This window comes from Saccostrea cucullata, unplaced genomic scaffold (assembly GCF_032062105.1).
Source record: "Saccostrea cucullata isolate Sc308-1 unplaced genomic scaffold, CSIRO_AGI_Scuc_v1 ctg4481, whole genome shotgun sequence".
NCBI classification, from domain to species: Eukaryota; Metazoa; Mollusca; class Bivalvia; order Ostreida; family Ostreidae; genus Saccostrea; species Saccostrea cuccullata.
This window is the reverse complement of record NW_026935729.1, coordinates 1-65,970: the sequence shown is the minus strand read 5'-3', so window position 1 is coordinate 65,970 and position 65,970 is coordinate 1. Positions and strand designations below refer to the sequence as shown.

The following is a 65,970-nucleotide window of genomic DNA, read 5'->3' as shown; positions in this document are numbered from 1 at the left end:
GGTCAGCCCTAGCGGACCCCGAGCTAACCCGGAGCGGACCCGAGAGAGCGAACCCGGGGTCCGTTCCGGGTTCGCTCTCTGTCAGGTTGTGTCCGGTCGGTACTGTAACCTGGCAAGTAGCCCCGTCTTTCTATGTACCTGTAGACACAAACTATGTCGTTTGTCCATGATCCTACCCAGAGAAGATGAGTTTTATCGTCATAACTCAGGCTCCATGGTGAGTTTATTCCTAACTGCTGAGTCTGTATCAACGACAAAAAGTGGCCATTTTGATCAATTATATGTACTGCGTCGGTAAGAGCATCACACACAAGAATGTTTGACATTGCGCCTGTACAAATTCCTTGTGGTGATATTCCTGACGATGAAGGGTGTCCTCTGTAGGAGAAGCGATATCTCCCTTCACGATTTGTCACCACTAAAGCATAGGGCCAGACAGACACAACAACATCTCCATTGCGGTTCTCTGTGATGTAGTTAGGATCTCCAGACATTGCCTGACCTTTTTTGTCGTGTTGTATGGTCTGTATGAGTTTTCCGTCGTAACTATAACGACATACCTTACCGGTTTGTTGAAAACCCCGCATACCAACCAGAAGGTCTCCATTGGAATGGGAGCAGAAGACACACAGTGGTATCCAATTTTCTATTTTTTGAATTAGTATAGCCGTTGTTTCTTTTGATAGTTTGATTATGTTAAAATCAATGTTTACATAAATAAGACGACGTGTAATGTCCACTGTGTGCCCTCCATAAAAACTACCTTTATCCAATAGGCGATACAGTTCATCACCTTCTGTGTTTGTAAGGACGATATTTTTCTTATCACTGATCCAGAATCGGTCTGGCGATTCACGGGAAATGTGTCTTATATCATCAACACTTGTCACTATCATAAATGTATGCAATACTGGTGTAAACATCAGCTTCAACACAGAATCAATCCCTTTTTTTCTTTTTGCTGTTTTTATATGGATTTCACACAATGATTTAATCACATCTTTCCTGTTTATTTCCTCAATCAGAGGGACTATAATATATTGTGTAAGAAAAGGACTCTCTTTCATCTTTGGGACCGTGATTTTCTTAAGAAATGAGAGAAATTTTATAGGTTTGTTTACTGACTGTTCAAATCTGTATACATAGTTTTCTGTTCTAGATACGTGTCTGTTCAATTTACAAATTTGTTGTTCATAAATTTGTGATGTTTGAATCATTAAACTTTTCAGCCTGCTTTTCACATAACTATCAATGAGATTCTTTAGTCTACGGGCTTTCACGGACATATCTGATTGAAAGCTACAGGTGTGACAAAATTTCAAATCAGTTTTTATTTTTGACAGAAGAAAACAGCTATTGTAGATAGTGTCACTTCTCGTTTTGCGGATGATTCCTCTGTATTTTCGACGGTTTGTTTCATAAGCTGGTCTGAGGTCCAGCATTTCGTGTGTTCTGTGTTTATTCAACAGGAATAAAAAAGGTAACATTCTGATATCTCTGTATTCTGTGCATTGAACACAGACAGGGACTTCACAAGAAAGACAGTATCTATCATATAATTTGTCTGGATGTCTCTCACACCTTTCTTGCTTTGTTAGGCTTTTGTATTTTTCACGGTACAACACAAGATCATGATGTTCGATGTTCGGATTAATGACATGTCTCTCTTTACACTGTAGACACAGGTCTTGTTTACAAGTGTTACAGAAGTATTCCGTGTTCCCCTTACATTCAGAGCACTGTCGTACTTTACACTGTATTGTATAACCTCTTTTGCTATGCTTTGTTCTATAAAACACCACTTTATGGGAGTTGGTAACATGCCTCTCTTTACACTGTAGACACAGGTCATGTTTACACGTGTTACAGTAGAATTCTGTGTCCCCCTGACATTGAGAACATTGCCGTTTCTTATACTGAGTGCTAAATCTTTTCAATTCCATGAAGTCGAGGGTCTAGATCTCTGAGAAAAGAATTTCCTGAAAAGAAATTGAGGTGAAAACATCTTCAAAAGTAAACTTTACACATGTAACTTTATACAGAATCACGTTATGAATGTACCTTCTATTTTTTATTGATTAAACATATATAGAAAAATAATATGTTGAAACTTGATTTTGTCATTGAAGTATTGCTACTTTAACATGTTTACTCGCGGAAAAAATTAGTTTATAAATCATATGGAGACTAAAATTTAGAATTGTTTCCATACAATATGAAGATGTGCAAAATAGAAATTTGAGGAATGTTTCGTATGACCTTAATTAAAGATAAAATTTTGAATTTCAAGTATTTTAAAGCCTCATAGTCCAATTCTAAATGCGAAAAAATATATTCGTTTCACTTTTTAAAAAATAATTTTCCATAAATTGTTTCAACTTTTGTCAAATTATATCCCCTTAGTCTTTTTCTTTTAAAAGATATCAAATTTCAAAAGTTAAAAAATAATTTTTGTTAGGTCACACAAAAAATAATCCTATGCTGATATCGCTTGAAATCGTCTTCAAAAAATAAAATTTATCGTTTTATCTAACGAATAACAAACCCGTGTTTTTTTCCACAATAAAGTACTTATACCTGTACAGGGACAGGATTTTAGCCTTCGTTACTTAACTTCATTTAAAAAAATCTTTAAAGATATCTAATTTTCCGTAATTCTTTTAAATATGCATATTAATAAAAATTAACTGATGTCATCTAGAAAAAGTTTTGAGTCGGAACATTTGTAGTCAGTTGTCCAGGCGAGGGTAATCAATCATTTCTTTTAATTTGGCTTATACATATTGTTAGCTAGCAAAGTAGATCACATATCCCAAGTAATCCAGTCTGAATCAGCTTTGAACATAACTAAATACAAGTTCTATTATAACTCTTGTCACCGATATTCCCTTACAAAAGCGATGGCAGGATCTTAGAGAAGTGGGTGTATTAAAAATACTTTTATGCCCTCCATTTATCTTAAGCTAGACAAATGCCTGTATTGTAAAGAATGCGTGAAAACCAGTTCCCATTAGGTCCTGCAGCTTTGTTAATTTTTACTTCCTTAAAACACTACAAGACATTGTTTGATGAATATTGTCATTTATTAATGACGAAAATAACAAATAATTACAAATAAACTACCTTAACTACTAGGGAGATCCCAGACAAACATACATAGACTTATTGAGCACCTAATATCACAATGGCAGCGGAATCTCCCTAAAATCTAAGCAAGACATGATTATCATTGCTGAATGTACATTTAGAAGATGGGAGATCACCAGGTAACATATATACAACAATGGCAGGGGGATCTCCCTGTGATATGAAAAATCAAAACAATGTAAAAATTAAGGTGGCTAAAAATACTTTAATTTCTCAATGTGAGTGTATTTAGGTTCAAAATATAATTTAGAACGTAAAAACAAGTATCTGATTACGTACAGTTTGAGACTCTTAGGATATTCCTACAACATGGTAGCTTTACGAGCAAGATGGAGGCGTTGTTTGAAGGTCGAAATTTAATGATTCTGAGGAGATACTTCATGATCAGAAGCGACAGGTACAGCCCAAACCCTTATACTATTATACAAAATATTTCATTATATTATTGATATTATCATTAAAATCATCTAAGTTCGGGGCATTTAAGGACAATTTGGATTTTCTTATGTAAAAGAAAACTTAAGAATAGTTGACATGAAACGCAAAAATGTCGCTCTAACTCTAAGGATATCGTTTAATAATTTAAATTCATGTGTAAGAATATTACATAGCGAATTAAATTACAAAAGAAACAAAAAATATAAGAGGAGCATCTAATTTGTCTGGTATGTTATGTAATTTTACTGAATTCTTTATTAAATAAAGAAAATCTGTTTGAAACATCTGTTGGATGCTGCAGCAAGAAATACAATTAAGTCTGTTGTGCTATCTCTACAATACAAATATGCACTCTATGATATAAAATGTTCTTTAATTTTTAGCTCACCTGAGCTGAAGTCTCATTCAGCTTTACAAATAGAAGGGTGTCTGGCGTCGGTCTGTTGTCTATTGTGTTTCGTCCACAAACTTTTTGTAATTTTTTTTTTTTACATTTCCTCAAGCATTTTAAAGTGTTCCTTCGCTGTCAGCGAAATCCGTTGGTTTTAAATTCTAGCACAGATTTTAACTTAGTCATAATACAGTTACCAACACTTGTACAATATTTCATATCCGAAAGATTTTAATACAAAATAATTAATATAAAAAGAAATGTTCCCCTTCTTCATTTGAATCTGGTTAAATTAATCGTTAAAGCTTATTACATGTTTGATTTAATCTGAGCAATACACATCTTCAAAAAAGGACCTTAACAATGCGCTCACATAAAACATTATCTGATGTTTTCTTCAACATAACAACTTTCAGAGAGAGACAGGGATAATTAAAAAGTTTAAATATAGTTCCATCCCCATTCATTTGATTACAAGATCTCAGAGTGGGTAAAGACATTCTCCTTGTTCTTTTGTAAGTCTCATTGTAAAAAAGAAATCCCTTTTGTGCACTTACTGAACCAGTCTATATTAATCGGCAGTTACCTTGGTCGTTTCTCATACTCGAGTTACTATAAAAGTTGTCAATTACAATGATACAACGTCAGAAATTGCTAATCAACATTGTAACGTCCAAACGTCGTCAATTAAAATTATTTTCTTTTAATGTGAAATGTTTAAATAAGTAGACACCCCTTTTTAAGAGTAATTTTGCTTAATTATCGACAGAACCTTGTGTAATTATCTTATCAGTAAAGCAGTTCAATCAGACAAAACACACTGTAATTTAATATTTATCATTGTGTTTTCTATTTAATTTGAAAAGAAAAATCTGCTATCTGTAAACCATGGATTTACGAGTAAAGTTATAAGTACAGTTTATGCGATAATCGTTTCATGGTGATTAATTGTAAACATTTAGCAGAGATTTATTTAAATGACCTTGACCTGTGATCTTCAAATAAATTTCTAGGTTAAATGTCAACAAATTTATTGCAGTTGGTTCAGTGTCTTTACGACTTCTTGTTTAGAAAGACCAATTCGTTATTTGTAACATCCGAAAACACCCAGGAGCGATAACTTATAAAAAGGCTGGAGAAATCATTTCGCAATGAAAAGATTGAAAAGTCCCCTCAAGTAGTCGAAAACATTGGTGAAGTTTCTCTATCTCTATGGTTTACGTTTTCGGAAGAGTAGCGATAACAAGCTTTTAATGCCGAAGGGTCCTTATAATAAGTTTATAAGAGGTGATAGGTCACACACGGCGGGGAGGGGGGGGGGTCATTTCTCGGAATAACTTTTGATATCCAAAATCATGAACTATAAAGTTTATCGATAAGTCTTGTGGTTTCAAAAGTCCGATTGAGAAAATTTGCTAAACTTACCAACTATAGATCTGCCGTCTAAATTTTTCTCCTAAAACTATTCCTCTATGGTAGAAAAATGATTAAACATGTAAAGATAAGAAACAGCATTCAAGGTCTAAAGTATCTTAAACTACATGTAGTTACATAACATGAGGTTTCGAGTTCTATATAAAAATGTTTTATTTTGTCTCATAATAAATAAGACGTTTAAGGTTACCCTAGAAAATGCTGGATTTTAACAAACTTCATGCACCGATTACTCTGGCTTTTAATGTCTGTGACCTGAGTGTAAACAAGAGTGCGTGTAGACTTAGTCCAATTGTTTGTTATATAAGCTTAAAAATATTCAGGATATAAGATAATATAACGAACAATTATATACCTAATCGTGAACAGAGAAACATGGAACACTGGAGATACTTAAAGTGAGATCAGGTACCTACGAGGAATAAACATCACCTGTGATCAGTCACACCCCTTGTGATTTCATTTTTTTGTAAATGTTCTACTCCTTATTTAAATTACAGAAATTCCTAAAGAGATAAGGAATCGATTGTATTCAGAACATAGTACTGATCCCACATCTGATGTTTTGGGGGTCCGTGTTTGCTCTGGGACCTTATTCACAAAGCCTCCGTAATTTCCGCAGTCGCGGAGCGTTTACGGAAGGATTGCGGAAAGTTTACGGAAAGATTGCGGATGGTTTACGGCGTATTCACGAAGCTTCCGTAAACTTTGCGAAATTTACGGAAAGTTTCCGCAAGTGAAACACGCTGAACGGGCACCTGCATTGTACAAAAAAAGAGTCATGAACATATTAAAACTTTAATAGTTTTGAGCGTGTTTTGTTTATTTTTTTAATCAAATGTGTTGCATACTCCAAATTAAAGAATCAAAACTTAAATGAGTAATATCCTTCTAAGAAAAAAAAGAATAAGAAAGTATTTTATCACGTGTTTATATTTTAATAGTGAACAAAAATAAAGCTTTCTAAAGGTTATTTATAACAATTAAAATCAAAATATTCATACTGTTGTGATTATTAGTTAACTAAATGCGTAGTCGGGGGGGGGGGGTGTTTTTTTTTTTAAATATACACTATTGAAACTGGTAATCATTTAAATAATAAATGAATAACCAGCAATTTACAAATAATGAATAAATAATAAACGTTTTCGGCGTAACATATATATTTGTACATACAGTAGTTGGCCATAAGTATGTTCCCAAAATGGCCGACGTTCTTCAATCGCATTGAGAATTCTGAGATTAAAAAACTTTTTAGCAATATTACATTCGTTTTTTCTCGAAACTAAACATCCGGAAATAAAGTTTTTGTAGTGGTAGAGGTTTTAAAATAAGCGTCCTTAATTGATTTCCGGTTTATTGTTTACATAATATATGGGTAAGCGAGGGAAGGAATTGACACAAGATGTTAAAAACATCATCATTAATTTATATAACATGATCATTCCAGTTACAAAATATCAGAAATAACAGGCTTGAATAGGAGAACAGTTAGTAATTTTTTAAAGCGTTTTCGTGAGCGGGGGAACAGAGAAAACTTACCGCGAAGCGGCAGGCAATTAAAAATGACAGGGCGAAACGACGACTGTTCGCATGGTTCGGGGCAATCGTCGGCAAACATTAGAGGATCTCACAAGTAAATTTAACAATTCTGCAGTTGTTAAAATATCCTCTAGGACTGTGAGAAGAAGATTATTTGAAAGTGAATACAAACGACATGTTGTTTCCAAAACGATTAGGATCAGAAAAGTGAATCGCTTCGACGTGTGGGATTTTGTAGACAAAAGTTACATTGGAACGTGCAGAATAATTGGAGTAGAGTGATTTTTAGTGACGAGACAAAAATTATAATAGGTGAGGATAAGAAAATCTATGTTTGGAGGAAATCTGATGAACGTTTGATGGGGGAATGCACGGGAATTCGTTTGGACAGGGAGAGACAGGGAGTGATATCCGCGATGTTCTGGGGGTGTATAACATACAATGGTGTGGGTACCTTACATCTGTTGAAGGAAATATGAACTCTAATGTTTATATTGAAACTCTGAACAATAATCTGTGGCCTGTCATTGCTAAAAACTTTGAAAATGGTGCCTGGATTTTACAGGAGGATAATGCGCCTTGTCATGTTTCTAGGGTTTGTAACGATTGGAAAACGCAAAACAATATTCCAGTATTACCATGGCCTGCACAGAGCCCAGATATTAATATATATAGAAAATGTTTGGAGAGTATTGAAAATTCTTTATTAGAGAGCACATGACATTAAAAACAAAGCAGACCTGTAATCGCATCGTTCATGAAATCTTCCTCTTTACCGCTTCACTATATAAGAAGTTTATATCAAAGTCTACCCAAACGAATTAGAGTTTTGAAAGCCAAGGGACACATCACAAAGTACTAGTCATAAAGGTTAGTTTTATGCTGTTACATATAATTAAATTTAGGTTTTACTTTTTGATATGTACTTAGGTTTACGGAAAACGTCGGCCATTTTGGGAACATACTTATGGCCAACTACTGTAGGTTTAGATAGATTCTCTTGATACCTCTTTTGTCCCGTGAACCTATTGTGACGTCATGACTAAGAAAATGACATCATTGAAATTCTGACAATTAACGCTGAAATTATGGAAGATAGAAAAAAGAAGCCGCGTTTATATAAAGAAATTGAAATATTAGTTCAAGGAGTTAAAGAACGTTCAGATGTCATCAACTCAAAATTCAGTGACATGATCAGCAATACAAAGAAAAAGCAAGCGTGGGTGGAAATTTTGGAATCTTTAATTTATGCTGTCTCATTCTCAAAGAGAACTGTCGACGAAATTAAAAAGAAGTGGGATGATGTAAAGAGGGGTACAAAGAAGAGAGCTTCTGCCGTCCAGAAAAAACGTTGTAAAACGGGGAGTGGAAAATTGGAGATTATACCTTTAAGCCCAATGGAAGAAGATATTGTGTCTGTAATGGGAGAGGAGAGAATTTTTGGATTCAGCTCGTATGTAGACACCATGATTCCACCTGTAAGTAAACCTAATTTCATTCCGTCATTTTTGGTATTTACTTTAATCTAAAACAATATATTTGTTTCGAGACTTTCAACAATTTTGAACGATGTTCACATACTAAATTTCAATATCTGCATATACACACATAAAATCATTTTTACAGTTTTTAAAAATAATGACTGTTTTATAAACTTGTACAAAGTCTTAAAAGTTATTAAAGTCATTTTGATTTTTTTGAGAGACAAGATATAAGGTGTGTATGTGTTGGGGGGGGGTTACATGTCAATAAAGGAAAATATGTAATACTGGGAAGCTTACAGGTTACATAACCTATATAGGTTACACGAATTGTCGCCTATAATCTCTTTATTAGTAGCAATTATAATAAGTCAGAATTTGAGTGTATATCGGTGTTTTAATTTTTTCTCTGCGTTTTCTAATATACAATTCTAGTAACTTCCCCAGTCATACAGAGGGCGTGATTTCTACATTGATCCTTGTTTCCGCTTTTTTTTTTTAAAATATGCATCTACTAACGGTTAATTTATGTACCTTCATTCTGAGATGATACTGTAAATACAATTATAGGGATAGTATGCCCTTAAAACTTCTGTAGAAACATGAGTTATAAATCTTCATAAAAAATGCAGATTATAAATATTGATTTTATTATGAATTTCCCACCTATAAAATATCTATATATATAATTTTTTATGACATTATATAAGCAGAAAATATCAAGTTTATCATGTACCAAATTCCACTTAGACACCAAGCAAAGCTGTTTCTGGAGAGAGTCCACCACAAGAAGTGCAAGAGGTACAGACGACTGCAGAGGGAGGCATCAGTGAAAAAGCACCAGAATCTGCTTTCTGTGCGAAGAAAATGAAAAGGCGGCCTTCTCAATATGAGGCTGATGAGAGGTGATTTTATTTACTAGTATTTGAATAAAACCTTGATTGCATTTTTCTGAGTAGCATCCCGTCCATTTTCGATAGCAATGAAGCAACGGCACTTGTTTCTTCAATATTTTTAGCCCATAGTATATTATAATTTTTTTATACAATGGGTTAATTTAAAAAATATTACAGAAACAAGCGCCTGTGCGATGGAAGTCAATAACAGTGTAATTGATGCAAATCACCTATGGGATCTTACGTTTTAAGTTTTCGTAGTTAAAAAAATAAATGTCTTCTCCAGAAAGTAATCTCATGTGCCCTGAAAAAAAATATTATAGTTCTTTTCAAAACCTTCATTTATTTACAAAGTAAGTAAAATGCACTAGGCACAAGTTCCAAAGTTGCAATTTTTTTTTTTTTTTTTCACGATTAAAACTTCAGACTCCTGTGTACAAATATAGATGCTCTGAAATTGACACTGGCAATACCAGTCTAGAACAGGATATATACATATATATATATATATATATATATACATGTACATGTACAATCGGAAGTTTAGAGTTTTATTGTTTAACCTGCACTTAAATGTACAAAAAGTAAGAGTAAGTCGGGTTTTATAAAACCAAGACTATGACAGTTGAATTTCTAAAATTGTGATAAATACATAGCTTTTCTAATCTTCCTTCGTGGATCTGTCAGAAAACTCGGAAAATCGCGGCAATCTCGGATATATTTTTCGAGCTCTCCAGACTGAAGGGCCCGAATTGATGCTTTTGGTAAAAAAAAAAAATAGTAACACAATGGAAATCTTTTAAATAGGTACTCATTGGCTCTTCTGACCTTTGATTTTTCACCTCGAAATTGAAAGCAAGGCAAAATACAGAATGTTGTTTTGAGTTAAAGAGTTATCGATTGTCGATGTGAAGCACACTCTTATAGATTTACTATTCTAAATTGTAAACCCCCCCCCCCCTCCATGCAACAATTTGTCTTTTTTTTAATTCTAATGCAGCAAATTAAAATTTGGTTCAGATATCTTCTTCTGTGTTTTATTATGCTATAGCGCTACCTCACCCATCTTTTTAAAAGATAAGCTTGTCTTGAGATAATTATACGTTAGTACGAGTTTTTGAGTATACTGAATGATTGTTCTTCGGTAGCTTGATACTACAGAGAGAACTAATCAAGATTCAGAGGGAATGGCTCGATGTGGAGAAAGAGAGACTCGGCATCGAGAGGGAGAGGCTTCAGATAGAGCGTCGACGCTTGGAGATGGATGAGCGGGCCAGGGGATTTTCCGCCACATGTAATAATTCAGAACGCAATGCATCGGAATTTCAACTCTTCAACGGTGCATTTATGCAAATATGAGGAATATTAATGTGCATTTGATAAATCTTTTAATTCATATATCCACTGTTTTCTTTGATTTGCATGTACGTACAAAACATAAAGTTCCATTCATTATGAACAGCATATATGTAAGATGTAACTGGTAAATACAATGTATTTTTCCAGAAAAAAGAAATTAAACAAATGACCAATAAGTTCTAGACATCGTAGTTATATCTCTGTTTTCTTTTTGATCTACAAAGAAATGCAATAAAATTAAATAATACATACACTTGCTCCTATTTTAATCACTTTCTGCAACTTCTTTACATCTATTATCTCCTTCATGTTTATTTCACAATAAAAATAAAACTTTGGTGACTAAAATTCACCATTTTTTCACAGAATAAGAAGAGATCTCTGTAAACTTTCACCTAATTTCTAAAAAAAAAAAAGGTTCCGGTGTTTAATTAAGTTTGAAAAAGGGGGGGGTGCTCCTGAAATTTACATTCCGATATCTGTATATATGCCGAGCTTCTAAATATTGAAAACATTACCTATTATGCAAAGCTACCAATTCAAATACCCGGCCAGATCAAATGTCATCGTACAAATGAAATCAGTTTAATTTGTATTTTTTAAGTACCTAAAACCTGTCTCTTATCAACATTTGTCTAATCTCTTGTCCTGAGTGATCTTGTACATCGCCTGGCATGTCATTATCATCATCATTCTGCTCATCATCGTCCTGCTGGAACTCCACGGGGAGACCTCGATCTTCACAGATGTTGTGCAGCACTGCAGTAGCTGTGATTACTTGTACAGCTGTAGCTAGGCATATGGTTAACGGTCCACCTGTGTTACAGTATATTACACATGTTATACCGATTTGTCTTTACATGAAGTCTAAAACTCTATTACTGTCCTCATATGATGTCACAGATTATTCTATTTATTAAACACTGCTTGTGGTAGATAAATTTATCAATATGTAGATATACGGACCGAAAACTGTCCATATTTTTAAAAATTCTTTTCTATTTTTTAAAATTTATATTCATAAATTCATCCAATTTTTTTTCCTTTTTGGTGATAATTTACATGATTTTTTTTCGACCATGTTAATCATATGAGATAATATTTTTATCTTTCATGGCATCAGGCAGATAATTCCAAATGCAGTAAAACATTCTGTATATTTTTCTTAAGTAAGGCCACACCAATAAAATTTTTTGTTCGTCGGACCCGCGCGCTCGTATTTAAACGAAACAAGACAAATAATATTATATAATTTAAAATTTCCCGCACCATTGGAATTTTGTGCTATTTTCTGTTCTATTTCCGCTCTATTTATCGTATTTTTCATCTGCTTACTCTGTAAATCAGAAAAAAATATAATTGTCCGCTCAAATTTCTTCACGCTCCGCCTAAAAAATTTGTCTACAAAAAGTAATAATATTATTATTTAACCGCTAGCCCGCTCGTACTTTCTTTCATCAAATGTCCGACGAACAAGAAATTAAATTGGTGTGGCCTACATTAAACTCAGCTTGAAAATTGTTAAGTGCGTTTGTCATAACATTGTGTTGAGGGGACAGACAGCCAACAAGTCGTCAATTTAGAATACATGTAGGTACGTGTATGCTGGGAAGTTCAAAGATGTGACATGTGTCATGTTGTGAATTTTGAATTTACCGGGTGGCAGTAAATACAAAATTTACAACATGACAACTTGTAAATTTTGTATTTACTGACACCCGGCCGGTAAATTCAAAATTTACAACATGACACATGCATTAATATTTTATTTAGAAAATACCTCGAGAACAAAGATTATGTTATTCACGTAATACTATTGATGATGAATTTTATTTCTTTCTACAGTGTAGCTTGAATATACAAGCAAGGGAAAAACTTTTTTAAAAATATGTTAGATAATTGTTCCTCATTCTACATCAAATCACCTACACAGAAACTTGAATATATACTAAGTCCAAAACTTGAAGTTATAACGGCTGTTTGCACTTTTATAAAACTATCACTAGAATTGAGAAATAAAAGGTCCACATCGGTGCAACATTTAGGAATGAATTTCTATATGTATATATACCAGTATGCGTAAATACAGCAAAATCAAGGGGGGGGGGGGGCAAATGTGCCCCCTCTCTTCAAATGGGGATTCGGTAGGGTGTGAGGGTGAGATATAGAGGGAGATAAAAGGTTAGCTATGAGTCTCACGTTTTGCTTTACGTTGGATATCCAATTTAACAATATCTTGATTCAAAGAGAAAGAGAAAAGCAATGATTAGACATATTGATATAGAAACATCCTCCATGTCACGTAGACTCAAATTTGTTCAAATCACAATGGAAATTAGAAATGGATTGCTTTTTCATATTCATAATTATGTTGATTACAATATACATGTATATAAAATTTTCTTTACACTTAGAATATAATTTTATTCACGCCAGACAAGTGACTTTCCATATACTGTGTATAAAACGTGTTGTTATGACTATTATATAACCAAATTTTATGAGGAAAAACAAGCCTTTTAGAAAATCTCATGCATGCTTGTTATAAACTATAGTATACGAACCAAATTTGTGAATGCAAAGCCACCGACTCTTCCATCGTCCGAACGTATCTTCAATTCTCTGTCTTGCTCTTTTGTGTGCAACATTGAATGCCCTGTCAGCTGGTGTACTTGGAACCCGAAGAGGAGTGATTAAATATTGTCTCAACGGGTAGGCTTGGTCGCCCAAAAGATGGCCAACATAGGGCTGATTTTCAAACCACTCTTTCAGCGAACAATTATTCCAAACATATGCGTCATGTGTGCTACCAGGCCATTGAACAACAATGTTTGTCAGTTTTTTCTTATGATCACAAACTCCCTGAACGTTAATTGCGTGGTACCCTTTTCTACACACATACGCGTCTTCCCTTTCCGATGGTGGTTTAATTTGGATAAGCGTTCCATCAACGCATCCCAATACATTTGGAATGTTAAATTCGCACGAAAAACCCTGTTTGATTACAAGCTGTTCTGCTATTCTCTCAGGAAACTTGATGAATTCCCTTGCCCTATTTGATAAAGCTTTAGATGTTTTGTAGACTATTCTTGAAACAGTTGGCTGGCTTACCCCTGCAATGTCGGCGACTACCTGTTGTAGGGATCCAGTGGCAAAGTACCTCAGGGCCGTCAAAACTTGTAGAGAAGCCGGTATGCTCTTGGACCTCATAGTGGGTGGCTCCAAGTCCTATTTTAACATTTAAATGGAAACACATAAATAATAATTAAGATCTATAATATCTAAAATACAATATCTTGGCATGCGGAATCTTACGATTAAGTCTTGATCGTCATACATATCCAAAGGATGTGTCCGGTCCCTGAAGACCCTTTCTCTTCTTAAATTTCTCTTGTTTAATCTTTGGAATATGACTTGGAACGCCATTTCGTAGTTTCTTGAATAACGGGTATGACGTAAAATATTACGTAACAATCGTTTTATACGTAACTTAAAAAACTGAGTACTCTTTATGTGCAAAAAAAAAAAGATTATAATAAATAAAAGTAGATCGGGAAGAAAGTTTAATCAATTGTATAATTTAATTATTATTTATGTGTTTCCATTTAAATGTTAAATTATTTATTCTTAAGTATAATTAATTTATTTTTATTTCATAAATATGGGCTTTGCCCTTTCCGCAACGTTTACGGATGGTCATGACGTCCCGTAATGTACCGCCGATTTTACGGAACGTTTACGCAAAGTTTGCGGGTGCGGTATTTACGGAGACGTCGTGAATAAGAATTTTTCCCCTGCGGGTCAATTCCGCAAAGTCTACGGGTCTGGTAAGTTTACGGAGGCTTTGTGAATAAGGTCCCTGGTCTTTTTTTGTATTTAAGGTAGATCGCGGGTTTGCTGACGTCACAATAGGATTTGACGTAAAAAGCTTACCACGTTCAGATAAGCAAGCAAAAGATATCTTCAGCAGTATGTAGTAAAATTTAAAGCTTGCTAAGTGTATTTATTTTTTGTATGTAATTGAGAATAAATGATGTTTTGATCAAGGCGGTCTTTTAGATTATAAGTAGTTTGTAGCGCTGCTATCTTCTGTGTGTACGTACATGTACCTTTCTGATCAATATTTGTTATGTGTACGTAACTTTCTAAAATTGTATTGCCTGATTGTTGATACAATACAAAGACAGATCCACCGCCGGTGTGTCTAACGCCTGACCTGCAGTTTAGTATTTTTGTTCACTTTTATGAATTTTGTTTTGTTTGTTTAATTTAGCCTACATACTAATTTACTTTATTTTTGTTTCTTTTAAACAATAATCATCTCTAACTCAATATACAAGGTATCCATTTTCTTCGTGATGATGTACGCCTTTTACGATATTACGATTGGTAATATTTTTATGTGCAGCAATATTGTTTGACCTAAGTACAGGTATAAGATTTTTAAAACGAGAAAGAAATGGACAGTATATGATACGTAACTATGCTTAATATGAACTTTCATTTTTACTTGAAATTTCTCTTACTGGTGTTTTTTTGGAGGGGGGGGGGGTAAAGTAGATAATAATCAACAGTCCTGAGAGACGTTATTGATTTAGGTAACATCGCCAAATAAAATATCACAAATAAAATATCTATGTCCTATAAATTGTCATCCATAACTCATACCCTTTTATTATTGACAATGAATAGCGATTCGGCTTACAACTGCAATTGAAGTTTTGTGGGGGGGGGGGGGAGGGGTGCAAAAGGCAAAAGTTGCTGGCCCGTAGGAAGCAAAATCAGTTAGAGGGCACAACCATATTTTTTTCAGTTAGTGTCCTATCAACAACCAAAAATTCCTTGACAAGCAAAAAAAAAAAAAATAAATAAATAAAAAAGGAGGGGGTACCAGGCGTTTTCATTTAGGGGACACGAGCATATAGTTGTAAATGTTTTATTAATATAGTATTGCTACCTGTTTTCTATAGTAAACTGTATGCTTTCTATAGTATTCTATATACCGGCAAAATAATGATAAGAAATGGCCTTTACGACAATTTGGAGGGAAAACTGAAGTCTATTAATTAATTCAGTGATAGACAAAATCAATTCATTCTATGAAGTATAAATGTATACAATGTAGGCCGTAAAGCTATTTTAATTCAGTTGCACTATTTCCGCTGGTACATTTTATCTATAAATGAAAATGACGCACAAACATATATGCTTCTTATATCTGGTAAGATTTTTTGTCTCCTTTCATCTGTTTACATTTGTTATAATTTTTCTGTACTCCTGCCCTTGGGTTTAATGAGAGAAAAAGAAAACACATGACATTGAAATTGTGCCACGCTGTTGGTAAACAATGGCAATGAATATACCGAACAAATTGAATTCACGGATTGCATGCTTTATTTTGAGTGAATTGTTGATTAATTCAATTTTTTTAGTCATGCAGGCATACGAAAAATAATGACGTCGCACCAACGTTATATAACGTCGTGAAGAAAATATCATACTTCTGATTGAAAATTGTAAAACTTTAAAGTTTTTTTGCAAGAAATTGAGCGAGAACACATATTAATTTCTTTAAATAGATCGATTCTAAATTTACTTCACATTCATTGTATCCAGTAATATAAAATTCGTCTGCTTCGTTTTTATGTTATGACCATGTTTTTGAAATGCGTATACCGGCAGAAAAGGGGCATTTTACTATATATTTCATTGAAAAAGCGTCACCTGGACTGAGTTGCTCAAAACACTGGTTAAATTTGACCACTGGATAAGTAAGCCGTTGGTTAAATTCTATATCCACTGGGTAACTAACCACTGGTCAAATATTTGTTGCTCAAAATAAAATTAGCCTCTGGTTAACTAACCACAGGTTAAGTGATTTAACCACTGGTTAGTATCCCACAATGCATTACACTTGTCCAGTTGTCAACCCAAAAAAATGGCTACCATGGTAAATATCAAATAAGTAAATAGTGAGACGTTTTAACGTTACTACTGTATGTGGAGAAGTGGAGAAATATCGACATGTAACAGTATCAAAACTAAACAAACGCTTTAGTCGCAAAACGTGAGGTACACACAAGTCAGCTGGGATATTCTTCGCTGAAAATTCAAGTGGAAGATGCAGTAACTGTAAACACATAGAATGGGAAAGGATTAGCACTACAGGTAAGATGGATAGAATGATTGCAGAAACCTAGATGCTCGTTAAGCTGTTAGATCTTAGTTTTACAGAACATATTTTAAAGACAATACCTACCCAAGACAGCTATAATTACGAGGCAAATACATCAATTTGTATCGTTTCATACCTAAATAATAACTGATTGGAGTCAGGACACCTTTACTGTTTACACCATGTAAACGTCGTCTGCTATTATTCGAGGAAATTCGCACTTGTTGTATTATCGCTTTTATACATACCTTGACAGAAAGATCTCAGTCCAGTAATTTGTCAAATATTTCCAAACAAGAAATAACTTTCATCACATTTATGTAATCCTGCATTACAATGCACTAACATTGTCTGAAAGTGGGTAGGCCCTAGCATTTTTTTAAAATTATTACAGAAAGGTCATGGTCGAATATGCAAGTAGATATAGCGAGTTCGTCACTAATGCATTTCGCTCCGTTCAATTAAATTTTGCGGTGTAACTAAAATGCATTATCCCAAGTGTATTTTATAAATACAACACCTTTTAACATTAGCTTCAATACATGTAGAAATTAGATAAAAATCTTTATGTAGATATTGATAGCATATGCATGGGAAGCATTGTGAAGGTAGAGTAGCTAACTGAATGTGGAGGAGGGGGCTAAACCAACAAATTAAAAAAAGGTAACCCCAATTTTCAATGCCTTTAATGCTAGATTTAATTTGAATAAATATTTTTATTCACTTTATCTCACCGAGACCTTGCCAAAATGATAATAAAATCAAAGGAAATGGTACGCATTTAAAAATTTAATGCAGCAGTCAACAAGAAAGGTAGTTTGATAAAAATAGGCGGATAAAAATATCGGCAAGGAAATGATAACTAATATTATTTTGAAAAACAAATACATAATGCAAGATCTTTAAACAAGAGGCCCATGGGCCACATCGCTCACCTGAGAAGCTTTGACCATTTTGTTCTTTACAAGATTTCCCCCTTGTAATACACCCCGGCTCAGGTGAGCTAAAAAGGGAGAGGAGTGTGTGTGTCGGTGGGGGTGTGTCAATTCTCAATTGATTTTAAATACTGATGTATGGTAACCAAAGAACAATTTATATATATCCATTATTAGACCTATATGCAAATGACCAACAATTTTATTCATTTATAATTCTTATTTAAAATATACCAATAATAATTATTTATTTTTCAGCAAGGGAAGGCCGCTTGATAAGATCCTTTGTAATGCTAACAGATTAATCCTTAAAAGAACCAATTTAAAACATTTCTGCTGACGATGAAGATATAAAAACCTATCATATCCCTGACTGTGATGTTATTCCTGCATAATATTGCTACAAAACCACGTCAACTTGACTTTATATTACTGCATATGTCTTTTTAAGTATTCATCAACATTAAATTCTTGGTTACAATATCTATAAGCCTTTGTTTCTTTTGTTATCTCCCAAAATTTTCAACAAATAATAATTTTTTAGTCATATTTATCCACTGGTTAAGAGACTTAACCCACCTCTGTGGAATGGCTAACTTTAGCCAATATTTAACCACTGGATAGCAAAGTTAACCAGTGGACAAATTTTAAGCAACAGAATTTAACCAACGGTTAAAAGTTAACCACTGGATAAGAGATTTAACCAGCGGTTAACCTTAACCAGAGTTTTGAGCAACCCAATCCTGTTCTCATCAACATTAGCGCATTTAAATCACGATTACAATTTAACCACGCAGACGAATCTCATAAAAATTTCAGAAAGAAAAATTCAAAACGAGAGGAGCTAGTTGACAATTTTTTAGCCTATGTTTTCAGGCAGACAGTAAACCCGCGATCTACCTTAAGCATTGAATTCATATTTTGGGATGTCTTCGATCCTAAAACACACCTGGCCGTGCTTACAAATTGAATACCGTGCTTTAGCGCGGTATGATAATTTGTCGGCATGGCCAGGTGTGTTATAGGACCGAAGACATCCCAAAATATGAATTCAATGCTTATATTTACATTCTTTAATTTTTCCTCTTCATAATTGTTTATTTCGGTAATCTTTAATGTGAATTTAGCGCCCTTCAAAACTGGTGTGCTTTATAGACGTAAGAGCCATTTGTGACGTTTATGACGTCGTAAATTTAAATAACACAAACGAACATTACGAGGAAAAAAAGTGACAAATTAATATTAAATGCACATTTGTTGTAATTTTGCTTTAATTTAACATGTTTTTTTTTTTAATAAAATTGTGTCAAACAATGTACATTTTGTTGTTCATAAAGTATTGAAAATGCATATAGTTCCTACTGTGTATTCTAACGCGCGGTGACAAGGTTTCGAGTGTGTTATAGAGATTTGAACGTCATGGATTTCTAATGGATTTCATAAAGAAAATTACACTGAATGTAAATATAGTTTTATGGACTTTGATATTGAATAATGTTTGTTATCTCCATATCCTTCTCTAATAAGAAGGATCACTATTTGTTATCCAGACGTTTGTAAAAGATTCAGAATAAAAAATTGACGTTAAAATTAAAATGCTCTACTTTCATTTTTACTTATTTTTGACATTTTTGATAATAGGTTATATGTGTTAGAAGTATCTTTCTTTTTGTGTTATATTCTTCAATCAAATTTCTGTGCGACTTGTTAAAGAAGTATTTTGATATCAAACACTGGTATCTGAGTTATGATCTTTATACAATTTTATACAAATTAAATTTAAGATCATTGACATTCGTAAGCTGTCGTGTTTTGCGTAGATGGTTCCTTTAATCTATCCCAAATAGTACACAATTCTGACCAATGATTGGTCACTAACAACGGCTTCATTTTCAAGAAATATATCGACTTTTTAGGACTTGCTTATAAGTCAGAAAGTAAACGGACTAATCTGAATTAGTTGTGAGAATATAAAATAAAATGGTTTTAATCTATTTCACTCATGAGATAAAACACCTCAAAATATAGTTTCAGTTTCTGAGTAATTTTATCCATTAAAAAAGAACACTTTTTATTAATCTGTACACTTTCGTCACGCCTTAATTGTTATCAGAACGATGATTTCTTTGTTTTGTTTGAATTTAATGTAACAAAATACCCCAAAGTGTTTAAATGTTAATTTTTACGGAAAATATCCCGCATGGTTAGATAGGTTTTTATTGTATCAATAAAATAATTACATTGACGCGCAGTTTGACGAATTGAGGTATCCATTGACAAAGCAGGAAATCTGGGAAGATGTTTTCCTGTGGTTGGGATCGCTATTTACTATTGCTCCTGTTCATTCTAATGAGTTCAGTCTATGGATTAAGGTTGTTTTCCTGTGCTAGACATCAACGTTCAGCCTTTATTATTACTCCTGTTGATTCTAATGAGTGCAATCCATTGATTGAGATGTTCTGCCTAAATTCCAGACGAGGAAGTAATGGGGATGTCTACGAAAGACTTCCACTGTTACCAAAATACGGTACGTGTATTCTCTTTAGTATCAAAAATCTATGGAGGAGGTCATTTTCAGAAAAAAAAGTTTCAGACTATAATATATATATCGTTAATTGTGCCACTACAACCTATCAATCTGTATGGAAAGCGAACTAGTTAAGAATACACTCCAAATCATAATCTTGCCTTCAAAATTTTGAAATCAGTCAGGGCCCAAGAGGAGATGACGTGGCAAGGTGTCTTTTACGATACTTTTAGTCCATACGGATGTAAACAAATTTAATTGAAAGAAAGTTGAATTTGGGCAGCGATTTCAATTAACAAACTTAAATCTATACTTACTTTTATTTGGTTTTAGTTATCTTGGATATGGTTCTTTTAAATTTATATAAGTAAAAATACTTTTAAATGTTTTTAATAACTTTTTTAAAAACGTATTTGTGGAAATATTCACTATATCAAATCACAATAATATCGTGTGTTACCGCTATAGCTGTGGATGTCATTATTTAGAACAACAGCACATTTAAATCACAAAGAAGGTAGTCTAATTGTTTGATGAGTGAAGCTGGTCTGTGTATTGTTCTGAAGTAAAACACAATGCGCCACTATTTCATGTTGCTCCAAAATTAATTTTTATTTTCATAATAAAAACATTTTACATAAATATCTTAAATATCTTGCATAATTATGATTTTTACATCAATTAATTAGGCTCATGTTCTTCTGAACAAGGTTAAATACTTAATCCCTGGGGATTCACTACATACAGTAGAAAAAAGTTTTCTTATATGAAAATGGCATTTTACATATACCTATGTCTCAACCGAATAATAAAGCGTATTCAATTTGACAATAGATATGCCTTAATAACTTCCAAAAAACACCATCTCGAATCTGATGGGATAATCATTAAAATATCTATTCAGAATACTGAAAATATGTGAATTGACAGAATTACAGGTAGACAAGCCGATAGACATAGTGATTACTATAGATCACCAGGAAATTCTTATAGGTCCGATTTATCTTTATGAATGCCTTTAAAAAGAATAGAAATTGATTTCAATTATTTTTCCAGAATGCATTGCAAATTTATTCTTCCCGAACCAGTAGTAAATTTAAAAAATTTCGTACTAAAATCACCATGCTTTGCTGTTTATTTACGTTTGAACCACACGTTGTTGTGTTTCATAACAACAATGACTTTATTAAAAATACCCTACTATTTAATTTACAAAAGATCATCGATTTAAAGAAGAAAGATCCCTAATGGAGTTTTATGAAGAGACTTACGATAGAAACGAAAACCTATTATCTTTAGTTTATAAAAGTTGATTATAAATCCTACTTCAATATTCATATAATATTCAATATTCATATAATTAATTTCAGATGAAAATCAGATGTCTACGTTCTTTTGTGGACTTCTTTGCCGGTGATTCGTTCATATACACCATAGGGAGACTCACTATCATAATTTGTCGGTTTTTGTTTATGTTCAGCCAAAGTTGTGATAAAACTAAAAGGTTTTATTAATAAGTAATTGATTGATTTTAATATGTTGTTTTACGTCCCATTTGATAATTTTTCACTCGTGTAGAGAGGTCAGCTTATACTGCTGAAGGACTTCAAATTTTGAACCTAAACCAGCACTCAGGACAATTATACCAGGAGAGATCTATATCTTACCAACGCCTGTCGTAACGGTTTGTTCCCATCTCGCCTTAACTGTAAAATTTAGCATTCCCATTTCGCCTTAGTAAGCTTTCAGGTGAATTAAGGTGATGAAGAGGGTTAGGGTTATATATTTAGCATAAAGTATTTTGGGGTATTACATGTATTATTTCATTCACTATATTCACTATATTCATAAATTCCTATTAACTGGTAAATTCAATCTTAAAAATTATCATTTCAATTTTTATATCAACCCAGTAATAATATTTGCAAATCCTAAAATTCCCATCTCGCCTTAGTACTTTTTAACTTTTTCTTACCTGTATTTCGCAGTTAAGGCGAAATGGGAACACACCGTCGTAACACAGGGCCTCGGTTTTTAAAGTATCACACAAATATTAAAGGACCAGCAATTTTCACTTCAAAGCGCCGAGCGCAAGTCGAAGGAACATTTGCTAACTGTTTTTTTTTACATGTAGGTCAGTCGTAGCCGAAATTCGAACTTACGACCTCCCAATTCCGGAACCAGCGCTATACCAACTGACCAACCGTGAACGAAGACGTTACGCGCGATGTTGGTGCTATTTTACAATTTTAGAATCAGACCTATTAAACTCGTCAGTGATATTGAAAATATACTCGCAATATGGTTGAATTTGATATGATTGGATAGATTTTCAACAGAACTACCTGATTCTAGTTAGAAAATAACATTTAAATAATTTTTATGCAAAAAGTATAATTTTAAAACGCAAATGAAGGGTATTTTAAGCGTGTAACGCGTTACATTTTTTAGCAGGGATCGTGCATTTTTCGTGTGTAGAGCGTTCATAAGTAAATCTAAAAATTTCATTTTCCTCACAAAATTAGAGCAAAACCATGTCTTTTGTGACTTTTAAAATTAACAATTTTGCATTAGAATCTGTAACGCTTTTAATTAAAAACGTGCATATGAATATACACAATAAATTTACTCCATTACACGATATTTTATATAGAAACAAATTATATCAAAATGATATCCTTTTCCTGTAGATTTGAAATATTTCATTTATGTTGATATCAAACTGCATGCTTTGGAGCTAATAATTGGATTACAAATTCAACAGAAATGTCCAGCGTCTAAAATGACGTGTAAAAATAACGCAATGCTTTTTGTAAGTCGTTAAGTTACACATGTATATTGTTTTCCCCATCGACTACAAGAATAATTGAATGTTCATAATGTGCTACTCTAAAATTTTAGATTGAATATCAGTTTAATAAATTTACTCCATTAGTTAATATTTTATGCAACATTTAGGAGGTTCAACATATTTGTCCAGTGGACGTTCTTGACGCGTAAAATTCGTTCTGCTTCAACGTCAATGCATGGAAATACGTTTAAGACTGCTTCGAGAAATTAACAAAATTTATCATACATATACAAATCCAAAGCGCTCTTTATGTTCATTAGTTGAAATATAAATAGCCTATGACTTTTTGAATTTGTATTTCAAGTTCAAAGAGATAGCGATGGGGTACCAGTCAAGCAAGTAACACTATAAGAAGCTTTACGTCAATTTTTCCATAACGCTATGAAAGCGTAACGTCAAACGTCACCAACATCGCGCGCAACGTCGGTATATTAACTGGCAAGATGATGAAAATGCTTCTATATGGAGCGTTTGTGCATGTTTTCAGTTGTCAGAGTACGACAGTATGGCAATCACGTGGCCTTAACTATTGATGATATAAACAGAAGGTTTGATAAGGTCACGTGGGAAAGAAACGGAGAGAAAATAGGAACTAACAGCCCGAAATTTCACATATCTCTGAATCTTCCAAAAGTAGTCTCATTAATTATCCATGATGTCACAGTCAATGACAACGCTACCTTTCAGTGTATATTGAAGTCCGGAAGTACGAAGGAGAAAAGTGAACTTACTGTACTTGGTTGGTACAAAGCATGAATACTATTCGTTATATCCATATCCTTCTTGTAATGGTTTTAATGTTATGACGTCATATATAACAATACAATTTGTTCAAATAATGTTAATATCTAATTGCTGTGTTTACTTAGTGCTCATTTTCTCCTCCTTTCAGAATTTTGTCCAATCAAATTAGTTGGACCCGCATTCCAGATAAGGACAGAATTAACAAGAGCAGAAGTTCGATCACGGCTGACACATCAACCCTTCCTTTCAACAAATTGGCGCAGTCGGAACTACGTCAAGTATGACGTCATTATAAGTTAAAACAACAGGACATATCAATAAAGGTATGTCGGTCTTCCATATTTATTTATCACAGCATTTCACATATTTAGTAAACACAACTTAGACATTGAAATGTAAGATAAGACTAGATTATTTACTTCCTTACACATATGTTACATGCATAATCAGATGCATCTTAATAACCTCTTTGTTATATAAAAACTGTTTACATGTTAAGAACAAGGGATACTGTTAAACTCTTTTGAAATAAATTAATTCAAATTTCAATTCATTTCTTCTTTGTTTTTTTTTCGTATGAATTCGTATTTAAGATCAATTTTCTGAATATTGGCAACATAATTTGGGGTTTCAGTTGCAATTCATGAATATTGTTTTGTCGCTCTTATACTTTATATTTAAATAATAGTTTGATATTTTTAAGATAATAAAAGACTTATTATTTTTTTTTAATTAATACCAAGCTCTCTGATTGTCTAAATCTTGATCACATGATCAAGTATATTACGCACAAAGGCTTGTGTTACTATTTATAAATTTTAAAATGCAGATAGACTTGATATTCCTAATATGGAAATATTTTTTTTCTGTAAGCAATAGTTAATGCAGTGTATGACTTGATATTTCTGAAAAATAAAGATAAACGTAAACTCCTATTTATTATTATGAAATACAGTTATTGATAAGGCATATTAGTGAATTGAATACACTTCATATTAAAACATATTACAGATGTTTTTTTTTCAAAAATCAAAACAAAATAAAACAAATGTAGCTTTTTAAATGATCAAATTCTCTAAATTACTGTATCAATATAAAGGTAAAATAATTTCACTTCACAGCCAAAATTAATATATCTATGGATCGACCTCATCAAAGGGCTATATTTATGTGATATATCAAGTTCTTCATTCTATTATATCTTTAGATCCTTTCTGTCACACCACAGAAACAGCCATCACAAGAAGTCTACACTACGGCGTCCTCTTAAGTAAAAACTCCAGGCTTCGCTGGAAGGCACTAAAAGGCATGTCCGTAATCAACGATATTTATCAGCGATTCCATAACACGACAATACATACAAGGACGCCCCAGGAATTCAGGAAAAAGTGCAAGGAATTATCAACTCTCAAGTGTTCCGAACGTCACGTGACCTTTGCCTCTGATGACGTAGAGTTTGCGACTCTTTGGACATTCTTACAACATGGTAGTATTACAAGCAAGATGGAGGCGTTGTTTGAGAGTCGAAATTTGATGATACTGGGGAGATACTTCAGGAGCGACAGGTACAGCCCAGAGGAGAACGAGAAGTGTGTCTGTTTACCGGGAATTTATCGTGAAACACTGAAATCTAAAGCTGTAGAATTCAAAACATGTCACAATAAACCACGACTTGGCTGAAAATTACTCACTGTTTTAAGAGAAAAAGACCAAATGGCTTTAAGAAAATGAAAGCACGCACTTATTAAAGACCTTTCAGTGCATTTTTTCTTTAACTGGTTTTTAAAGATGACATAGTTGTATCCTGTTGAGCCTTATATTTATCTCTTAGATTATTGCAGGGTATTTTTTGTTTCATAACTTTATCTAAACAGACTTTTTAAAATTTATTTCTCATGTTTGATATTTATCCACTAAACATAAGTTCAAAAACAGTGCATTATAGATTTATCAATTGGTCTTCAAACAAATGCCCTATCTGCAATGTTTTTATTGTACTGTTTAATACAGTACAGAAAAAAAAATTAAATTGAAGTTTCATATAATCATGATATAAACCCCCTATTATCTTAACTATATATCAATAGTACAGATGTAAATTTAAAACTTTCTTTTTGAAGTAAACCGCATGAAAGCGCTCTTTTAAAGGTAAACGTCGAAGACATGGTGTATGGCGATTTCTTGAATATCAACAGATACGCAGGGTCACGCGTTTTTCATCGTTTGAATACATAGTCAGCCCACTTTTGTCGACTGTTCTTAAGAAAACTGTAGTTGTATATTGAACAAAATAATGTCATATTAAAAGGAGAAGGGCCGACAAACTTAATTTAACAAAAACATGTTCAAATCAAACTTCTCGCTTATACTCGGCTATGTTAAGGAAGGTCAGAGTTCACATTCCCTGTACATAGTATTGGAAGTTTAATTGTGACGTCATTGAAATTTAACAAGCCACAAAAATTAATTAACAACATGATCATGCCCAAATAACAACTTGAATTTATTTATTTTTATCGATTATTCATAAAATCTTGTAAAATTGCAATACTTGATAGCGATACAGTCGAGTAATAGAAGAAAGCCTTTTGTCAAATATGACGTCATCAGCCTTGACATGACGCAGCACAGGTGATCTAAAGGACTAGATACACTGGTTTAATAATTACAAGAATGCTTAAATAAACATGATACCATTGCTATTTTTTTAGACCTAATCATTAAAACTAAAACAAATTAATTTATTTAATACAATGTGTATAGAATATGAATTTATCTAGTAGCATTGAAGCTGCAATGAGATAAAGAATATAGAGAATATCGCTCAAACGATGAGCGAATTCGTGATTTACATCAAAAGTGCAAGGGCATAGACTATTTTGTTTGAGCTGAAATTTGGAATATTTATTGCTTATATAGTGTATATTTTGAAAAGTGCTGGGAGCTGATCCTGGTCTGCATAACATTAATTTTATTTATAACAGAATTTAAGCAAAGGGGAAATTTTTAGCTATTATAAGCATTTTCGGCAAAATTTTAAGTACTTCGCAAACAGCATTGACTAGCTCCCAGCACTTTTTGGGTAGAGGATATAAACCTCTTTTAATGTGTATCAATTTCTTTCTTGAAAAACAAGCGTATGCCCTTGCACTATCCCCATTTCCTACATTCAGCTTAACAATTCTATTTTTATACAAGTCACGTGACAAACAGCTGATACGTGCGATATAACTGGTAATAAATACGACCCAGTCCTATCCATAATTGATAGCTATATTATATTTTCTACAAGTATTCAGTTGCTTTGTTAATTTTTTTAAAAGAAGCAATACATATTAAAACGGTGCAAAGGTTACATTTTCCATATCGGTCCTTAACATAGCTGAGTATTGTTATCACTTTGATTGACTTATTAAATATTTCAGTTCAACACGTGATGTCTACTTGCTAGTGTACTTGTGCAAATGGTATTCTTCAACCTGACCTCAATCATTATGTTTGGTTGCCGTTTTCAGAATTAGGGAAATAAATTTCTTTTTTTAATTTTGCCTATTCACGCATGTAAAAAAATCATAGTGACATACATATAATATAATATGCCAAACACGTGTTAGATTTTCGAGAGAGAGAGAGAGAGAGAGAGAGAGAGAGAGAGAGAGAGAGAGAGAGAGAGAGAAATGTCAAAAAATACGCTGACCAATAGACTTGCCTCGTATTATTATTCATTCCGTGACCTAAAAACTACGCCGGATACATGTCAAAAATCCAAGACTACACAAATGTATCGGTGCATCAATGTTCACTCAAGACAACAAGGCATTGGTTTTGTGCAAATGTTCTACCTAAAATAACACTGTATGCCTTGTTCTTTCTATTGCTTGTAATATATTTTGGATTGACTTCCTTTATAGTTAGTAGAGTAGTCGCAAAAAGATCCAAAATTGGGTATTAAGGCCATCCATTCATTGTATTACTGTAAACCAACTTTTATTCGCGACGACTTTATTTTATTTATCCATTCTTTGTATTGTTTGATTGGATTTTTGGCATTATTACTGTTCTTTTCACTTTATTTGATTAAGTGAGTAAAAAGTAATTCATTACATACTAGTAAAATTACACCATCGCACCAAGTTTAGCCCATACTGATTTTGCTCTGGTTTTATCCGAATTCGGCACGGTTCAAACTTCAATAGAAAGGATTGAACAACATAAATAGTGGCAATAAATATCTCTCAGACGTCTTTCAGTTGATTCGATACGCAAAAGCATATGCTCTATATATAAACATTTTCTAAAACGGGGTAAGTTCTTGACAAACAAGTTGTGTACAAAAATATATGTAGTCAGTATTTTGTAAGTTCTATGATCGATTAAATGACCTTGTCAGTAATTACAATCTATGTTAAATTCAAATACTGACTTTCATTTTGCATACCAATTGCTGGGCAATTTTCTGACCATGTCAAGGAGTACACGGCGGTTGACAAGGGATGCTCACTTCTGCATGGCAACTGAACCTACCTTTGATGTTTAATAGATTTTTGTTTGCCCAGTGCCTGATTTGTTTTGTTTAAAGAATTTTATACCTTGAAGTAGTTGCTATTTCAATATATTTCTTTTGAACAAATTACTCTCCTCATCCTAGTCCATACAAAGTTGACTTCACACAGATTGGTAGGGGTTTTGGAGAGTAGATTAATTTAAATTTTAATATTAACTGTTTAGCATACAATAAAGCACCGATCCAATTTGAGTAAAAAAATAACTTGCAAAAAGGGCCAAATAGCAATTGTGAACAACGTCCATCTTTTTTTCTTTTTTTTTTCGTTAGATTTTTAAAGCTCCCTTCCCTTCCCCGAACCAATTCTATATTTTGGCCCCAATCATATACAAACGGATATTTATTGACCGAACTAAACTTGAATTCATACAATATGTAAAAGCTTTAAAAGTTTGTTATCTGTTTCTTTCTCTGTGCATGCATGATGATGACTTTTTTGTTAAATTTCAACTCTCTTAAATTAGGATATTTTTTTTCCAAATGTATAGGATAAAAGCTTTCAAAAGTACAGTCATGATGTGTCATGCAAATATGGAAGCATCCTCAAGACGTGCATTTTTCAATTTAAAGGGATGTAAAAATATACATTCATATTTCTTGCTGGAACATCCCATATGTGATGAAAATATTTTTTAAAGAAATAACAAACACATTTATTGAAAATTTTTACAAATATTCTTATTAATTGAATAATACAGAATACACTTCATGATTAATTTTTTTCTTATTTTTCAAGACACTTTATTTTGAAAATCCGAAATTGAAATCAGTTCAAATTTTATGGTTGTTGTCACAGCCTGAAAATAAAATTCAAATGTGTGTAATTAGCAAGAAAAAGAATTTATGATGACCAGACCAGAAATTCAACCAGCGATTAGACCCGTCAAAACTTCATTTAAGGTTTTGAAAATTTTATTTAGAAAAATTAAACATGTTTAAAAGTTAAGAGTATATTATTTTGCCTTAATATTTTTGTACATTGTAATCCAGACCCGTGTGGTTTTAATCTTCGTCCTCTTTATATTTAAGATTTTGAGCTCCTTCTTCTCGAAGTTCTCTTTTATCCACACCTTAAAAATATACTTAAAACTGTGACATTATTACGTTGAACATGACCGTTTAAAATACTAAAGTCCAATATGAATAATTTTGAAACAGCAGAATATTATTGACCAACAGTCCACTGTTATTGAGCAAACAGTACAGTTATTAAAGTAACATTGATATAGTGTTCTATATGAACTCATTTCTTGATGACTGATATTTGAAAAGTAACAACATAAAACAAAGTGTATCTGTACAAACAGGGGTTTCTAACCTGATCTCTATTCGTGAGTAACCATTAAAATATATGTGTCAGTAGAGTATAGTGTTGTATCACTACTTGATAACCGATACTTGAAAAAAAAATGAAAATAAGAAATCAAAATGCCCTAATTTGACTCTCTTTCGCTTTTCGCTGAAAATAATTAGGCAAACCATTTTCCCCTAGTTATTACTTCAAAACATACCAAACATAAAAACAAAAAAAACATTTGACTCGTATCTTCGCCTGTCCCCACACAACTCGTTTGGAAAAGGGTGGGGGGTCAGCCAGAAAAAAATAAATTTACCATTAAGAAACTAAACTACTCAACCAAAAAAGGGGGGGGGGGTTGTCGAAACTCGAATCCAATTTCGTCGTTTGGGAGAGGGGGGGGGGGATAGGTTCAGTCAAGATTTCAGTATCCAATTTTCTTAATCAAACATAATAAACTGCCTTATTGTTTTGTCCTATAGTGCACGAATTTGACTATGCTGCAGCAAAAATTGTGTGTGTGTGGAGGTTGGGGGTCCAGACTTTCAATGTAACCCACCCCCCCCCCCCCACCTCCCTTGCTTCTTGCGTGCGACTGTAATGGCCAATATTTTCTTTAACAACAGAAAAAAATGTGTTTGTTTCTTAATTCCTTTCCATAGAGTCATGTTAGGATTATGATATAAAGTCTAGATCTTATCTCGATTTCAACAGAACTGTAAGAAATAAATGTCGATCGAGATATGCGGGGTATTTTGATACATTTATCAAAGTTGAAGATTTCAACGCAAAACGTGACTTATTTATTTTATATCATGAATTTAATAGTCAGTGATATATATATTTCACTCTCATTATACTTTTTAAAGATTTAAAAAAAAAAAAAACATAACTTTTGGAAATTACATTCATGTAACCATTTGTCACATACTTTTTGCTCTTTCAGTGATGTGTTCTCAAGAGATGTAGCCATATATCTGATATAAGCAAGAAATTCCTTCGCTTAATCTATAGTTTTTTTCCTTTTCGTTTATAAATATTCTCATTCATAATATTACTGTCGATGTAATATTGTTAATTTCTTCAACATTGGGTATAATGCTTTTGGGAAAAGTCTACAAATGCATACAATTCCTTTGAATGTATTTATTTGATCATTTTAAATTATTTTTTTGAAACAAGATTCATTTCAGCAACATTTCTGTAGCATTCCCATCCTCCTTTTTTCCATAGCATATTCTATTACTGTTAATTTAGTAAAAAAAATATTTATTGTTGATGCAGTAGGTTTGGATCTCCCATCTTACCAGTATATTTTTTCAATCAAGGAGGGATTATGTTTCTTAGCTTTAACTTTCACAAGTCTTTTTATTCGATTTTTTTTTTGGCTTGTCTTCTTAACCCCCCCCCCCCTTTTTAACACAAATTTTAAAATCGAAATTTCAACAAAGGCTGGCTATCGGGGTACATCAGAATGATTAAGTACGGATTAAAATTAAAATGGCTAATTACGTTTTGAATTGTGGTATATATTTTGGTGTGTTCCCGTTTTCCACACATTTGATAATTAGGTAAGAACAATGGGTGATATTTTTCAGGAAAAAAGTAGCGCTTATGAGAAGGGTAATTACTTGATGTGCATAAATTTCTCTCTCTCTCTCTCTCTCTCTCTCTCTCTCTCTCTCTCTCTCTCTCTGAAAAAAAATATACATGTATATAGAATTTAACTTTTAATATTAAGACTTCTTAACATGAATTAAAAAATGGAAGCATTTGTAAATTGCTCAGAAAACAAATATGCAGCATCTTTAATTTAGTCATGCATAGACATCGTTTTAATCGCTGTTCCAGAACTAGGGATGTGCATGTCCAATGTCATGCATATCAACATCAAGTTAAATACGTAAACAAAATTCTAAATAAATTGACATACTAAAAAGTAAAAATATCATATACCTATTAAAAAATGAAAGCATCAAGTTTGAAATTTTTGTTACACTTTGAAATTCAATTTTATTTCTTGTTTACAAAATGCAGTCAACAAAAAACACTTCCGTGCTTACAATATCGCGACTTTGACGTCGTTTTCTGAGCATTGTGACGTCAAAAGATAAGAGCCCTTTTCTCATGACGGCATTCAAATAATTTTTTGAGAAATAACAAAACCATAAATTGCAATTTTGACAGAGATCTTGTATAAATGAAGAGCACAGAATAAGTCCACAAACAGTTTTTATATTCAGAATTTTATCATGTGTTCAAAATTGAAAGTTTTCTCATTTTTCACGAAACATTTAACTGGAAATCAAAAATCCAATACAAAATCTAAATATTATCCAAACATCATTATTGGGGTTATCACAACCTGAAAATTAAAGTTATATAATTCTTTTATGACATCAGCAAGAAGAAAAACAAGCGATTAAAACTATCTGTTCTTCACTTAAGTTTGTGATAAATATTCAAATATTTAAGAATAGTTTTAAAAATGTTTAGAGAAATTTATTTCATAGAATAAATTTCACCATTATTCTGTCTATGTACACTGTAAGTCAGACCTATATGGTTCTAATCTTTGTCCTCTTCGTGATTGAGATTTTGAGCCCCTTCTTCTTTAAGTTCTTTGATATCCATACCTTATAAATAAATACTAAAATATTATATTGCTGTGACAATATTCCCATGATCGTCACAAAATTTACTTTTGGCAGACAAATATAGATATGCACCAGCACAAAATTATTGATCAACGGTCAGCTATAAGGTAGCAACAGTCAAGTTACATTAGTGTTAGACCGATAGAATGTTCTACATGGACTGTCTCACTACGTAATAGCTATTACTTGTAAAAAAAAAACTCATCTAATAAATACACAGGAGAATATTTTTAGAGAATTTATGTATTTTCTCTATATGATCATTAAAGCCTCGATCTAACTCAAAATATTTTATGACCCTGGGGTGGCACATGGTTGTCAATTAAAAAAAAATAACATGTTTAAACACACCAGTTCTCAGAACTACCCATATATTTTATGCATTAGCCTTAAATCATGATCATTTGAAAAATAATTGGTTTTGTCATGTGGATGTGTAAAATGGTTTCAAAATTTGCATTTTCATGCGGATGACAAATAGGGGCAGGAAAAAAAAGCTATTCCTAAATTCATGGAGTCATGATTTATACAAAACATGAATGAAGGATAGAAAATAACGAAACGTATTCAATATCAAATTCCATAAAACAATACAAAATAGGAGCAGAGCAAACATGGACCTCCAAAACATCAGAGGTGGGATCAGGTGCCATGGAGAAGTGAGAATCTCCTGGTGACCGGTCACACCCGCCGTTTGTTCCTTGTTATAATTTGGAAATAACGGGAAAATCCGTCGTCAAGTCAGTGAATAAATAATGGACTTACAATTAGTATGAAAAACGTCATTCAGCATTTGACTCAATAAATTGTATTTACTGACAAGGTCATTGTATCGACCGAAGAACTTGAGAGACTGCAAATATTCTTGTTTCATGAACTTTTTTGTCAATAATTTACCTCGTTTTCGAAATTGTTCATACGTAGAGTAGCTCTTGCGTATCAAATCAACTTAGATATTTTAACGCCGCATGCAGGTGATGAAGGTATATTGCTGCATAAGTAAGGGAAGTTGACGATAGAAAAGTTAAAGTCACGTTAACCATATAGCTTGGTTGTTAGATTACCATTCGTGCTTTTTTTCAAGTGAAATATCCAAGTATGAAACAGAAGTGTAGGACTCTGTGGAATTGTTTTCTCAAGCTCACCGGGATATTTTGTATTGACGTAGGAATGGGAATTACTATTGTTAATTGTAAACAATACGTCGTCGATATATCTAAATGCTGAGTTGAAGGCCACAGCAAGTTTCCTTCTTCTTTTCAAGGATAAGATTTTGCACAAATTCTGCTTGATATGAATACAAAAATATGTCTGTTAATAACGGAGCGCAATTGGTACTTATGGGAATTACAATAAATTGTTGGAAGACCAGGCCCCGGGATCATGAAAAAGACTTAGACTTAATTCAAAATTTCAATTATCTATAAAATCTTTAAAACTTGTTAAAGGAAACTCATAATTTGCATACAACAGCAGACTGATGATACAAAATCGGAAGGCATTTTCCTTTTGGGCTGCTTGACATCTAAAATAATTCAGCATCTAAGGCATTTTTTGACTTAAGCTTAAGATGCTTCATGATCCCGGGGCCTGGTCTCCAAAAATATTATAGATATTGTCAAAATCACAAGAATCTTTTTGAAGTCAATTTCTGAGTGCTAGTGTGCAATCAGTGTGTGTTTTAACAAAATAAATGACCAAGTAAGTAAATTCACGAGTTTTTTTTTAAAAAAGCAGTTGTCAATGATATAAAAAAACTGGACCTTAATTTATCGTGGGGAATGGCTATGTATGAAATTGAAAAGTCGTATTTTTATATCAGTATTTTTATATAAGCATATTTATATCAGTGTATGAGGTTTAATGAAAATATGTTAAAAGATTTTTTTTTCAAAACCTAAAAAAAATGTATATCGATTATAATTTCTCACCAAATGATGTATAATGGATACATACAAAATATCTGAAATTATTTCTTTAAAACCAAGCAAACAAAGCAAAATACAAATTTAAAAGATTCGAGGTCAAAGTCACATGAAAGTGCAAGGCGAAAAATTTTGATCCAGATGAATAGCTCTCAGTAATACATATCAGCATATTGGATTGATAAAATATCTTGATTGATTTATTCAAAACTGATCTTAAAACCTATTTAAGGAAGGAGAGTTCAAGGTCAAAGGAAAATCTGAGGTCAAAATGTTGATGCAATTGAAAAGCCTACCTCAGTATGCATTTACTATTAGCATATCGAGTTTGATGAAAATATCATAAATCGTTTACATGTATTTAAAACGTAGACAAACACTTATTTAAGCATGTAAACCAATTGAACTGTAACAATTAGAGTCCTATCCACCTCCTTTAAAGTTCTGATTTTTTTTTTTATATTTTACTCTCTGAACTTAATTTTCATTGAAAAATTATTTCAAAAAAAACTTTTAAGATAGAAAAAATGTTTTTTTTTTAAATTTGAAATGACTTTTACCTTTGGCCTTGACTGAATCTTCAAGGCCATAGGTCAAGGGTCACATTGCCTTGGTTTTATGTTTCTATGCATTTTAGTCATAAAGTTATAAGGTTTAATAATAAACGCAAATATTTTTAAGAGCAATAACTTATACAAGGAGCCATCAGATCCTTTCGCACTGAATCGATCGAAGTTGTGTCTAACTACCCTAAAGACATTAGTGAAAGTTTTATGTCTCTTTGGTTTGTGGTTTTGGAGGAGTAGCAATAACTTTTTTTTAGTAAGAGACAATGACTTTTGAAAGGGTCAAGCTTCGGGGACAAGAATGAAATGTTAGAAATAGTTAAAAAAGTACATATTAATAATGCAAAGACAAAATGTATTTATTGAAAGAGGTCTTTCCACAGAAAGGTAAAAGACCAAAAACGTAAATCAAAGGAAAAGCCAAAATCAAAAAAGTTGACGCAATTGATAGCTCTAAGCAGTTTGAATCAACAAATATAGTTTGATAAATATACATTTTGAAGCAGTTGAAAAGCTCACATCAGTAGGCATCAGCATTTGACGCTTGATTACAGTAAGTTGTGGTCAAAAATGTTAATGCAGTTGAATAGGTTACATCACTATGCATCAACATCAACATATGAAGTTTGATTACACTTTCTCTAATGTTATCTTTAAAACTGAGCTATACAGAGTTTATGAAAGGTGAGGTCAAGGTCAAGGATAAGATTTTTCTAAATGACATCACGAATTTTTCACTAATTCTTGAAATTCACCCCTTGAAAGACCCTTCTTCTGAACAAACTTGAATCCTCCTTACCAGAAGATGCATTGTTGCAAGGTTGGTTGAAATTAGTGCAGTGGTTCTAGTGAAGAAGTTAAAATGTAATACAAGTTTACAAACGGACAGATTGATGACTAACAAAATGTGATAAACAAAATCAGAAAAAAAACTATATGAGCTAAAAACATAATTACCGGTACTTGGAAAGTATTAGTTTTTAAAAGGTCGTTTTTTCATGCATTGTTTTCAAAAGCTGAAAATAATTGACCTGTATCAATGTTGAGAAAAACTGCACATTTCAGAAAAACAGTATGATAATAAATGGCGATGGTATTTTAAGTAGCAAATTCAAGCTAAACTGGTATAGTTAATTCAAAATCATAGCTACTCAATTTTAGAGGCACAACCTTTTCAACACTTAATAATTCTTACAATATTGATATCTTCATTTCTGTTTCAAGGGAGAACTAGAGATATCAGAAGAATATCCGTTGACTAATAAACATGTACATGTATATTGTGTTTTTAAGTCATTTCTTTCTTTGTTGTTATACAACTGTCCCTCTAGGGAATTGTTCTCTTCTATGGAGACATCACCACTTGCAAATAAAAGACAAGTCAGATTTGAGGTTTACATTTACGTACGCAGGGGTGATAAGGAAGCATACAAAATATTCTACCTTGATTAAATCAGTGCTACACTATGACGTCACAGTAGGTGACATGACGTCAATTTTAGAACAATACATTTCAAACTATTGGTATTTAGAGATGTAATTTTACTCTACAAAATGAATAGAAACGGGTAAACATTAACAAAAATGAATTGTATTTATTTTGTTATGCTGTATCTCTCATTTTGATTAAAATCGACCACTGATGAGGTCAAATGTGTTCATCAAGTAACTTACGAATCGATCATGTCGTGTAAAAAGAATTTGGCTTTGACCGCATGTACAAAGATATGTAAAATGAAATTTAAAAGCAAATATTGTAAAAATTATGTGAAATTCATATGGAGTTTCATTAATTAAACAGGTATGCTTGTTAATTTTCATCGATTAAACTCTCTTTTGAAGACAGTCAACAATATACATTTCCCGGTCGGCCTTTCCTTATTCCTGACAAAAATAATGCCACAGAACAACAATAAGCAGGGTATTTCAAGACATCTGTATAGATGAAAAGTTTGCCTTCTCAAATTCTTGGAAAGTGATAATAGAATCCCGAGTTAAGCATGGTTTTACGAAAAATATCGGTTCATATGTAGAAATTTCAAAACATCGGGTTAGGTTTCGGACGAATGTGTGGAATAATTATTTTACTGACGGGACAGTGGGATTCAAGCAGTACTTTTTAGGCAAAGTAAATCTTTTTCGACAAAATTATTTACTCAAAAGAATTATTAAACTTCGGGGTATTGTTGTTCTGTTAGGTTTTGGTTAAGGAACATTTCGCTATAAATAGAAGCCACGTGCCGTGGTGGTGATGCACGTCATTGCGTTAGACATCCTTTTATCTTTGTGCAATAGTTAATAAAAGTATACGTTTATTTAGCAGTTTTGGTAAATTATCAAACTGAATTTTCTTTAAAAATTCTAAATTTCCCAAGAAATGATTAATATGCTTCCTTAACATACCTGCGTATTTCAGGACTTTTCAACCATTAAGGTAAACAGAGATAACTCCTTACCCTCTCCCCTTTCCCTTCCCAGACCCCTGTTTGTTCATGTTTGCAAACTACTACTTTGTTATGACCTTAGAAAAATATGAATGTATACAAATAGCTTAACGCCCATCCCCGCAATCACGCATTTTAACGCATATACCGTTGCCCCACAATCACGCACTTTAACGCATATACCTCTACCCCACAATCACGCACTTTAACGCACATTTCGTTTTAAACGTTTTCTGCTCAAATAATGCGTAAAGTTTTGATTGTATGGCAATAAATGATGAAAAAATAAATTTTATATAATGTTATTCTAATATATTTCGCAAATAAAAGTTCTTTTCTCATTTTAATATGTCCTAGTCGTTCAATTTATTAGACAAAACTCGGGATTCGAGACAAACGAAGAAGGTCTTTCTTTTGACATTAAATAAGCCTACCACTTGAAAAACCGGGTTGGTGATGTAGATATCCCCCAATCTTGTGTGAGATTGGACCCTTGATCCAGAATTTATTAAATTCGAAAAATGAATTTTTATGTAAAAGTTTGATAAAAGCGTGTGCAGAAATTTACAGAAGGAATGGGTAAAACTACAAAAAAAAAAGGAGAAAAGAGTTTTTTTTCATGGAAAAAGGCTTTGTTTTAATTTACATTTAATTTTATTTCTTGTTCGATTTAAATTCATATTCGTAAATTTACAATCTTATTGTTTCCGCCTTATTCCACAATGACAATGGAATAAAGAAATGACAATATCATGTTGAAAAAGATGTAGGTTAATTAAAATTTGAATGATTCATAATCAAGTTAACGTTCCAATATCCGTAAAAAAGTGTTGCACATACTCGTATGTTTTGATTTTTAAAAACATACGTTTATACATAAAACAAGGTAATCGGGAAAATTTTATGCAAGTATACTACAAAACTTACTAGTAATACCCCGCTCTGATGTGAATATACAATGTTTCGTTAATCCTAAAAAAAAATACACAAGTTCAGTTACGGTCAGATGCACGGACAATTAGGAAGTTGACATCAGATTAAACAAAAATAAATCCCACCATATGGCATGCCACAACAAAATGTGTGCTAACGGATAAACAGGCAGCTGGCATCTTAACAAAAAAGGATCCCATCATATGCAGAAGTGAAGAATGTGCTAAAATTTCAATGTATATGTGATGAGTTTATGCTGTGAGAACTGCAATCAAAACTTTGTTACGGACAGACACAAAGACAGCTAGACAGACGGACAAACACATTTGACATCCACCTTGTGAATGAACAGTTAACTCTTGATTTTTTCGAAGGGTAATGTAAATGTCATAATTTTTATTTTACTATAATTTTATTGGAGTCTATTTTATTTACAATATTTTTTTGTGAATCACATGTGTAACAATGTTTGGAAAATAATTCCGGATAGGCAGTCTTCTTATATTTGGGTCCGGCTACTATTTGTATATTACGTAATTTCCGCCCAGCATCTTTGTACATCCAAACGTGAACGAAAGAACGACAAAACTTAGCGACTTGGTCAGGAGAACAAGGTAATTAGCAATTATGTATGCATCTTATATATGCTCATAGTAACGTTTAACGTCCTGATCTTGTTAGTTAATGTTTCTGATTTATATATTTATAACGATTACTCTGTATGTAGAGCATTTTTTGTACAAGCATGGCTAGGGTGGTTTTATACATGGCGCCATTTTGACCCACGTGTAGTGAAATTTTGATTGATAATTATTAGTCTCATAGCAGTATGTATTTTATATATCATATCAATTTAATGATTAAATAGAACTGATTAATTATGTAAATTATCGGTTGTTAGATTATTTGTTGTGCACATGGAATTTTGTGTGATTATGAACATAGAGTTATTGCCCTTTGTACGGTAATGTAAGGCAAGGCGCCAAGTTTGTTTACATGTTTTTAGTGAAGTAGCACAGTTGTATTTCCTGATTATTTAAGCTGTATGAATATTTCAAAAAACCATAAGGTACTGGAAAACTGGATCCGTCCGCAAAATGATCCGCTTCATTACTGTTACTACGAATATGGTTGCATGTCCGGAAATCCGAATGGAGTACGGTAGCCACAGTCGTCAAAATTATGGAATGCATTGTGAAAAAGTCCGCATGCATACAAGTATATTATACGAACATATATCAGTGTGCATGTAACTCAAGGAACCCAGGAAATATGTACTTTTAAGAAAATCATCAAACTGCGCGTGTTTTCAATGTTGTCAGATTTAAATTATCTCGTTTTCATTTGAATATTTATACCTGTTTTTAGTGAAATTCTGTGTATTGTTTTTATTTTTTGTTTAAAGCAGTTAATTAATGAGTTTACATGTATTTCTCTTTAAAATGATTTTCACGTAATTCAGGGATGGAGTCGATTACATTAAAAAGTAATAAATCAAATTACAATTACTTTGACTTTCTCTTCAATAAAATTACAGGCTTTATAAATCATGTAATTAATTGCTTTATAATTACTTTACAAAAACTAATTTATTAATTACAGTCAAGTACAATTACTTTTTTGTTCAATTACCCCGTATGTCACGTATGCATTTATAGAGTGAAGGGGGGGGGGGTAGATTCTCTGAGATTTCTCATGTTTCCTCTTGATATTGTGTACGGAAATTGAAAAAGAAATATTTAAAAACCATCGAATTCTGTCGGAAGTTATTGTACGGTAAATTGGAAGTAATTGTACGGCAAAGCTCCGCCCCCTAGAAGTTATAGTACGTTAGAATTCAGCCAAAAGTTTTCTATCTGATTTAAAGTATGGCCAACATCAAAAGAAAAAGTACCGCACCATGACACAAATAATATCTAAATAACTTTTTTATACAAATAAAAACAAATATACTGAGAGCTACAACTTCTATTTTAGTCTTTAAAAATTCTGTAAAATAACTGTTATCAAAACCTTCACGGGAAATATTTTTTCTCTTTTAAATCTCATTTCTGTTTTTATTTATTAAAAGATTCTGCAATTACCGCTGAAATGTTCATCATATGACCCGGAAAAATAAAGAAAGGGGGGGGGGGTTGACGAGTGACGTCTTTTATAAGTAACGAGAAAATGAAAACCTGTCTGGAAAATTAAATATTTTGAGGAAGATTAAGATTTTAAACGTTTTAATAATGTGATAAGAATTTAACAAATCACACGACAGAATCATTTTAAAAACAAAATAAAAGGAAATAACTATTGAAAAAATATGGGAATTCAACTAAGAATATTTGCGTAAATATTATGGCGATAAAAAAAACAACAACCATTTTTGCAATAAAACGCTACATACACCGTGTAAATATTTATCTTCAAAACCACGTCTTTTAAGCACGTAATCGCAAGTGCGCTGTGGGGAAAAGGATAACGTCATCAAAAAGTAACAAATGTAATGCTACTATTACGTCACAGACGGCGCAAGAGGCAAAGAGTTAATTGTCCATCTCTATGAATAAGTTTATATCAGTACATTGCAGTATGGCTTAGCAACAAGGAATATTACGCCTCTATGGCACCTGATCCAATCTCTAATCTTTTTAAAAGTTTGTGTTCAATGTGTTTTGAGATTGACTAATGTTCTTAAACTGATCTTTTTAAAAATTGTTTTCAATGTTATTTGTACAAAATCTAGGTACATATAACCCTTAAGAATATAACATCATCAAATGCAGAATTACGTAAGGTTTCTTCTCATAATACAAAATACTTTTATCAAATTTAACAGCTTAAAACTTAAAACTTTCAACTTTTCCCAACCATTCCTCACGAAAAATTAAAGCCCAGGCTTATCGATATCATTGACAGCTGTTTTTTCAATAAAAACTCGTAAAGTTACTAACCTGGTCATTGGTCATTTGCAAAATTATTTTGTTAAAGCACTTCAGATCGCACACACACAAGAAGTCTGAAGTTGACATCAAAAAGGTGCTTAAGATTCTGATTGACAATATCTATGTGGTTTTTGGAGACTAGGTCTTCAATAATCTATTGGAAATCCAAATGGTTCCAATTTCGTTTCGTTATTAGCAAACCTATTTCTGTATCAATATGGAGCAGAAGTTGTGCAAAATCTTATACACGAAAAAAAGAAAATACTTGCTGTGGCCTTCAACATTAAGATATATCGATGACGTATTGTCAACTAACAGTGATAATTTCCATTCCAATGTCGATACAATATATCCTGGTGAACTTGAGATAAAAGATACTATAGAGTCCGACACTTCTGTTTCATAGATATTTACTTGAAAAAGACGTAAATGGTAATCGAACAACCAAGCTCTATGATAAACGTGATGACTTAACCTTTTCTATCGCCAACTTCCCTTATTTCTTCTGCAATATACCTTCATCACCTGCATACGGAGTTTATATCTCAAAGCTGATTCGATACGCAAGAGCAATCTCTACACATGAACAATTTCTAAAACGAGGTAAATTATTGCCATACAAGTTGACACAACAAGAATACAGTAGTCTCGTTTTGTTTTCTGAGCAATTTACAAAGGCATAATTTTTAATCCATGTTAAAAAGTCTTGATATTGAAAAGTATATTTCATAGACATGTATTTTGATATGTTTGGTATGTTGTGAAGAAATAACTAGGAAAAAATGGTTTGCCTGAATATTTAAAGCGAAAGAGAGTCAAATTAGAGCGGTAGATTATTACTTAATTTTATCGCCTCATCCAAAAAAACATAAACGTGCATAGGACGTAATATTTCATTATTTGTTAAGACAATTGCGTCGAAATGTGAAAAACCCATTTCTATCAAGTGAGCCAATGTCACGTACGAAAATGAATAGTTAACATTTCATGGCCGAAAAAAACTTTTCTTTTGCTTGTCAAGGAATATTTAAGAGTTGAAAGTACCCACAACTGAAAAAAAATATAGCTACCCCCTCCCCCCACTTAAATGGGCCCGCCCTTATTGAGTAAAAATATACTAGTACTCATACGGTTTCAGTTTCAAATAAATTTTGTCAAAATTGTAATGGAACTTGTATTTTGCACAGAAAGGTCAAGCAGCGTTTAATGTGAATACATAAAAAAGAGACAAGGACAACACAATTCATCATCTTTTGTTAAATAATATTATATTCATAAATCATTTTTAGATCATAGTAGAGGTCCGTGTAAAAAATATACGAATTTTGTGTTCAAGTGAAACAGGACACAGGTGCCTCAAAATTTAAAAAAAAAGGTGAATGTGCAGAAATATTTGTAATCGCCTCGCTTTGCGCGCGGTGTCCTTCTGGGATTCTTTCTCTCTCTCTCTTCTTAAATTTCTTTGAATGTTTAAGTGTAACAAATGTTTTATGTATATTTTTTTAATTGAGTTAGATTATTTCATATAAGAAGAATAATTTGTTTGTTTTTAAACAAGTATCATTATTCCCTTCTGATTATATCATAAACCGTCCCAAGATTTTGTCTAGACTCACTTCCCTCCTTTACGAAATACAGTAACTAGATCTGCTCTAAAATGGTATGAAAATAGTAATAACAAAAGAAATCACGTAGGAACAATTTATTATTAGTCGCTTCGAAGAAAAAAATGAATATTTAATTCAATATTTTTTTTCAAGTTTATAATCGTCAAATCGATTGAGTAATAAATAATCTGTAATTTTAAGAATTTTTGGAAACCGAATTAGATGCAGGCGGCTTCATTACGTTTTCAGTGAGTAACGTCAAAGTTGTTTTGATTTGCTTTACAAAAATGCTCATAGGATACTGAAAAAGGTGAAATATTTTCAAACTTTATTTATATTTAATTATATCATAATTTACCAGAAGTTTTTTATTTATGAAAATTTGACCTAAAAGGTCCTTCTCTCTTGACGGCAGTCATACATATTTCAGATGTAAAGTCAAATTTTTAAGATTAAGATATAATACATGTAGTTTTTCAAGACTACACATTTTAACTTCATTATTTTATAAAAGTATAATTCTTTAATGAAAAACTGAGGGAAACATTACTTATAACTATTAAACAAAATGTATTGTACAACTATGGATGTATACTTCTCCAAGCTCGAGACACCTCATCCTATCTTTGGAATTTTGAGGGCTCCATATCATATACCTTGTTTACAGATTTGTATTGTCTGTAAAATTTTATATGGGATCGATAACTGCTCGTTATCTCTACGTTGTTGTTTTTTTTTTTCAATAGAGTAATAGTTACGTATTTGATGATCCTGTGTATTAAGGTATCTTTTACGGTATTACAATTACCTGTCAGAGAGTCCTGTCTGGTTATGTATCTGTAAGCACAAACTTCGTTGTTAAATGATCCTACCCAAAGAAGGTGACTTTTGTTGTCATAACTCAGGCTGTTTGGTGAAATTAACCCTGTTAGAACCAGGGACAGAAAGTAGCCATCCTTATCAATCATCTGTACAGTGTGGGTTTTAGAATCACACAGCAGGATGTGTGACAGCGCATCTGTACAAATACCTAGTGGTCCAAGTTTTGATCCCGAAGGAGGGCCTTCGTAGGAGAAGCGATGTTTTCCTCTACCATCTGTCACAACTAAGCGGCCAGTTTCAGACTTAATTATTTCTCCACATTCTGAAATTTCTACATCATGAGAGAACTCGTCAGACACAATAATATCTCCATTGTGGTTCTCTGTGATGAAAAGAGGATAACTATACAGTTCCTGACCTGTGTTGTTTTTTTGTATTGTCTGTATGTAGTATCCCCCACTATTATAACGGTTTATCATGCCTGTATTTATGTAATCCCACGTCCCAACCAGAATGTCTCCATTTGAAGGGGAGCAGTAGACACAGAGTGGCATCCAAAAGTACATGAATGTATTCATTATCAGTGTAGACTTTGATCTGTTATCTGAAGATAATTTGTTTATGTTACGATATTTGTCTATATAAATAAGATCACCTGCAATGTTCACTGTGTGTACTCCCCAACCACTACTTATATCTGTCAGATGATGTAATTCGTCACCGTCTGTGTTTGTCAGGGTGAGATTGCTACCATCACTCACCCACATCCGGTCTGATGACACAAAAGAAATATGTCTGGCACCAAAAACACCTGTGACAGTAATGATTTTGTTTAACATTGGTTTAGACATCAGTTTCAGTACACATTCATCTCTCACTTGTCTTTTTCCAGTCTCTATGATTTGAATTTCACTCAAAAGCTCGGGTACATCCTCCAAGTTGCTTTCTTCTTTAAGAGAGTAACGGGCAAGTTGTGTAAGATTAGGAGTGTCTTTTAGGATGGGGACTTCGATATTCTTAATGAAAAAGAGGAATTTGAAGGGTCTATTTGCTGACTCTTCATAGCTGTGTTCATAGTTCTCTATGCTCGCAAGGTGACTGTTCATTTGTTTGATCTGTTGTTGAATCATTAAACTTATAAGTCTGATTTTAACATCACATATGACAGTGTCGATGAGTCCCTTTAGTCTATGCGCTTTGGCTGACATCTCTGATTGAAAGTTGGAGATTTCTGTGTGACGAGTTTTTAAATCAGTGTTGATTCTAGATAGGAGAAAACAACAGTTATAGAGAGTATTAAATCTGATGTTTTGGATGATTCCTTTGTGTTGTTGACGTTTTCTTTCATAAGCTGTTCTGATGTCCAGTATTTTGTGTTTTCTGTGTTTTTTCCACTGGAGAAAAGAAGGAAAAATTTTGGGATTTCTGTGTTCTCCACATTTGGCACAAAAGGGAAGTTCGCATGAATAACAGTACTTTTCAAAGATCATATCTGGATGTCTCACACAAGTCTCCCGTTTTAAACTCTTTTTGTATTTCTCACGGTAAATCACAAGATCATGGTATACAGTATCGAGATCAATAACATGTTTCTCTTTACACTGTAGACACAGGTCATGTTTACACGTGTTACAGTAGAATTCTGTGTTCCCCTTACATTCAGAGCACTGTCGTACATTACACTGTATTGCATAGCCTCTTTTGCTATACTTTGTTCGATAAAACACCACTTTATGGGTATTGGTAACATGTCTCTCTTTACACTGTAGACATAGGTCATATTTACACGTGTTACAGTAGAATTCTGTGTCCCCCTGACATTGAAAACACTGTCGTACTTTACTCTGGGTACTGGATCCTTTCAGGTCCATAATTTGTTTGTAAGACTTTGATAAAACAATAACCTGAAATTATGATATAAATTATATATTATACAAAAAGAAATAAAAAATAAAATCTATACTTACTTTTGATTACCGATAGAATAAATGAAAAGGAATTAATTTTGAATACCTCTTTATTCACTTTTGTACAGAATTGTTGTCATCTCCCTCGGGAGATGACACATTAAGATTGTATGCCGGAAGTGAAGTCCTAGTATAAGCCTCCATTAATCTTTCGGGAGTCCTCGATGTTTTACAGAGTTCCAAGTAGCCTGTAAACTGGTTTTCTTTAAGAAGAACTAGCTTGGGAGTGTGTGATCTACTTTCGGTTTAGGTCTATTTGAAAGCCAAGGAAAATTTAGAAAAGAAGTACGATGCTTATAAATATCTATAGTTTCGGTGTGTAGTATATATATTGATCCTCAATACTATGCCTTATTAAATTTGTAAGGCACACAAGGAGAATTGACAATGACGTGATTTCTATATATAGATTTGTTGACGCAAAGGGAAAACTGGTTGTCGCACAAAAGAACAAGCTTACAATTAGATTCTGCAAAAAATGAAAGAAGAGTGGTCAACGCTAATTTTATGTTATTTTTTTAGTCTGTAATTGGATTTATTAAATTAATTCCTGTCAAACTTTAATGAAGAGCTGCTTTTAAATGAATGATAATTAGTGTTGATAATTTCGTATTGTGTTAAGAAAATATAGTTCAAGGAAAGTATTTGAATTTAAGTAAATTGTTAACACACAGAAGCACAAAGACCGCTAGAATGAAATTTCACCAAAATCGCCTTGGTTGCTCTCGCAGACGTCCATGCTTTCAATATAATATATACTGAGGCCAAAAGAAACTGCGTACTTTACGGTGGAGTTTGCTGAATAAGTCATTTGGGAACTTCAGGTGTTATAATCCATATATTCATTGCATTAAAATATTTCCCTTTCTGTTTTATTTCTTTGACATTATTGATACCAAAGAGATGACATTTCAGGCTTTCTGGAAAGCCAAACTTGTTACTCTTACGACTGTATCTTGCATGTTTTTCATGGTTGAAAGAATTGTAGTGTCTTCTGGGTGCAATGATTTGGATCAGTCCGAGTGATGTATAAAAATGATCAGATTTATTTTACAAGAAAAGTAATTACCAAAATGATTTATAAACAACGAGTCAATAGATACATGTATTCCTAGGTTATCTATCCCCTTTATATAAAACAAATAAAAAACAATAGAATGTTGGACCGGGCTATGTCCTGAGTATCTGTCCGGAGTATGATTCTCAGGGATGTGTCACTATACGGCTGTCTCCTCTATCTGACACAGGCTGTATCAAGGTATTAAAAAACACCGCTTGTATTTAACTACAGTAAATATACCACTGTTTGCCAAGCTAGTAAAACAAATCAACACTGGGCAGTTGTATTAACACTGTTTAACTTTTTATTGTCTCTACCTGTTCCTGCTCTCTCGACAGCCAAACGCAGAATGACCAACTACCTCGGATGCGCTCTTATATATAATTGAGCGAAATCTGTACTATTCTCGGCTTTCACTATAAACCTAATTATGAAACCCGTTTATGACTGAATCCCGAGCGTGATCGTCACAGAATTTTATAAAAACACTTGCCTATTATATAGATTTTTGAGCCTAACCACAGTCATCATTGATCAATTCCATTTTTTCTATACGCAATATTTTCCTTACTAAATACTATTTAATAGAATAAAAATACAACGGCTCCGTAAAGGAATTTAAAGAACATATCTTTTAATCAAAACATGTTTTGACTTTGATGAAAATTAGGTCACTTCCTTTTCGCACAGTTTCTGTTTCGCACGGCATTAACAGTGTTGTGTTTGCAAGTAAGAATAGGATAAGAATAGGCGTTTCTATGCAAAAGAGCTAATAAAAAAAGCAAAAGAGTATATATATTTATTATATAGAAAAAGCTTAAATTCATGTTCGTATTTATATTTATTTACCAATGCATGTAAAAAGTGCACATTTGTGACGTCATTTTATGACGCTATTGTTCTTTAGTACTCAAAGAAATAATAATAATTAAAAAAACCAAAGAGCAGCTTTGCCGCAAGGGGCATATCCTATTCAATTTTAGGTAAATAATATATAATTCTACGAAAAATGTTCCAAAGATTAATAAAAGTGCTGCATAAATCCCATGTACTTTCTAGTTTGATAAAATATGAGGAAACCTACACTGGACTGAAAAATTTTACTCCGTTTCAGATCAAAACTTTAGAAAAAGTAGCTAAACAATTGATCTGTCGACATTTGTTATATCTCAGCAAGATCACATGTATGTTTGATACGTGTTCCATGTATCATGTAGGTATTTAGATATTCATCTGCATTTTTATGGAACAGACTATCACAAAATGTTCGAAATTCTAGGTCAGTGGATTTTTTTGAATCTGTGTATCTCACTAAGTATTTTAACAGACTCAATGCTTAAAATGGATTTTCCCCCAATGTTTGAGTGTATAAAAGATATGCTTCTTCATGTTAATATATGTATATGCTGTACTTTTATATCTTGTGTTTATATTAAGATGTTAATTTTGTATATCCTTATGTGATTGTAAATATGTTTTAATGCAGGGCCACAATAAAAAGTAGTTTTATACTAATTGTGTTGTCCTGGATAAATAAAGGTTATTATTATTATTAATATCATGTTTCAGGTAAGCGTATCAATGTTATTGAAAATAAAATTACATAGCAATCTTATCAATACGCTAGATTGGGTGGAGAAAAGCAAGTTAACAATAAATCTTTAAAACAAAACTCATTGTATGTTAATTGGTACGGAAGTAAGAGGAAGTAATTCTGTAGGAATTTATCCATTAAAGTGGGTAGTATTGTGATTGAAAATGCATCTTGTGCAAAACTACTTGGTGTTTACATTGACAGGTGTCTTACATTGTCTGAACATGTTGAAATATTAACGAAAAAAAATTGCTTCCAAATTAAAATAGGTGTTATATCTAGATTAAGATCATCCATGTCCTCTGCAATATGAAAAACCTGCATGATTTACTCCAGATTATTTAGATGTTTTAAAATATGTACCTGAATTAAACAGAAGATCTACAAGACTGAGTTAAAGCAATTCATTTTATATATCGAGGAAAAAAACAGAATATTACAAGTCTTTTAGAATTTACGGTTCCCAAATATGGAATGAATTGCAAGAATTTTTAAAGAGTTTTCCATCATAACAAAGTTTTAATTCGCAAATATTAGAACTATTTCCAGTCTACAAACTAAATGTAAATCCCTTAGATTATGTTTCTGATTTTTTTACACGCAAGTTTGACATTACATGTGTAAATATTAATTTTATACTCTACTTACTTTATCTTTATATATTTTTGTACTAATTTTCTGACTGTATAAATGTTCTCAGGACCACAATCTAAACTGGTCGTAAACTGATTGTGCAATCCTGCATAAAGGACATTATAAGTATAAATATTATTACTTTTATTTTTATTATTAATATTATCACAAATCCATTTCATAGAAACGACTATGTAATTAGCCTTAACTCACTTGTGTTACTTTATCCCTGAAAAAGTTCGTTAAAGTCCACTGTTTACTCTAATTTTTAAGTAAATTTGATTTAAAACTTATTTCGTTGCGGTTTGGTTATATTTTATAGTAAATGAGACCAAGAAAAACATACATGTACCCAGATTCATTATACAGTTTGCTCGTTGGCCATACCTTAATTCAAATTTTGTTATATCAGTTATCCACGTTCAATCAAGGGTGTACGGAGATTTACCCCAGAATTTATTCTCCATGGTAAATTCCTGACCACCTGTTCTTGACTTTTAACAAACAAAATACTTTGTAAATCCAAGACCAATATATTGTTTTCCCAGGTCAAAGTGGATGCAGTTATCTGAGTGGTTAATAAACAGTTTCTAAACTTTCTCCGCACTCCTTATGGCATGTTAGACGCACAATAAACCTTTGCATTAATTGACACTTTTCTAAGCCTTAAGAAGAATCATTACACCCACAGATTTCAAATAACAAAATGGAGGTTATGATATCAAAGATATTTTTTAGTGAATTTTTCTAACTTTTTGATGATTTTATTTAAAAGTTTTTCATTGTCAAATAATGGCAATCTTCCTTAAACATTTTTACAAATTGACGTTTAAAGAAACGAAAGTTCCAATTAAAAAATGTTTATTTAAATTTTGATTAAAAAAAGTCCAATTGCAAGAGTTTTTTTTTCCAAATTGTTGAATAGAATTTAGTATGTGACTCTTAAAAGGTGCTGGCAATTTATAAAAGAAAATTGATTCAGCGTAATCATGCTGCTAAAGAAACTTTTAACAGCATGTTTTACTGTACGCAGTTATCAAACAGTATTTTCAAGTAGTTCAGGCAGTTTGATTTTTACTGTACTTTTATTACTGATAATGCCTGGGGAGTAAAGAGCTTGAGTTAATTAGGCAGTTTTCTAATAGCGAATACGCTTATTTAACAAATTAGCAACCATGTTAAAAAGTTCTCTTGAACATGAACTTTGTTGGCCACGTGTTGAAATCCTGTGAAGCCCAAAGGGCTTCCTCGAAGATTTGATACCGTACCAATCATGTTCGTTTCCCAGTGACTCTTAAAACATTGTTGTTTTTACTTACATTTGAGACGAACGTTCCGAGTAAAACTACGTGTAGTACATGAAGGGGCAGGCGTATTGCTTTGTTGTCACACTGACCTAAAAGTTGTTTGGTCTTGAAAGTTTGCCTTGCTCTAACATTTGAATAACTACAGTACCGACCAGACCCAACGTGTCTTAAGCAGTCCCACAGCAGTCCAAGAGCAGTCCCACAGCAGTCCCAGCAGTCCCAGAAAGCAGTCCCAGTGAGCGGGGTTTATTACTTTAATGGGCGGAGCAATGGAACTATAAAAGGCAGTAGACATTGATTCTGGGTAGTATGCCAGGAACCCTTACATGTATGCGAAGGTCATTTATGAACAGTTCGTGCATAGAAACAAATTGAATTAATATTTGTTGAAGGAAGAAGGCTTTCACGCACAGGATGAAAAGCCAGGTTTCCCAAATTTGGAAACCCGATGGAAACATATGGGAATCGTGACATCAGTAGTGTTCATATAGTTTCCATTTTATGGAAACCACATAGTGGTTTCCACGTAGATTCCCGACATGGAAACAATCAACCTGTGGTTTCCCGTAAGTTTCCCAAGATAGGAAACCATGGAAACATACCCCGGTGGTTTCCACATAGATTCCCGATATGGAAACAATCAACCTGTGGTTTCCCGTAAGTTTCCCAAGATAGGAAACCATGGAAACATACCCCGGTGGTTTCCATGTAGATTCCCGATATGGAAGCAACCAACCTGTGGTTTCCCGTAAGTTTCCCAAGATAGGAAACCATGTAAACATGCCTCAGTGGTTTCCATACAGATTCCCGACATGGAAGCCACCAATGTGTAGTTTCCCCATGTTTCCCAGGCAGGGAAGCTTTGAAAGTATATCTCAATGCTAACCCACCTACCTTTTATTTTACAAAAAGTTAAATATATTTAATTATGTTACCATATTTTTACCAATGATAGAAATATTTCAAAAGTGTTTACATGCTGTATCAAAATAATTAACTTCAAACAGTTAAAATAACTAGATGTGCATTTCTGTTTGATTAATTTAATATTTCAGCACCGTGAACGCAATTCAATTTTAATTTAATTTTATTTTACTGAATTTTATTTAATTTAAATTAATTTTGAATTTGATTTATCACATAAGTTTTGGTAAACTCGTATAGAATGCGTGAAGTGGAATAGAAAAAAGTAAGTGCATGCAGTTATGTAGAAATCAATCATTTCCGATCCCACTTTCTTGAAGCTGTCTATGATGAATGTTCCTTTGAAAAAATGGAAGAGCTAAGGAAGGGTACATTTAATGAAATTATTTACAGGAAAGGTTTACTAAAAAGATGGATTAAAAAGTAAATAAAGAAATATGTCAAGTTACGATTACTGATTAAGGACAGGTGAGACGTTCCTCAATAAAATAATTAAATTTTTTTCCAGTATTTTGCAACTGACATTGAAGAATTATTTTTACATAATTACATGTATTCAAAGACATCAAGGTACCTTACCAAGCATTTGTGTTAGATACCAGAGGTTGGCATTTCTAATATACCGGGGTAATCCGTCAGGAAAAAAATACTTCAGTTGGTTTGTCAAAATTACATTTTTAGTGTTTCAAGTTTTTAAATACAAGTTTAGAAAGTGATAAAGATTTTGTTTTAATATGAATTAATATATTAATAATATAAACTGGTCAGATAAGAATCAATCATCGAATTGGCTGGGGGTTGAGTATTATCATGCTAGTATTTTACTATTAATAGTGAATATTGTTTTTTTTACTTTATAAAATTATTATTTTTATTATTGGGGGTGGGTGGGTTGCTTTTCATTTTTTCCTTGAGAAGCCCCCCCCCCCCCCCAAAAAAAAAAAAACGCTTTTGAAAAAGTCACTATGGTCGGCCTGTGTAATTAGGGACACCTGTCCTCACGTGCCATTTCAGGTGGAGACACGTGCCGCGAAGACACCTGTCACTGTGTATTTTTTGTATATTCTATGTGAATTGAGACGGTTTTGTACCTAAAGGGAACAATGGGCTGTTGTCGAGCATGTACACACACAGTCTCCGACCGAAAATTCTTTTAAATTAAGATGATGATTCGTGTTTCTTTTATCATTTAAAAAAGTGTATATTCCATAAATAAAGTTATTCAAGAGAACATATTTATAAAATAACCTACAATGAAAGAACAAATTATTTAGAATTTTTATTTCAATTTTCATTACTGATTTAAAATAAAACTATCCTCTTTAGAAATTAAATAATTTTCTATAGGTATTGAATAGATCTTAATTCTCGTCGTGTATAATTATATTAAATCAGAATGACGTTAATAGATCAATGTGAAATCAAAACTGTATTTAATATTGTTGATGGGTTTTTGTGTGAAATTTGTAATCTAATGTACTACAAAGACATTTATTAGATAAATGTTTATAATATAATTCATCACATAAAACGTTTTTTTTTTGTCTTTCCTTTTTTTGTTTAAATATGTACGCAGATCCCCGTGTAGTAAACGCCTGCACTTTTCGCATGAAATTACAATGTAGGGTCCTAAATGCACATACATTTTATTTAACAAACTTTAAAATTTTCAGCCATTTTTTTTTCCAAAGGCCATTGCTCTATATAAAGAAAAGTCTATAATATTTTGCATGATTTTGTTTTCCTTAAGAACAATGGATTTTAAAGTAGTGCATGATAAGGCAATCTATTAAAAGAATGAATTGTATAATTAATTCATTGTATAATTGTCACGATTGTATTTTTGTGCACTTTTTGTTGATTTCATTCTATAAAGGTATGAAGTTTGTCAATACTTCAACAAACATTTCTTTTTCTATGTTGTACACTACTTTATTTTTATTCGCCGACATGCTACCCTTTAAAAAAAAAACTTGCGTGACTAATAGACTTGATCGTCAGGCCTGTAGGAAAGTAATTTCCGTTAGAGTAATAAACTAACCGGGATTTATTTTTATTAGCATACCTTACCAGATTTCTTAACGAAAAAAAAACATTAAAGAATAAGGGCGGGACCAGCAGCTAAAGCTGTATGCATAAGTACATCCCTGCACATTAACGAGTATAGATGACTTTCGACATAATCTTTCCCATGACTTCACTTATACCAATCACGACTAAAATACTGAATTAAAATACTGTTAGATTTTCCTGCCTTTGATAAGATGTTAGTTTTGTTCCACCTAGAGATATAACTCTCCTAAGAAAAAGGATTTCAACATATTCTGATTCATTTTTAAAACAATTTTACGTGTTAAAATGATGTGTGAATTTTTTTTTTGCTAAAAGCCGAGGAGTTTAAAGTACAATGTACATGTAGCAATAAGAGAAAAGTCTAGCAGGTCCACCAGTAATATTGATAGCAGGCTCAAAATCTAATTAAACCCCGAAAAGGAGGTCGCCCCGAGTTCAATTAGTAATTTAATCCCCCCCCCCCCCCAAAAAAAACACAACAATTTATTAGCAATGAATTATTAATCACCGAACTTTTCAATCATCACTATTGAAATAAAAAAAAACTGTTCTTGATAATCATATTATAATATTATTGTAGCTCATTTTCATGCCTTTTAGGATTCCTGTGGAAAGTTCACAATTAAAAAAAATGTGCTTTTAAAAATTTAACATCTTTTAGTGTGACATTATAAATTCATAATCATACATGTAACAGTTAAAAGAAGCGGGGAGGGGGGGGGGTACTTTCAGCAAGGACGGCCACTAAAAACAACCAAGACCCGAAACCCATATCCCGAAGGCAAATAAGTTGAGGTGTCGAGCAAGAAACATTTTTTTCTGCTCTTGCATCATGTATTTAACCGCTTTTTTTCTAAGTATACTAGGCCTACACATCATATCGGCAAAAATATTTAGGAGCCCCTCTTTTTATTCCATGAAAAGGGGAAAACTTAATTAAATTCTAATATAAGATCTCAACAGTTTATATTTCCCATCCTGCATCGCTCTGTAGGCGCTTTATTTCATTGGTCAATTTCCCGAGGCGCCATTTTTGGAGGATCGAGAAGGACGAAGAAGAAGGTGTAAGCAGCTGGTAAATGTGAAAAGTTACGATGGTTTCACCACCCAGTGTCTTTAAGACTGTGATAAATGCAATGGCCAACTATGAAGGAGTAGTGTACGTATATTTTTGTTAACTTTTTACGGTAAATAGTTGTAATATTTGGCAACAACAAATCTTCACTATCGGAGGCAACTTTTGTTCTGACGCCATTTTGAAAAGTTGGATACCTAAGTTTTAAATTGTTAAGTGTATAGATAATATAAGATAAGATATGTATTGCAGAGAGAAAGAGAGAGAGAGAGAGAAAAAAAATTGAGACTAACTTAGATTATGGAGGCCCCAAAGGCACCGTGCATGTGCATGCTGTATGTTGTAAAATGGCAACGTTTCGCCTTTTATCATGTTTACTAAAATGTATGCTCCATATGTATGTTCTCTCTCTATATATAAATGAATACTTTTCGGAATTAAAAAAAAAAAAATTTAACCCCGCTCAAATTATCCGGATGATAATAGTTTCACCGAGCATGGTTTCGTAGTTAAATTCAGACCGTAGAACATCCGGTTTGAATACATGTGTTTTCTGACTTTTCGGATACCAACTCTTGTTTTTTGGAACTTACGACTTATGGCAAGGTAAAAATTAAATATTTTTGGTTCAAAACTTTGATAAAAGCATCGATATTTTTACAAAAGTGTCTTCAATCTCAGCTTATCCGATTATTCATGAAGGATATCCCCATCAGAACAGTTGGAATAGATTGTAGGGAATAGCATAACCTTAATCATATGCATGACGATGATATGGAGGAAAAATATACATAAAAAAGTGAATGTAGGTGAAAGCCTGTCCACTTTTCTGAAGAGATTTTTTTTGTAATGTCTAACCTGTTGAGATGAAGATGTAAAAAAAGAAAAGCCTAATAGTGAATTAATATTGATAGTATGTCAAGAAATGCAAATGAATCATCAGCTTGAATTATCAGTTTTTTCACGATTATTGACCTGAGTAGGACAATGTATAGCGAATAATACATACTCTTTTCCATATCACATCCTAGCCCGAGACACCAATATCAGCCAGAGGGACAGAGGCCCTAGGGCTGATATTGGTCAAAGGTCTGATACAGGATGTGATGTGGAAAAGGGTATGTTTCATTATGTTTATTACAAACTTGGTAATAAAATACAGAACACTTCAAGTTGAGAAGATCAAGAAAATAAGTAAATAATCATGCACAATAAAACTACTTACATACATGTACACAGTATTGTCTTACTGAACAGATTTAGCTGTCATTAGGTCAAAATTGCAAATAACAAGATGCTTCTTATACATGTTATATCTGTATATACAGGTAACTCTTGATAGCTTGAACTTCGATTTCTCGGAAGTTCTTGATCGCTTGAAGTGAGTCTCCGGTCCAGATTTTTTCCACTATATAACTAAGCAGATTTGCTCTTGATTTCTCGAACTCCTGATCTCTCGAAACCCTTGATCCCTCGAAGTCAAAATGCAGTCCCCCTGTGCTGTGAATTTTACCCTTGATACCTCGAAGTGGCTGTGTGTATACCAAGTTATAATGTTCAAACTTTTGCCATAACTGTATATCTGTGTGTCTGTCTGAGTGTCTGTGGTCAACTTAAACCTTCACCATAACTTTAGAACAATACGAGATAGTGGCTTCATATTTAGTATGCACACTCCACTAATGAAGTGCTTTCAAATGGCAACAAGGGCAATGATTATGTGATCTTGACAGTGACCTGTAACAGTATGCAAAAAAAAATTGCATTTTCGAACTTTGTTGCTGTGTTTCACAAGTGCATCTTGTTTTTAGCTCTACCTGTCAGAAACCAGAAGAGCTTATGCGATAGTAATGCGTCCGTCCATCTGTCCAGCTGTCTGTCCGTCTGTCTGCAAACACTACTCCTCCTTAAATTTTAGTCTGATTTCAATATAACTTGGCACACAAGTAGACTATACTAAGATACATAATTCTGTGCATCAGTTTTTGATAAGTACAAACCAGTAGAGCTACAGTCCCGACAGAGACTTCTGGTTATTTTTTCTTCCATCCCGGTTGTTGCTAATGCTATTACCTAATTAGTTTAAATTAGAATGCAATAGTACCTGGACATAATTTATCATTTCAGAGAGAAGAAAACTGTGTGACTTTAAAAGAAAACCAGTGAGATAAAATTAAAGAAAATGTATGATGATTCAGGATGTGGTCATTTGGTAAGTGGTAATTCATTCATGATTAGTATGTATATGACAATTGCCTGTTAATTAAGAGTTCTTGATGGCTAAAGTCCAGATAAAGATCTTTCAATTGGTGTAATGTAATTAAAACAAATTGATGTTTAATGTATGATTAAAACTAAATTAGTATTGTATAATATAATGAAAACTAATTATACATGTGTTCATTGAAATAAAATTACCCGGGTACATTTCAATTTTTATATATTTGCAACAAATTGCAGTCACCATGCCTCACTTAGAATTTTATAGTCTAAAGAATAATTTATTTTTGATTTTTTTTATTAGACTGTAGCATTTCCATTATTCCATTAAATATGCAATAAACAATTTAAGCTGCAGATGGATATTTGTTAAGTTCTAACACTGCCAGTTTAGAATTATATGATGTATTATTTGTTATAATTAATTTTTACACTGTAAGTCTCTTAGAGATGTATGTACAATATTTTAAACATGATAAGAAATGGAAATTAGATCATTGAAATCTGTGTCAATCTGTTAATAAAGGTTATCTGATTTTCTTGCACCTTAACCAATTTATGATTATTGAACAATATATTTGACGGGCGTATCATGCTGTGACGGGGCACTTTATTATATACATTTGTGGTATCTCTCCCATTGAAGTTTATAAACTTGTTATTTATTTCTTAAATAAACTGAGCGTACATGCAATACTGGTATAAAATTACTCATAAGATACATGTATACTTAAACCATGATAAAATCATATGTGTCCAATGCAGCATATGATAAATCATTAACATACAAGTACATGTGTATATATACTGTAAAACATATATATTGCATTATTTTTAGGTCCTGTTCTGTGGATGCCCTTAGACAGTGTCTACCCATCACTCCATCTGAAATCACTTGTTCTGTGCATATTTCTCTCTCAAACTTAAACTACAGAGAGCCTGTGGATAGAGGATGAAGAGTGACCTTGGACTAATTTTCTAGATCAAAGGTCAGTATCAAAATCTACTGTATATCTTTTTTTTAAAATCGTAGTCTAAAGTGTATTTCTCCCCTTGTGTAATCTAGCTTTTGTGCAATGGGGTGGAGGGTCTGCAATGATCTTCAACCAATTTCTAGGTCGAATATCAAAATTTAAAAAAAAATCTCTCCCTAATATTTTTGTTATTAGCTCACCTGAGCCGAAGGCTCAAGTGAGCTTTTCTGATCACATTTTGTCCGTCGTCCGTCCGTCTGTCCGTCTGTCTGTCCGTCTGTAAACTTTTCACATTTTCGACTTCTTCTCAAGAACCACTCGGCCAATTTTGACCAAACTTGGTACAAAGCATCCTTGGGTAAAGGGGAATTTAAATTGTTAAAATGAAGGGACATATCCCCTCGCAAGGGGAGATAATCAAGAAAAGACAAAAATAGGGTGGGGTCATTAAAAAATCTTCTTCTCAAGAACCACTGGGCCAAAAAAGCTGAAACTTATGTGGAAGCATCCTGGGGTAGTGTAGATTCTAAATTGTTCAAATCATGACCCCCGGGGGAAGGGCGGGGCCACAATGGGGAATCAAAGTTTTACATAGAAATATATAGGAAAAATATTTGAAAATCTTCTTCTCAAGAACCACTGGGCCAGAAAAGCTGAAACTTATGTGGAAGCATCCTGGTATAGTGTAGATTCTAAATTGTTCAAATCATGACCCCCAGGGAAAGGGCGGGGCCACAATGGGGAATCAAAGTTTTACATAGAAATATATAGGAAAAATCTTTGAAAATCTTCTTCTCAAGAACCACTGGGCCAGAAAAGCTGAAACTTATGTGGAAGCATCCTGGTATAATGTAGATTCTAAATTGTTCAAATAATGACCCCCGGGGGATGGGTGGGGCCAAAATGGGGAATCAAAGTTTTATAAAGAAATATATAGGAAAAATCTTTGAAATCTTCTTCTCAAGAACCACTGGGCCAGAAAAGCTGAAACTTATGTGGAAGCATCCTGGTATAGTGTAGATTCTAAATTGTTCAAATAATGACCCCCAGGGAAAGGGTGGGGCCACAATGGGGTATCAAATTTTTACATAGAAATATATAGGAAAAATCTTTGAAAATCTTCTTCTCAAGAACCACTGGGCAAGAAAATCTGAAACTTATGTGGAAGCATCCTGGTATAATGTAGATTCTAAATTGTTCAATTAATGACCCCCGGGGGATGGGTGGGGCCACAATGGGGAATCAAAGTTTTATATAGAAATATATAGGAAAAATCTTTGAAAATCTTCTTCTCAAGAACGACTGGGCCAGAAAAAGTGAAGCTTATGTGGAAGCATTCTGGGGTAGTGTAAATTCTAAATTGTAGGAATGATGACCCCCGGGGGAAGGGCGGGGCCATTATAGGGAATCAAAGTTTTACATAGAAATATATAGGAAAAATCTTTGAAAATCTTCTTCTCGGGAACCACTGGGCCAAAAAAGCTGAAACATATGTGCCCATGGAAGGATCATGTGGTAGTGTAGATTTCAAAATGTCTAAATTATGATCAGTGGGGTAGGGTGGGGATGCATTGTGTATAACAAGGGTGAAATCTGGTAAAGAACAGAATGGTCAAAGCTTCTCAGGTGAGCGATGTGGCCCATGGGCCTCTTGTTATAAAGGGTACTGTATACAGGGAAATTTTCGCCCCCGTTTTATTTTCGCCCCTTTCGCCCTACCCTCATATGGGCGAGTTTAAAACGGGGCGAGTTCAAAGAATACAGTAATATTTCGTTAACAATAACTATGACTGGGCGAATTTAAAACGGGGTAAAATTGTTTTCAAGTGTGAATGGGTGAAAATAAGACGGGGCGAAAATAACCCTATATACAGTATGTTTTCTCTCAAACTAATCAAACTTAAAGCAGGGTTCTTAGTATGAGATACATGTAGTAATATATTCTCAATGACATAATAAGGCTGAAAACATTATTTATATTATGTTATTTTTTTTCACTTATCATAAAGCATTAAATATTAAAGAGATACATTAAATGCTGAAATCATATGTATCATGGTCATGGAAAGTAATTATTGATATTGGTATATTAAAGGACATTGACTGATCTTTCAGATTTCTAAGTTATATTCAAACATTATAATTCTGACATCATATAATAATTTTGTATGAATATTGCAGATCATAGGTGATGTGAAGAAAACCAGGAAACTGATGTTGAAAGAAGTACTTAATGACCCTTATGAATGGACTTAAATGTGAAATACTGTTCCATTGTTTATCTAAGATATATGAATTTATTTAATATTTTGATATCATTGAAAAATTCAGTTACAGTTTTTGTACATCAAATGAATTATTAAACATATAAAATAGTAATGCTTTTTTCTTTTACATGTAATAAATTTTTTTGATAAATTTTTAAAAGAATACGCATTATTTCACATTGCTTCCTTTAGAAAAGTTAGGGAATCTTGAAGTTTCCCAGTAATTTCCACCAGGAATGGGACTCCACATAATTCCACCAAGTTTCCGCCACACAGAAAGTGCTACACAAGTTCCATATAGTTTCCTGAGTCAAAGAAACTTCAGGAATCATAAGGTTTCACGAGCTTCCATGTAGTTTCCCATAAAAGAAAACCTTAAGATTCCATCAAGTTTCCATTCCACGGAAACCACTACGCTCATATTCCATACGGTTTCCTGAGTCAAGGAAACTTTAGAAATCGTGAGGTTTCCCGAGCTTCCATGTAGTTTCCCGTATAAGGAAACCTAAAGATTCCATCAAGTTTCCATTCCACGGAAACCACTACGCTCCGATTCCATATGGTTTCCTGAATCAAGGAAACTTTGGGAATCATGAGGTTTCCCGAGCTTCCATGTAGTTTCCCGTAAAAGGAAACCTAAAGATTCCACCAAGTTTCCATTCCACGGAAACCCCCTACGCTCCGATTCCATCAAGTTTCCTGATTCTGGAAACCAGTGGAATCTTCAGGTTTCCCATTACGGGAAACTACATGGATATTCGGGAAACTTCAGGTTTACAGAGGTTTCCGTGGTTCGGGATACCTTATGGAATCGGAGCGTAGGGGGTTTCCGTGTCACGGAAACTTGGCGGAATAACCTAGCATCCGCTACGGAAACCACTGGGAAACATGATGTAAACTTGAGATTTCCATGTGGTTTCCATAAAGTTTCCTGAGATGGGAAACCACTTTTTTCACCCAGTGACGCGTACATGTATGAATTAACGAGGCCGAGTCTAATTATTTCTGCCCTAGGGATTTTCATAATTTTTTGATAATTAATTTTTACTGTTATGTTTATTGTTTTAGGATTAAAATATCGAATGTTTACCACCCCGTTTTTTTAGTGGGCCAGCTTAAATGTTGTCAAACTTTACTATTGGACCCTATGGGAATTTGTTGGAAAGTCGCCAAATTATTACATTTTTTCAAGATTTTTGTACTTCTGTCCAAGGGATTTCTTTTTCATTCAAGTAAATGAAAGTAAATGTAAAAAGTCACCAAATTGTGATATTTCAAAAAAGTTCACCATCTCAATTGGTCTAGGTCGAAGCCAAATACCTCTTAAATTGCTATATTACGGTAAAAGTACATATCTATGGTGACGTTGTTAGAGTCATTTCAACGTTCTTTTTCCAATAATTGTCGTAAAATCACATTTTCAGATCAGTAGGAGTTACAAATAATGTTAATTTTGTATTAAAATTAAATAAGTTAATGACTGCATGAAATTAAAAAGCTGCGCAAAGTGATGCGCACTCGAATTAGACTCGGCCTCGTTAAACTGAACATGAACATTTAATCACAATTTTCGGGTGTATTAATAATTTAATTTCTTTTACTATTTCATTTACTATTTCCCATATTCCTTTTTTATACAGAAAATTAAATGTGAATTAATTATTTTCCACCAGTAAGAATTAGCTTTTAATAAATCCCATCATTATATAACCAATTTTCATACTATCAGGATACTTAAAAGGAATTTGGGGGGCTTTTTAGAAAATTCTTTGTTAATTTTGCCACGTATTAATTTTCAGTCATGATTATTCCTACTGACATGCCAATTTAATTGTTGTTAATTTCTCTATCTCTATAATACTCAGTTTTAAGTGTTTTATTTCAGCATTGAATTCAAATTTTTGGATGTCTTCGTTACTATAACACCTGGCCGTGCCGACAAATTGAATACCGCGCGTTAGCGCAGTATGATAATTTGTCGACACGGCCAGGTGTGTTATAGGACCGAAGACAGCCAAAAATTTGAAGTCAATGCTTTTATTTACATTCTCTAATTTTCCTTCTTCATAATTGCTTATTTCATTTATCTTAAGGGGATGAAAGACCTTTAGCTGAAAAAATACCTGTCATTCAATTTTTTTCATATTTTGTATATCTTTTATTTAATATGCCCCACATACCTTATAGCAGATATATTAATAGGTTTCTAGATTTATTTCTGAGATATTGAGTGACAAATACTATGTCCCACAGTGTCTGAGTGAAGTTTTGATTCTCCGTATTTCTGGGCCCATTACTCGGTCCATAATGGAATTTTTTCAGCATAGATAAATAATATGTCAGCGAACATGTGTCTTTTAAAATATTTCAGAGTATAAATAGGGTTAAAAATTCGAAAAAACAAGATTCTTTCTTCACACCGCATCTGGAGACGGAAAATTACGTTCTTTTTAAGATAACTTAATCAACAAAAAATTCATTTACAAAAAATCCTATCATTCAATATTTGAAAAATAACGTCGAAATGCAAGTTCGTCATTTTATAGATTAGCTGTAGAAATATCGATTGGTGAAGCTGAGCTCAATATTGCACAGGGCATAGTTAAACAAGACATGAGCATGAGAAAAACGTGTCATGTTTACATTTCTCGAGTACGGGAAAACCCTTCTGTGACGTCACACATTTGCGAAATATGCTAAGTAAGACATAACTACAATAGATTTCCGTCAATAACCATGTAAAAATATTTTTTGTGTTCTGTAATTCATAAAATATCCCAGCATGTACTGATCATGACCCGTTTTTAGGCGGAAGCCACCTTATGCATTTGCTTTGATGACCTTTTTACCTTTCAAGATGTCAAAGGTCAATTTTGCCCTCTGACATGGTACTCCAAACGGATGTATCTTAAACTAAGGGCATACAACCGCTACTCATATTCGACACCATTCCCAATCTTTATCGTTATTATCATATCAAAAGCGTGTGTTATGACTGAATTTATTTTAACAATTTATTTCGATTAATATAAAACTAAGTCCAATAAAATAATAGCCTAATAATAGAACTAATAGTTACTTTAGTACTCCTGATACGTTTCACGTTTGAGAGAAGAACGAACGACATCTCTATATGTTTAAAACAGAAACAAATGGGGTTCAACATCACGGGGTCCTGAAGCCATGTTTAGAAATATAACGAGAGACAAAATAGTTCAAGTAGGTATAATTATATCAAAGAATTATGACAGGTACATGTATATACAGCTACACTGATGAAGTAATCTTTTAAATAATATATTGGAAAATAGAAGAAAAGAGGTATGTAGTTCCTTTTATCAATAATATTGTTTATTTATACTTAAGTACTACTTCCGCGTAATAATCTAACATGAGACAATTCAGCGTGAAATTATTGTAAACAAACCCAAATGGAGTACAAATGAGTTACAATGGAAGTGATAGGCTTCTCTTCAACATTAGCAAGGTAACCCACGTTGTCTTGGATTAGCTTATCTTTCATTGTAACCTTTATCTTTCTTGTTTTAACTTGAAAATGTCGTCTCCCTACGCAGAAATGCTTTAGCCTAATTAGATATCGTAACATGATACCTGTTATGGTCGGTCTTGATCGAATGAACTGATACTCTATCTGCATATAATTTCATGCATGCCTGGGAGAAATTATTTTAGGAATTATCATGCCGAGTCTACGTAAACATTTATTTATCCTGCATTTAATGTAAATATGTTGAAGGATCGACCAAAGCTATGAAAATTGGACAGTTTCAAAGACACAATTTTAGTCAGTAAAGATGTGTCCCTACGGAGGCAGCTAACAAAGAGCAGAATAAGTAACATTGCATGGTGAATATGTAGAAATTTTGCTCTGTGTCATCTCTAAATACGAAAAACTCAACTCAGCACAACCGCAGTCAGATATACTATTCTAATGATTCTGAAGGTGAGTACATGTATATTTAAATCAATTCAATATATTTCAAGTGGGATAAGTGTCATAAGTTATGTTATTTCCTATCTAGCTTGTAACACGAGCTTTGATTGGTTACAAAGTCGGGTGTAAATATCCGTGCACCCGACTTGAGCCGGGTGTAAATAAAACGTGACGTCACAATGCATACATTCTCTATGATAGTTATCTAATCGATAGATTGAGACACACTCTGATGTTTACAAAGCATTTTTATGGGTATAAAGGAAATAAATTCGTTATCCAGGTTCAATCAAGGGTGTACGGGGATTTACCCCGGGTTGTATTCCATACACCCTTCGGCCTTCGGCCTCAGGGTGTATGGAATAAAACCCGGGGTAAATCCCCGTACACCCTTGATTGAACCTGGATAACTAATAATACATATATGTTTGATAGTATAACGAATGTTCTTGTTATTTTAATAATGACAAAAATGAACCGAATATTTTTTGAAAGTATAATGTGATATTTTGTATTTTTGTTAAATTGACTTATTTTCTTTTCAATTTTTCAAATACACCAAAGTAACTTTTATCAGTCCATGTCTTGTATATCTTATATACATTTAATCTGTTTTCTTGCAAATGCATGATTATGAACAATAGTAGGCTTTTGAGAGAGTGAGAAAGTGAGAGAGTAAGAGAGATAGAGAGAAATACAGGAAAATATTATTTAGGGAAGTCAAATCGGTCAAATCATTTGATAATTAATAATCGCTTAATCACACTTTTCCCCGATTGAATACTCGGTTACTAACGGTAAAATGTAGATAAAAGTTTGTTCTTGAGCCTAGTTAATCTCTATTAACCCACAAAAATAAACAAATAAACAATAATTCGATTGGAAATTATTTTTTAGTAGCTAAGTTATTTAACAAATAAAAAGCAAAAAATTATGCACAATTAATACACCCAAAATTACAAAAGGTTGTTTTGGATCTACTTGATCAACGCAAAAGCAGGACAAACTGTTGTGCAGGTTTGTTTATTCAACTAGCGAAAGTTCAAAGATAAGAAATGGTTGTTGAAGGGGTTTCATGCTCATAGTCTTATAATAATTTATTCATTGGTTGTATCCAGTTTATACACTAAACCTAATTAGCAAAATGACTTTCATCTGTTTTGAATCTTCAGTTATTTCTACATATATATTTCTTTACTGTTGAAGTGGGTAGCTGCATTTCTATGCACGTCATATTTCACTGCTGTGTACTGCAAATACTTCAATCATTATGATGTATACTGAAAACAATTGTTAAAGTCACTCATGCAAAAAGTTAAGGACCACAATAGTTGAGAACGACTATGTGCCTGCTAATTGGTCAGTAATTACTGTATATTCACAGCTACATGTAGAGGCGATAACGGGTGTTTTACAGCTAGGTGTAGATGAAAACATGCTAATAACCGTTTGCATATTTCAGTAAGTATTGATAAGTTTTGATAAAAATATTTACTTTGAAAAAAGAAATTATTTAATATACATCCGAGTAACCGAGTATCTATTTTTAGTATTCAATACTTGGACGTTGGACCGAGTACCTGGTTAAGTTGACTCCCTAGAAATATATTAAATATATCATAAAGGGCTATTTGAAGTCATTGATTTCATTTATTGAAAGTCGGATAAATTGTAAAAGAATATATGCTAAATATAATTGACTGCCGTCACGAGAAAAGGGCCCTTAAGGTCAAATTTTCATAAATTTACTTTTTGGTAAATTTTGATAGCCGGACTCTTTTTCTGAATGCAAATATACATAAAATTTGAAAATATCTCACCTTTTCAGTATTTTATAAGCATTTTAGTGAGGCGCACCAAAACTACTTTTACGTAATCCACTGAAAACGTAATGACGTCGACTGCGTCTAATTCAATTTCCGAAAACTCTTAAAATAACGCTATTTAAATTAACTTGATCGTTTTGAGAATAATAAACCTGAGAAAATTTTTTTTTCTTCCAGGCGACGAGTATGTGACGATTCATAAGGGATTTCGTCTTTTAAAACTATTTTCATACTAGTTTAGAGCAGCACAGGATGAAAAGCCAGGTTTCCCAAATTTGGAAACCCGATGGAAACATACGAGAATCGTGACATCAGTGTTTTCCATATAGTTTCCATTTTATGGAAACCACATAGTGGTTTCCACGTGGATCCCGACATGGAAACAATCAACCTGTGGTTTCCCGTAAGTTTCCCAAGATAGGAAACCATG

The 65,970-nt window shown here is 32.9% G+C and overlaps 3 protein-coding genes and 2 long non-coding RNA genes across 5 annotated transcripts; 3 read left to right on the top strand and 2 right to left on the bottom strand.

The window, feature by feature from the left end:
• Positions 1–176: 176 nt before the first annotated feature.
• LOC134243633 (uncharacterized) lies at positions 177–1,943 on the bottom strand (the record flags this gene model as incomplete). Its single annotated transcript, XM_062725878.1, has 1 exon — positions 177–1,943. A coding segment is annotated over exon 1 (1,767 nt), but the record flags the coding sequence as incomplete, so codon positions are not given.
• Positions 1,944–8,040: 6,097 nt separating this feature from the next.
• LOC134243635 (myb/SANT-like DNA-binding domain-containing protein 4) lies at positions 8,041–10,962 on the top strand. Its single transcript, XM_062725879.1, has 3 exons — positions 8,041–8,430; positions 9,184–9,338; positions 10,478–10,962. Exons 1-3 carry the CDS (start codon positions 8,041–8,043, stop codon positions 10,686–10,688), a joined length of 756 nt encoding a protein of 251 aa, XP_062581863.1. The 3' UTR covers positions 10,689–10,962.
• A 9,236-nt stretch (positions 10,963–20,198) lies between these two features.
• Positions 20,199–25,634, top strand: LOC134243636 (uncharacterized). The gene is made up of 4 exons (XR_009987078.1): positions 20,199–20,325; positions 23,664–23,915; positions 24,069–24,243; positions 25,128–25,634. It is a non-coding gene; the product is annotated as an uncharacterized LOC134243636 (long non-coding RNA).
• A 3,852-nt stretch (positions 25,635–29,486) lies between these two features.
• Positions 29,487–45,536, bottom strand: LOC134243637 (uncharacterized). The gene is made up of 2 exons (XM_062725880.1): positions 43,652–45,536; positions 29,487–29,554 (listed from the first exon to the last, which is right to left on the bottom strand). The coding sequence occupies exons 1-2, from the start codon at positions 45,534–45,536 to the stop codon at positions 29,487–29,489; spliced, it is 1,953 nt and encodes a 650-aa protein (XP_062581864.1).
• Positions 45,537–54,802: 9,266 nt separating this feature from the next.
• Positions 54,803–59,851, top strand: LOC134243634 (uncharacterized). Its single transcript, XR_009987077.1, has 4 exons — positions 54,803–54,904; positions 56,426–56,510; positions 57,357–57,507; positions 59,674–59,851. It is a non-coding gene; the product is annotated as an uncharacterized LOC134243634 (long non-coding RNA).
• The last annotated feature ends 6,119 nt before the right edge of the window (positions 59,852–65,970 follow it).

What these genes read in the sequence shown, in the direction of transcription:
- LOC134243635 (XM_062725879.1), top strand. Translation starts at nt 8,041, where the DNA reads ATGGAAGATAGAAAAAAGAAGCCGCGTTTATATAAAGAAATTGAAATA. An exon ending in TAGACACCATGATTCCACCT is followed by an intron (nt 8,431 to 9,183) that starts GTAAGTAAACCT and finishes AATTCCACTTAG; the next exon opens with ACACCAAGCAAAGCTGTTTC. An exon ending in CAATATGAGGCTGATGAGAG is followed by an intron (nt 9,339 to 10,477) that starts GTGATTTTATTT and finishes GTTCTTCGGTAG; the next exon opens with CTTGATACTACAGAGAGAAC.
- LOC134243637 (XM_062725880.1), bottom strand. Translation starts at nt 45,536, where the DNA reads ATGGACCTGAAAGGATCCAGTACCCAGAGTAAAGTACGACAGTGTTTT. An exon ending in CAGACAGGACTCTCTGACAG is followed by an intron (nt 29,555 to 43,651) that starts GTAATTGTAATA and finishes TATATTTTTAAG; the next exon opens with GTGTGGATAAAAGAGAACTT.